The sequence below is a fragment of the Lathyrus oleraceus genome, chromosome 1 (genome assembly GCF_024323335.1).
Source record: "Lathyrus oleraceus cultivar Zhongwan6 chromosome 1, CAAS_Psat_ZW6_1.0, whole genome shotgun sequence".
Classification (NCBI taxonomy): Eukaryota; Viridiplantae; Streptophyta; class Magnoliopsida; order Fabales; family Fabaceae; genus Lathyrus; species Lathyrus oleraceus.
The window spans coordinates 377,982,178-378,054,266 of record NC_066579.1 but is presented as its reverse complement, the minus strand read 5'-3'; the positions used below and the strand labels follow the sequence as shown (position 1 = coordinate 378,054,266).

The following is a 72,089-nucleotide window of genomic DNA, read 5'->3' as shown; positions in this document are numbered from 1 at the left end:
TGAAGACCGGAATCCTCCAACTTCTCTATGCAACTCCATTCACCGGAATGGATCACGAAGATCCGTATACCCATCTCATCAAATTCTATGAGATTGCGGGTTCTACGGGAATAGACGAAGCGGGTGAAGAAACGTTATTCAAGAGGATGTTCCCACACTCCTTAGTGGGAAAGGCAAAAGAGTGGTACCTTGATCAAGAATCAAGAGTGATGACGGATTGGAATTTGTTAGAAGAAAAGTTCTTAGAAAGATACTTCCCTCAATCCCGATTCATGGAAGCCAAAACGGCTATAGCGGTATTCACTCAAGGAGGCAACGAATCTCTAAATGAAGCTTGGGAGAGATTCAAATCAATGTTGAGGAAGTGTAAGGGACATGGTTTTGATGAGCTTACTCAAATCCATATTTTTTTGAATGGTCTCCAATCAACTCATAAGACACTTCTGGACGCCACCGCGGGTGGATCGCTTATATCAAAAACTGCGGAAGAAGCTAAAGTCATTATTGAACGGATGGCCCGTAATGATCATCAAGGTCAACATGATCGTAGCCCTTCACAACGTAAGCCTGGAGTTCTAGAGTTGAATACAAATGATGCCATCCTTGCTCAAAACAAGCTACTCTCTCAACAAGTGGAGCTTCTTACTCAACAAATGGCCAAGCTTCCACAACAAATAAAAGAGATTCAAGGGTTTCAAGTTCAGCATCAAGTAGCATGTTGCGAGTTGTGTCAAGGGGATCATCCTACTGGTTTTTGTCCTCCACCCCAAGAAGAAGTGAGTTATGTGAACAACCAAAACCAGGGATATCAAAGACAACAGCCTAACAATCAAGGCTATCAACCAAGAAACAATCAAGGCTACCAACCGTCAAGGTTCAATAATCAGAATTATCAACAGCAAAGCCCTTACCAACAACCAAACTCTCAAGGTCAGCAGTCGCAAGGAGGAAATTCCAAGTTAGAAGACACTCTTCAACAATTCATGCAAGCTTCCATGGCAAATCAGAAGAGTAATGAAGCAGCAATCAAGAATTTGGAAAATCAAATAGGTCAACTTGCGAAACAGCTGTCGGAACAAACTGCAGGATCTTCTTTCTCCGCTAATACTCAAACTAACCCAAAGGAGCATTGTAAAGCAATTTTTACTAGAAGCGGTAGAGAGTTGACAAGTGAAAAAGGTGAGGAAATTACAGTTGAGAATGATATGGATGCTGTGATGGAAAATGAGTATGTGGCTTGTGGAAAGAAGAAAGTGGCAGAAACTGCTCAGTTCGCGCCGCGATCTCTCTTCGCGCCGCGAAAACAGCAGAACCAGCAATTGATGGAAGAGCAGCAGTGTGAAGCGGAAATGAAGAGAGAAATTGCACCAAGAAAAAAGAAAACAAGAGACAAAGGCGTGAATGTCATTCCAGTTCAACATCTACCCTATCCGCACGCACCATCAAAGAAGGATAATGCTAGACATTATGCACGGTTCATGGACATCTTCAAGCAACTCCAAATCAATATTCCATTTGCTGATGCATTAGAACAAATGCCACGGTATGCAAAGTTCATGAAGGACATTCTTACAAAGAAAAGGAGACACGTGGAAGACGAAACCATATTGCTTGATGCACGGTGTAGTGCCATCATCCAAAAGACTCTCCCAAGGAAGGAGTCCGATCCGGGCCGAGTTGTTTTACCGGTGACCATTGGAAGCACATACATTGGAAATGGTTTAATTGACTTGGGCTCTAGTATAAATTTAATCCCCCTCTCCATTGTTAAAAGATTGGGAAATGTTGAGATCAAATCGACGAGAATGACTTTACAACTAGCCGACAAGTCTACCACTTTACCATACGGAATTGCTAAAGACATGTTAGTGAAGGTGGACAAATTCTTGTTTCCGGTAGATTTCGTAATAGTGGAGATGGATGAGGACCGTGATGTGCCCCTAATTCTTGGAAGACCTTTTATGAAAACAGCTCGGATGATGATTGACGTAGATGATGGACTAATGAAGGTGAGAGTGCAAGACGAAGAGGTGACCTTTAATCTTTTTAAAGCTATGAAGCATCCACATGACAAACATGATTCATTCCGAAATGATGCAATTGAAGAAAAATACCATGATGGAAAGGCCCGTCGCAAGGAGTTTCATGTCGGACAAATGGTACTGCTTTTCAAATCAAGGTTCAAGTTATTACCGGGTAAGCTGAAGCCAAAAGGGTCAGGACCGTTCGTTGTCAAGGAAGTACGGAATTATGGAGCCATTGTAATCGAGGATCCAAAGTCACACGAGAGTTGGACCGTAAATGGTCAAAGACTCAAAGTTTACCATGGTGGCGACATAAATCGTGATGTGGATGTCGTGTCTCTATTTAAACCGGGCTAATCAGTGGACCGTCAAGCTCAAACGACGTTAAACAAAGCGCTTGTTGGGAGGCAACCCAACGTTGTAAGTCTGTATTTTAATTTTTTTTCTGCTGTGTGAGTTTTTGCTGTGTTAAATTTTGAAAAAAATTGGGTTCTGGTTTTTACAGTTCGCCCCGCGAACAAAGTTCGCCCCGCGAACTGCATGACAGGACCAGTTCGCCCCGCGAACAAAGTTCGCCCCGCGAACAGTAAAAAACAGAACTAATTTTTTTTTGAAATTTCCTTCAGTTCGCCCCGCGAACAAAGTTCGCCCCGCGAACTGAAAAAAAAAAAAAAAAAAAAAAAAAAACTTTTGTTTTATGTCATTTTTGTTTCATTCCTATTTTCACGAACTTAGGAGATTCTTTCAACAACCTCGCTACTCCACATCCAAACCTCCAAATTTCAAAACTTCCCCTTTCCATTCCTTTCTTAAGAGGATTTTGTTGATTATGCTAAGTGGCCTGAGGGCAGGCCAAAATTTTGGGGGGTGCAGGAGGTGGTGTAAACCATGGCGATGAGTTGAAGGAAGATTGAGGAGTTTGTTGAATTTTAGAGTGTGTCTTGATAATTGCATGAATACTTTTTGAAATTTAAGTGTGTTTTAATCAAATATTGGTTTGCCAACATTTTTGTTTAATTGTTCTTACTCATAAGTCAAGCTTTAAGCAACCGAGAAATGATCGCAAAGAAAGAAGCATAGGACACTTCGAGTGGTGATGATAAGAATTAGTGTCGGCATTTCAAGGTACACTTTATCGCTTTCTAGACTTAACATGAGTAGTTTGATGGTGTGTGCAAATTCCATTTCACAAATTCATTGAAGTATATGTCGGTTTTGAATCAAATTAGAACTTAACCAATTGTGAGGAGACCTTCCATTGTACACTAAAAAGCGGGAAACCGAGCATTGTTTTAACTCATTCTTATCATGCTAAATCATGCATCAATCCATTTTTGTGTGAAATTTTTGAAAATGATAGAGGCATTGTTTGTGAGAAAAACCACTTGACCAAAAAGTTTGAATCAACTAACCTTGTGAGGAATAATCCTTAGTTAACCCCCTTTGAGCTTAATTTAGGATTCATTTTATTGATCATTGAAAAATCAATTGAAAATTGTGGAATAAATGAATCCTAATTTCTTTCGTGTCAATTGAAACCTTAAATCGAGTTGTTAAAAATTTTGCCTTTTGCTTATGTCTAAGTAGGGAGCATTATTGAATAAATTTGGTTTTGGAATCTAAAGTTGGGGAGAGTATAGTGAAAAGTTGATTAGAAACTTGGAAAAGTGAGTTTCTATGAAAGGGTAAAAATATAAAAAGAAACAAGAAAAAGAAATCACCCTTGAAACCATAGAGCAAAGAAAAAAAAATAGAAAAAGAAAAGCAAAGGAAATGCTCATGGTTGTGTGGATTTGAAAAGAAAAAGAAAAAGAAAAAGATAGGGATCAAAGAAAGGGAAATTGTGTAGAGTGAATCTTTGGGAATGCTCCCTTAGGATAGGCAACTTTGTAAATTCTCTTAATCATATCCTTTCTTGTAACCTAAGCCACATTACAACCTTTGAAAGACCTCTTGATTCTCATTTTTCACATGATTTGGTATTTGCTGTGATAACCGCATGATTTGAGTTGTTGTTGATTTAATTGCTTGGATGAGTGAAAGTAACCCTTCATGTTATTCATCATTATTATGATGTGTGTGTAAGTTTGATTCAATTTTGACATATATGGTTTTGAATTCCATGGGAATGATTTTTGCACTCAACCATTTTCCTTATTCATATTTTGTCTAGAATTGAGATAGGTGAATTGAGAAAATGCCAAACACTTTTGAACCATTTGAATGTTCTTGGTAAATCCTTGTTTCAATCTTTTGTGTCATTGTTTTGATTGTAAGGGTGGAAACTTTTGTTTAGGGACAAACAAAATGCTAAGTTGGGGAGAGTTGTTAGGGACCAATTAGTACTACTTTTTATACCATTTTATTGGTCCCTTTTACCAAGTTTTGATGTAATTACACACTTTTATTCTCTCTATTTTGTATAAATGCAATTAGGTTTAATTTATTTTGTTTTGAATAGTTATTTCACATATTTGTTAGTTTTGTAGAATTTTTGGATGAGAAAGCTTTGGATTGCAGCATCATAATATGGAAGATTTTGGATGAAGCTTGCAAAACAAGGAAACTGAGGCAGCTTCAGTTCGCCCCGCGAACAAAGTTCGCCCCGCGAACTGCATGACAAGACCAGTTCGCCCCGCGAACAAAGTTCGCCCCGCGAACCCTGCGAATCCAGCAAACTGATTTTTGGGTCAAAAGTGCTGTTTTGAAGGCCAGCTGTTTTTGCCATTTTGGGTCTGCCTTGGAATTGCTTTTCTACATTGGATTAGAATGACCCATTAGGGAAATGTCAACCCTTTTTGTAAAGAAAATACATTATTCTTAGGGGATTCATTATCATTTGACACATTGTTCTTGAGAGCTTTTGAAGAGAGAAAAACAGAGTTTTTCTTCTAAAACTTTCTGCTTTGTAACAATGGTGATGAGGAGCTAAACTCCTTTTGTCAAGATTGGAGGTAGTAGCTATTCTCATCTATCTATGTATTCACTTTGATTTATATATGAGATAAAGATTGTTGATGTATTGGAACTGTTTTTGCTTTACTTTGAAAACCAGATTTGAGTAGTTGTCGAGAGAGATTACTCGAGTTTAGACATAAAACAGATTTTCAAGTAATGAATAAGTTGTAGAGATAGATTTATTCATTACTATTCTTGGATATTGAACATTCAAGGTTACTATATTGATAGTTAGGTGGAGAGATCGTCTAAGGATCAATATAGTAACTATCACGATATCATTTAGACATAAATGACTTTGAGAGGATATTTGAACATCATCAATAATCTTGAATCTAATTATGTATCATAGGGAATCATAGATATTTGAAATAGTGAACTCCAATCTTGCCAAGCTTTTATATTTGTCTAAAACCACTTAAAAGTTTATGTTAAAATTGATTAACAAGATATTTTTCCAAACAAAACAAACCTGTTACTTTCTAAACTTAAAACATTTGAATTATCGAACGGCGGTAATATCACCTAATCTCTGTGGATACGATACAAAAATATTTGCCAAAGATATACTCTTTCAACAGTAGCCCCCAGACGTAGGTGTGTGTGACACCGAACTGGGTAAACAATTCCTTGTGTTATTTACTGCACTTACCTTTTAAGTTCTGCATAATTCTTGTCTGCGCAGAATTGGATGTCATAACATCCCGTGTGACATCGAAAGTCTGTTAACTAGAATTTCAATTGGCATCAGAGCAGGCACCCTGCCTGTTAATTTCTGGGTGAGATCTAGGGAAGTTACTTTCTAGTACCATGGACAAGGATGTAGGATACTCAAATAGACCACCCATGCTGGATGGTTCTAACTATGATGACTGGAAGCCTCGTATGATAACCTTCTTAAGGTCTCTAGATAGCAAAGTCTAGAGAGCTATCAACAAAGGATGGGAACATCCAACGAAGACAGGTAAAGATTGAGTCAGTGTGCAAATTCCTGAAGAAGAGTGGGACAAGGAGCAAGAGGCATTAGCCCTTGGAAATTCTAAGGCCTTGAATGCATTGTTCAATGGAATAAGTAAGAACATCTTTAGACTGGTGCACCACTGTGAGCTGGCTAAGGAAGTTTGGGATACCCTCAAGATAACTCATGAAGGTACCTCCAAGGTGAAGATGTCTAAACTTCAGATGCTGACCACCAAGTTTGAAAATCTGAGGATGAAAGAGGATGAGACTATTCATGACTTCCACATGAATATTCTTGAAATTTCCAACACCTCTGGTGGCTTAGGTGAGAAAATGGCTGAAGAGAAACTTGTAAGAAAGATTCTCAGGTCATTACCTAAGAGATTTGCCATGAAGGTCACTGCTATAGAAGAGGCTCAGGAGATCTGCAATATGAAGGTGGATGAGCTCATTGGTTCTCTCCAAACCTTTGAAATGGGCTTGTGTGAGAATGTTGAAAAGAAGAACAAAAGCGTAGCTTTTGTATCAAATTCTGAAGAGGATTCAGAAGCAGGAAGTACTGGAGGTGATGAAAGCATATCAGAAGCCATAGCCATGCTTGGGAGACAGTTCAACAAGTTCATAAAGAAGATTGATAAAAAAGGTAGACCTAATGTCAAGAACATCTCGTCTGACATCAGGAGAAGATCTACTTTTGAAGAAAAACTCAACCAAGGCAAGGGAATCCAGTGTCATGGATGTGAAGGTTTTGGACACGTTAGAGCTGAATGCCCTACTTACCTCAAGATGCAAAAGAAAGGGCTATCTGTCACATGGTCTGAAGGAGACTCTGAGAGTGAATCTGAAGGAGAATCTGCTAAACATGTTACTGCACTAACTAGTGTTTGTGCCACTGATGATGACTCAAGTGGAGATGAACTGACCTTTGATGAACTTGCTGCGTCATATAAAGAGCTATGTGTCAAAAGTGCAGAAGTACGTGTACAGGGAGAAAAGTAGAAGAAACTCACCAAGGAGCTGGAGGATGAGAAACAGAAGCATCTGACAGTCATAGATGGTCTAAATGGTGAGATTACCTTGCTGACCTCCAAGCTAGATCAAATGACGAAATCCATCAGAATGTTGAATAAAGGAACGAACACATTGGAAGAGATCCTAAAGGTGGGACAGAAGTCAGGAACCATGTCTGGGTTAGGCTTTGTGAAGAAATCCTCAGCTGAACTCAAACGCCCAAAGGCTAAAGTTCAAAAAGTCAAGCGGAGGTCACACCCAATGTCTCAACATCAGGGAACCAGGATGAGTAACCATCAAAAGAAGAAATTTCAGAGATGGAGGTGTCACTACTGTGGTAGGTTTGGTCATATAAAAGCCTTCTGCTACAGACTGCATGGTTATCCTAACCAAGCCCCTCATGTCAGACCTAAGCATAAGGCATATAAGCATAATGCCCCCACCAGGAAACGACAATGGTTTGCTAGGTTAGCTCACACAGCTCTAAGGGCATCTACCAGAGAAGATTGGTACTTTGATAGTGGTTGCTCAAGACATATGACTGGTATGGAGAATTTATTGGTGGATATACAACCTCACACTACCAGTTATGTGACCTTTGGTGATGGTGCTAAAGGAAAAATCAAAGGTGTGGGTAAGCTGGACAGCTCTGGAGTTCCGGAACTGAATAATGTGTTGTTAGTAAAAGGACTAACTGCTAATCTTATCAGCATAAGTCAGTTGTGTGATCAAGGGTTCTATGTTCAATTCACTAAGGAGCTATGTGTTGTGACGAATGAAGATAATCAGGAAGTTATGAGAGGATCCAGATCCAAAGATAACTGCTATCTGTGGGAACCTAAAGTCTCAAACTACTCCACAATTTGCTCCTCAGCCAAGGAAGAACAGAAGGTGAAGCTGTGGCATAGACGTCTTGGGCATCTCCACTTAAGGGGAATGAAAAAGATCATATCCAAGGAAGCAGTTAAAGGAATCCCAAAGTTGCTTATTGATGAAGGAAGAGTCTGTGGAGAATGCCAGGTTGGCAAGCAAACCAAGATGTCACATCCTAAGCTGGGACATCCTACAACATCCAAAACTCTGGAACTTTTGCACATGGACTTAATGGGACCTATGCAGGTTGAGAGTCTGTGTGGAAAGAGGTATGCCTATGTGGTTGTTGATGACCATTCCAGATACACTTGGATAAACTTCATCAGAGAAAAGTCAGATGCATTTGATGTCTTCAAAGAACTGTGCATCAGACTTCAAAGGGAAAAGGACAGTTGTGTTGTCCGAATTAGGAGTGATCATGAGACGGAGTTCAAGAATTCCAAGTTTGATGAGTTTTGCTCGTCTGAAGGAATAAGTCATGAGTTTTCCTCTCCTATAACTCCTCAGCAAAATGGGATAGTTGAAAGGAAAAACAGAACTATTCAAGAATCTGCCAGAGCTATGATTCATGCAAAGAAGATCCCTATGCACTTTTGGGCTGAAGCTATGAATACAGCTTGCTATGTTCACAATAGAGTTACCTTGAGAAAAGGAACCTCATCCACTCTGTATGAAATATGGAAAGGCAGAAAACCCACTGTGAAGTACTTTCATATCTTTGGAAGCAGATGTTACATTCTTGCAGATCGTGAACAAAGAAGGAAAATGGACCCCAAAAGTGATGAGGGTATATTCCTAGAATACTCAACTAACAGCACAGCCTACAGAGTATTCAACTCCAAGACCAATGTCCTGATGGAATCCATAAATGTTATTGTGGATGATAAAGAGGAAGGAGTCGATGTCGTAGAGGATGTTGGAACATTTCTTTATACTTCAACAGACATACCAGTCAAGTCTGAAGAAGTACAGGAGACTCCTCCTGAATGTGAGGTAGATGCATCCACCAAAGTGCCGTTTATCAGAATTCAGAAAGACCACCCTAAGGATCTTATCATAGGGGATCCCAATAGTGGTGTGACTACCAGATCAAGGGAAATTAGCTCAAATTCCTGTTTTGTATCCAAGGTTGAACCAAAAAATATGAAAGAAGCCCTGACTGATGAATATTGGATCAATGCCATGCAAGATGAACTGGAGCAGTTTAAAAGGAATGAAGTATGGGAGCTAGTTCCACGATCTGAAGGGACTAACATCATTGGTACCAAGTGGATTTACAAGAACAAATCTGATGAGAAGGGAGTAATCACTAGGAATAAAGCAAGACTAGTGGCTCAAGGATATACTCAAGTTGAAGGGGTTGATTTTGATGAGACGTTTGCACCTGTTGCTAGACTTGAGTCAATTAGATTACTGTTAGGTGTGGCCTGCATTCTGAAGTTCAAATTGTTCCAAATGGATGTGAAGAATGCCTTTTTAAATGGCTACTTGAATGAAGAGGTCTATGTGGAACAACCTAAAGGGTTTTGTGATCCTAACCAACCTAAACATGTGTACAAGTTGAGGAAAGCCTTGTATGGGTTGAAGCAAGCACCTAGAGCTTGGTATGAAAGGTTGACTGAATTTCTGACCTCTCATGGGTACAGAAAAGGTGGGATAGATAAGACCTTGTTTGTGAAGGATGAAGATGGCAAAATCATGATTGCCCAAATTTATGTGGATGATATTGTCTTTGGTGGAATGTCAGAGCAAATGGTGAAACATTTTGTTCACCAGATGCAATCTGAGTTTGAAATGAGTCTGGTTGGGGAATTGACTTATTTTCTTGGAATGCAAGTTAACCAAATGGAGGATTCTATGTTTCTCTCCCAAAGCAAATATGCCAAAAACATAGTTAAGAAGTTTGGTATGGATAATGCTAGACACAAGAGAACTCCTGCACCTACTCATTTAAAGTTAACCAAAGATGATGGAGGTCCCAGTGTTGATCAATGCTTGTATAGAAGCATGATAGGTAGTCTACTATATCTAACTGCAAGTAGACCTGATATTTCCTATGCAGTTGAAGTGTGTGCTAGATACCAAGCAGAACCCAAAGTGAGCCACTTAAATCAAGTCAAGAGAATTCTCAAGTATGTTAATGGGACTTGTGACTATGGTATGTTATACTCTCATGGCTTTGAGCCTGTCCTATCTGGGTATTGTGATGCTGATTGGGCTGGGAGTGCTGATGACAGAAAAAGCACCTCAGGAGGATGTTTCTTCTTGGGAAACAATCTCATATCATGGTTCAGCAAGAAACAGAACTGTGTAGCTCTGTCCACTGCAGAGGCTGAATACATAGCAGCTGGAAGCAGTTGTTCCCAACTAGTGTGGATGAAACAGATGCTTACTGAGTACAATGTCTCGCAAAATGTCATGACTTTGTACTGTGACAATCTCAGTGCCATCAATATTTCCAAGAATCCCATCCAACACAGCAGGACCAAACATATTGACATTAGACATCACTTCATCAGAGATCTGGTGAAAGACAAAGTGATTACCTTGGAACATGTAGCCACTGAACTACAACTCGCTGACATATTCACAAAGGCTCTGGATGCTACTCAGTTTGAAAATTTAAGGGGCAAATTGGGAATATGCTTGTCTGAGGATTTATAGCAACCAATGATGTTGGGATGTATTGTTTAATATCTCAACCTATTAAACAATTGAAAGTGTGCTATGACTGGACAACATATCACTGCTATGTTACTTGCTGCAAGTGTGGTAACAAGATGTTAAGGGGATATCCTAACATGAGACAGCCTATGTGCCTGCTGGACTTAAAGAAAGTGTTCATGCAGGAGTATGTCAAGATGTCAGACTCAAGGTCATGGCATCTGATATGGGTGTACCTGCTGTAAAGCAAGAGTGTGTGACTACTTGATCAAAGATGTGAAGCAAGATCAAGTGGGTGGTGTCTTGATCAAAGCTGTAAAGCAAGATCAAGAGGGGGTATTCTTGATTGAAACTATGAAGTAAAATCAAGATTGTGTTTTTGTCATGTGTGTAATTCTGTTTATGTTGGTCTGTAATTTAAAGTGTTGCTTTGGCAACATTTTTGCCAAAAAGGGGGAGTAACACCTGTGATGTGTAACACCTCAAAATTTGCCCTCCTCTCTTGGGACTAGCATTAACGTATTTGCATTTCATTTTAGGTCATTAGGCATTTCATATTGCATATCATGTGGTTACATTATGCAAGCTATCCTCCCAAGTCTTGAGCAGGAGATGAGGAAGTCAGAAAATGCAAGCCTAGGGTTTTATTGACTGATCATGGCCATCTGAGGATTGGGCTGTGAATTAGGGTTTCATGATTCCCAAGGATATTGGTCTTCATCTTGTTTGCAATGATACATCATCATCATCATGATTGGGTGTCATCAGAAGATTGAAGAAGATTCCTTGAGATTAGGGTTTTGACCACTGGTCAACCCTAATCAGTTGTATTGGGCCAATCAGGGCTGGATCAGGAGATGGGGTTTATGAAGGTTTTGAGGATCATTTTGTGATTATATGGTGATTATTGAGGCTAGGGTGTCACCCTTGAGCCATTTCAGTTGGAAATTGGGGTTTAAATTGATCTATGCATTGCCAGATTCATCTGTCAGATGAAAAGTCAACTGTGGTCAACTGTACATGATCTGATGGATTTGGAGGTGGAAATGAGTTGAAGACACTTCATTCATGTTGGAACAAGTGTTGAATGACATCTCAATGCTTAAAAATGAAGAAAATCAAGTCAGGACGAAAACTGCCAAAAATAGAAAGTGACTTGTAACTGAAGTTTCCAAAAATGGAAAGTTTTTGACCTCAAAAACAGATGTCCAAGGAAGCTTCAAATGAAAAATTGTTCAACATGACAGATGTAGATCTTGTTCTCACCTTTCCAAAAAGTCCAAGAACTTGAAAATCCAATGTGTGGTTTGCAAGATATGGCTCATTGAATTTCAGAAAAGACCCGTAATCAGGAGGCCATAACTTCCACATGGTTTGTCCAAATTGCAAGTTCTTTATATGCACAAACTCCATTTGACATGTACTTTGAGGGTGCATCATTGGATTTTCCCAAAAATGGCCAAGGCAAAAAGTCACTTTTCAACTGGACAGCTGAATTGGACCAGGGGCAAAATTGTCCAAATGTCAAAATAATTGGAATTTTTGAATGGGACTTTTTCCAACACCTCAGGAATGGCATTTAGAGTGTGTTTGAATATTCATTTCATGGCTAAGGCATGAGAATTGGATTTTGGCTTGAAAAATGAAATGCTAAAAATGGATCAATTACCACACACATGTGATTTTGAGAAATACTCAACCAATGGACATGAAACAAGTTTCTACAGTCCACATATGATATTTAGAAGGTGTATGTGCTGTCAACAGGTGTCAATGAGCTGTCTAAGTGAATTGACCATTTTGCCCTCACTTGTTAATAATCAATTTCACTTAACATGGCCAAAATGCTAATTAACATGATTAAGCTACAATTAAGCTACCATATATATTCATAATCACTCCATAATCATAACAGAAAATCATTCACCAAAAATTCAGATCAAAAACCTCTCACATTCTCTCAATTTTCCTCAAGAACACAAAAACCTTCATTTCCAAAATTCTCCATCAATTCTACACCAAATCTCGAAATTCTTTTTGGTTTGAACTCCTTGCATCATCCTCTAGAACTGTTTGTGGTATTTGGAGTGGAAAAGGCCTTGAATCACGACTGCACATACGAGTTCCATCAATGGCAAGTTGAGTTTTCGCGCGCTAGAGGTGGAATCAATTGAACCTGAACCTGGAATTCAACTCATTGAAGCTTGTTTCACATCTGTTTTGGACTTAAACGCGTGAAGAACACCGATTGCAGCGCTGCCATTGCCGGTATGTCGAAAATTCGAATCTCCTGTTTTGTTCGATTGATAGGTGCTTTGTGTAGTGCGTTTCATGTAGAATTCAGTGATGTGTTTAGTTTTGAGAATGATGAACCGTAGGCTGCGCAATCTTGATTTGAAAGTATGAACACAAACCCTAAGTGAGTCGATTCGAGAGATTTAGGAACTTTTAGGATGTAATAATGTGATATTCGTGTTCCTTGCATTGAGACGGTTAGAACGGTTATAAGCTTGCTAGTTATCGTTGAGTTTTAGTGTTCATCGAATTTTAGAAATTCTGGAAAATCGTTGGGAAGAAGACGATGGAGTTTGCGCAAAAGGCTGCTAGATCTTCATTTCCGTTCAAATTTTCAAAAATGCTGTTTCCCTCCCGCGCTCAAAATAATTACAGTATTGCCATTGTGATTTTTAGTTAATTTCATTAAATTATTAAAAATTCATATGATCATTAAAAAATTCATAAAAAATTGGAGGAAAATCCTAAAAATATGGAGATTTTTTCTATGACTTTGTTGACTTGTGTAGGATTTTTTTGACCTATTGGTCAAAGTTGTGCATGGCAAATATTTTATTTGACCTAGGGTTTTCTAATGTATGTCACATTTTGATGCATTTTGGCAATTTGGTCATGAAATACTCATATCATAAAATAAATGGCTGAAAATTTTTGTGGTGGTTCTTGACTCATTGAGGATTATTTATATGTAAATTTCATGAATTTTTGATACCTGGTTAGAGAGCAGCAAATTCTGGAACTTAGGTGTGACAATTTGTGTCACACCTCTTGATGTCAACTTGTTGAATTTAATTGGATGACCTATGCATGTTGGAATTGGCTGAAATTTTGCATGATGACTTGTTGACATGTTAGGATGCTTGATGAATTTTTGTAGGATTTTTCACTGTATTTTCAATTTAATCTTGATTTTTTATTTCTGGTGATTGAAATTGCAAGCTCATGTGACACATGTTGGTAGATTGATTGGGAAATCCTCATATTGTATTATATGGCCATGAAATTTGATATGCATGAACTAGACACATTGTGTGACCTCCCTGTTTTGGTCTCATCCATTTCTTTTTTGTTTTCAATGAGATATGAATTTTTGAATTGGATGTATGCACTGATGGTGTGAATTGAAGCATGAAATTGTGTCTGTTTTTGTTGATTTTCATTGACATGGTTCCATTTGCCTAATTGAGCTCAAATTTGACATGGTAGACCTTGATTGACCCCTGTTTAGGTGTATTTAATTTGAGAATTTTTGGATTTATTTTGATAGGGATTTGAATGCAATACTTCTGTTTGTATGCTTGGTGGTTCATTTGACCTCATATGGATTGTTTTGTGCATGAATTGAACATGATGGATGATATAAACATGAGACCAATGATGTTTGATCTTGTTTGATGTTAATTTGATGTTGGATGGTGGATACCTTGCTGTTTTAACCTTTTTCTTGCTTTTGGACCCTAGGCTTGGCCTAGTGGTCTAGTTGCTAATGTTTGCTTGGTTTTTCAGGATCAAAAGCATAATGTACATGGAGAATGATACAAGTTGATTTTAATTGATGTTGTGGATGTTTGTACACTAACATAACATTGTTTTGTAGGTGTTGGAGCTTGGGCTTAAGCCTTGAGCTTGCTTTGTGTTGTATTGTTTAAACTGTTTGATTGTTTGCTGTACAATTTGTCTGATTGAATACTGACTGAGTTTGATTGTTTCCAGGTACTTTAGTTGCTCAGTTCCTTGTGAACTATTGCTTTGCTTTGCTTAAGCAACTTGCAGTTGAGGTATAACTTTCTGAACTTTATGTAGTCTGGAGACCCGGCTGTTACCGGGCCGGGCAAATAAATGTCTGAAGTCCTCCTTAAGAGGCGATGATTGTGTTTGTTTATTTTTAAGCCCAAGCAGGAAAAGTCCTTCAAGTAAGGCAATTGGTGGAAGGTAGGGGTATGCAGTCTACCCCCCACTATTCAGTTGAGTCTTCTCCTTGCTCCCATTACATGGTTGTAGCATTGAGATCAAAAGCCCAAGATCTTGTGCAGTGCACATTGTGTCAGAGTCGAGTATAGAAGGGTTCCCCTATTCTGGACCCATGCTCATTTGTCAGCTCTCCCTGGTTAGGGATATGAGCTGTGAGGTCTGATCCTCACTTCACCTATCATCTGCTTCACCTTAGCCTCGTAATGGCAAGGTTAAGAGCAAACACAGCCTGTACAGACGATTGCTTAGGCAGTCAAACCTCATTGATTGAGCCTCTTGTTTGGCTATAGTGCGTGTTATGTGGATATCTGATTGACATGCTTGTTTGAGATACCTGTTCTCATTTGATGATATATGATTGTATGCTTGTGTGCTTTCTTCTTTCCTGGTTAGGATTAGATCGCACTGATGCAAGTGGGTAGAAACCTGAACTTAGGGTGACTTTGCATGACAACATTAGGCTCGAGTCTCAGCTCCCTAGTGTCGTGTTTCCCCCTCGGTTTCTGGTTAGCAATTTAGTCCCTTTCAGGGGAACTACATCGCCCTGATCCTTGTTCCAGACGAGGTATGTAGGCAGGTGGTCGTGCGAGACCACTCCGGGCAACCTTTTTCTTTTTGCGTGTGTTTGTTTGTTATCTGTTTATGTCTGTTGGGTTCGGATGCTGACGTAAGCCCAGTGATTGGCAGTCGGGCTCCACGTTTGCCCTTTTGAGTGTGTTTTGGTTCGGATGCCGACGTAATTCCATCCAGTGGTTATCGGGCTCCATGTTTGCCACTCTTGTTTGTTCGCGTGTTTTGTGTTGTTTGGCGTGCGTAAGCCGAACTACAGTGGCTCTGATTCTTGTTCCAGACAAGATATGTAGGCATAAGGTGCGATACCTTATCGAGCTCGTTCCTCTTAACCCCACCTGCGTTCCCCGCGTGTGTGTGTGATGTTTAGCAACCTTTTCTTTATTCTAGGACGTGGATCCCGTCGAGTACGACGGACGTGAGGGGTGCTAATACCTTCCCCTTGCGTAACCGACTCCCGAACCTTTTCTCTCTGGTCGCGAGACCATGTCTTTCCAGGTTTCTCTGAGCGTTTCCTTTCCCTGTCTTGGGATAAATAACACGCAGTGGCGGCTCTGTGTGTTTTTATTTTTAGTCTCGCCGGTTGATTTTTCGCAGGATGCGACAGCTGGCGACTCTGCTGGGGATTCTGCGATGTAGACCTATGCTGGTCCATCGTCCCTAAGCGAGTCCTTCCTAGCGTTCTAGGATTAGTTTAGGTTGCTTGTTTGTGTTGTTTATTGCATTTATTATTCTAACCTGTATATATGTGCATTAAATGTCCGCATGCATCATTACTGTCATGTTGCCATCTTCCTCTGCAGGTGGTTCCTCTGTTTGGGGTGGGTGTTCTGAGTGGGGCTAAAACCCAGGCCCGAGTGTACACCTAGGATTAGTGTGGTCTCATGTCGCTCATGTGTCGGTTGGGCATATTGTTGCGACGTGGCATACCACAAGTCGGACGAGGTTCATCTGAGAAGTGCTCCTCCAGTGGGGTTTTCCACTTTGGTTGGGTTATCTCTTTTGGGCTGTTGACTCTGATGACCGATCATTTCCCGGATCTTTGGTTTAGACGGTCTTAAGGGAGCTACAATGGCACACCCGAAAGGGCAAACCCATTGAGTATCTCCGTCCGATTGTCGAGACTATTATCCGCCTTAGGATGACCTGTTTAGAATTTACCTGTGAGGGGAGGGTTGATTATTTCAGATGCATAATCAGATGGTGACATTTTGATCTGTGGTTCAGAGACATCTTCATAAGTCGGATTTATGGCCGTTTATTGCCGTGACGCCGGAGTGCTGTCCGTGATTTATCAGTGGGGATCCGTTTATTTCAGGATTCCCCGGGCCGAGTTATTTATCAGTGGGGATCCGTTTATTTCGGATTCCCTGGGCCGTTTCAGATGATTGTGGTATCTGCTCAGAGTTGGTTCAATGATGATGATGATGTATCTGTCTTCCGTTTATTTCGGAACCAGTGGGTCAGAATTGTGATTGTTTATTCCTCAGATGGTTATGATCAGTTCAGAAACCCAGATTCAGCGCAGATGATCAGATGGCTGGGAGGATGGCAACGCATTGCACTCATACATCTGCATCATCACATCTTGCATTCATCTGCATCAAACCTGAGTCTAGCCATATGGGGAATATTATGGATTGAGAATCTGGTTGAGAGACATTCGGATGTCAGAATGTTATTGATGAAATATTATTTGTCTCGATGAAACCAAAATCAAGAGACAAAGTGTTCCTCATATGGATGGACGTTGCATTCATGCATATTAACCTGTTTGCTGTTTTGCAGGTGTCGGGTTCTAACGTGCTTGTCTGTTTCAGGAACCATTGCTCGTGCTCGTAGAACTGTACCCTTGCACTCAACTCGACCTCACAGATATTTCACCAGAAGAAATACACCCAGACTCATGGAACTCCCAAACGCTGACATCCTCGAGCTGAAAGACAAGATGAGTGAACTGATCAACATCATGCAAGGCTTTGCAATTGGTCAGAAGGCTCTGGCAGATAAGGTTGAAAAGCTCGAGCGGGCTTCAGCAGCAAACAGCGGTGTTAACCTGGATGGTGTCTCCAACCAGGGGCAGGGGTCTCGTGATGGTGGAAAAAGAGAAACTGTGGGTATGGTGAACAACCCTGCTGGAGGTTTTGGTGCTGGTGGTCAACCTGGGCCCGGTCAGGGGCAAAATCTGAAAGACGGCCTGTTATCTCCATTCTTCGGTTTTGATGAGGACCGAGAGGAAGACCGAGAAGCCGATCAATTCTCAATGCACAACGATCCATTTGGGCAGTACAATACCCAGCCACAAAGCAAAGAGATCCAGTTGCTGGCAGAGAAGGTAAAGGCTCTGGAAAGCCATGCTACTCCGGGATTTGTCAACATGTCCAACATGGGGCTAGTTGAGGGGATCGTGATCCCACAGAAGTTCAAGGCGCCCGCATTTGACAAGTACAATGGGAGTTCTTGCCCTGAGACTCACCTCCAAGCTTTCGTCCGCAAGATCTCTGCGTATACGACTGATCAAAAGCTCTGGATGTACTTCTTCCAAGACAGTCTGTCTGGAGGATCCTTGGAGTGGTACACCAAGTTGAAACCGGCTGACATCAAGAACTGGCAGGATCTGGGAGATGCATTCTTTAAACAGTATCAGTTCAATGCTGACATGGCTCCTAGTCGTACCCAGCTGCAGGGTATGTCTCAGAAGTCAACTGAGGGGTTTAAAGAATATGCTCAACGGTGGAGGGAGTTGGCTGCCAGAGTTCAACCGCCGTTAGTGGACAGAGAGATGTCTGATCTCTTCATGGGTACCCTGCAAGGGGTTTTTGCTGAAAGAATGGTGGGTTGTCCCGTCACCAACTTTGCAGACATTGTGGTGGCTGGGGAGAGAATTGAAAGTTGGCTGAAAATGGGGAAGATCCAGGGTGGTAATGCTTCGTCATCGGGATCAAAGAAACCATTCGGGAACGGTCAGCGCAAGAATGAGGGTGACTCGAGTGCTGTGTATGAGCAAAGAGGATATAGTGGGGGTCGTTATTATCAGCATGCTACTGCGGTAAACATCCCTGCTGGTAATCAGTCAGCCAGACAGCAACGTCAGCCACCGCAATCGAGAGCAGGGTACCAGGTGAAAGGGAAAGGAGTTGATCGTCACTTCGACAAGCCGCCCGTGTCATATGCCGTGCTGTTCAAAAAGTTGAGGGATTTGGGGTTGGTCCAGCCGAGGGCGATGGTTCCGATAAGAACAGATCAGTGGCCTCCTGATTACGATGAGAATGCCAAGTGTGAATTTCATTCTGGTACGCAGGGGCATAACATTGAGGGTTGTAGAGCATTCAAGAATGTCGTCCAGGACCTGGTAGACTCCAAAGCTATCAATTTTGCGCCATCACCGAATGTTAATGCTAATCCCATGCCGGTACATGGTCAAGCGACGGTGAGTGCAATTGCTGAAGATGCAGATTACACCTGTGCAGTGGGTGGAGAGACCAACAGTGACTGCAAGCTGGATGGTTGGGTAAAACCGTGTGCACCAGGGCAGCAAATCCTGAACTGGAGGGTTTGAAAGATCAACATTGTTACTCATCTGGAAGAGTATTATTTCTTGTTTTCAGTTTATATGCATGAAAGCCATACGTGTTGCCCGACACGTAATGGTTCATTGTAAGGGCCACCTCATGTTTAAATTTGCATTTCTGCATCATTAATAAATGGATGTTTTTCAGTCAAAAAACGGTGTTCCCTGTTTTTCAATTATTTTTACAGTTTAAAAACAAATAAAAATGGCAATGTTTGTTTTCATTTTCCTTTTTGATTTGTCTCGTCCCAAACTTCAAAAACAAGTTTCCGGATCTCGTTGATAACAATTTGGTTACCCCTCATATGACTTCGACAATCCGAGCAATCAGGCTGAAGAAGAAGGCGAAGAAGATTGTGATCTGCTGGGAGATTAGCCAGGTTGTTGAAACAAGAGGAGAAGGTGATTCAGCCGCATGAAGAGCGGATTGAGATTGTTATTCTAAGCACCGAGGTCAGAAAGGAAGTGAAAATGAGGCCGCTTCAGAGGCAAGTCGAGAGCAGAATGGTAGCCTTGTTGAAGGAGTATGTGGATACTTTCGCCTGGTCATGTCAGAATATGCCAGGGTTGAACACCGATGTCGTTGTACACAAGCTACCACGGAGAGAAGACTGTCCTCTTGAGAAGCAGGGCGCCGATGCCGCGTATCAGGGTGACTTTGTTTCATGATATGATTCATCATGGAATCAGATGCTATGACATGATAGCAAAGTCCCAAGCAGAAGAGGGGCATTTGGCGGACCAGGGTCAGTCGGTTGACCGGTTGAGATAATTCAAACTGAGGTTGAATTCAAATCAGGGCACTATCAGAGTGCGATCCCGTAAATCGGTGGGGTTCAATATAAGAGAGGAATCGAGGTTGATCCTGCTAAAAAAAAAAAAAAAAACAAGGAAAAACAACAATAAAGAGAAACGCCTGAACCGAGGAAAAACAGAAAAAGAGGTGCGTGGTTTCTTAGAAAGATTGAACTACTGTCATGGTTCACATCTCATCTAACAGCCATGTGGGAACCCATTCAAAAAAAAAAATCAAACGGTCAGGTGAAATAATGATTGCCCAGGGGCATGGAAAGAATAAAAGAAAAGTGGCAGGAACCTCTGATTCTGATACCTCATGTGGAAGGAGTAACTGTTAATCTGGTACTTGACAGCCTTCGAGGGGTCTACGAGGTGTATTGGGTCAGCATGACGCGTCTTGTCGAAAAGAGCATGCAATTTACCTTAGCAAAAAGTTTACCGACTGTGAAACAATACATTCACTGTTCGAGAAAACTTGATGTACTTTGGCATAGGCTGCTCGCCGACTGAGACAGTATATGCTGATTCATGCCACTTTGTGGATTTCCGAGATGGATCCGATCGAGTATGGGTTTGAGAAGCCAGCATCGACCGGACGGGTTGCGGGAGAGCAAAAGAATGTTGACTGATTTGTGATCCGCTCAGAAAGCAATCAAGGGGTGTATTGTCTAATTACATTGCTCCGCAACCCATTGAGGATTATCAACCGATGAGGTTTGAGTTCCCTGATGAGGACATCTCGAGGTGCTCTAATCGAAAGATTGAGAGTGACCGATCCCGGAGGAGGGGCCTGACCCCAAATCCGAACGGATTCTGATGTCTGATGGGGAGGTTAAGGTGAATAGGCTTTTGTTGCCAGGGTGACGATGGAATGCATCAACGATGGTGACCGAGGCCGAAGCTTGTATTCTGGGTACTGTACTTCGGTACGTACGTCTACTGGGGCAAACGCCTTTCTTACTCAGAGAGCCTGATTGGAGAAAAGAGGCTAGCAGCCATCTGTCATGGGCGGTATACCAGCAACGTATGAAGCGTGCTTTTGACAAGAAAGTGCGACCTCGGATGTATCACGTGGGTGATATGGTGCTGAAAAGGATCCTTCCTCCTCAAGACGATCGAAGGGGCAAACGGACACTCAGTCATGAATCCCCAGCATGGTCAAGAAGGTTTTCTCTGGCAGAGCCTTGTTGTTAACGACCATGGATGGCGAGGATTTTCCATCCCCTGTGAATGCGGACGCAGTGAAAAAATACTTCGTATAATTGACCCGCTGGACGAAAAGAATAAAATAGTCCAGGCAAAAATGGGCATCCCGGCGGACCAAAAACAGAAAGAAAGGTTCGGGCAAAAATTAGGGATATAAATGAGAAATGTACACCCGGCAAGTCGAAACCCCACAAGGGCGACTTGGGCAAAAAGGGGTATCCCGGTGGACTGAAAACCCGAAAGGGCGGTCCAGGCAAAAGAGGGATTGAAACGAACAACTGCGTCCAGCATGATCGTTTGCGCTTTGGTTAAAGCATCATGGATAATACCCGGTGGGGATCAATCAGAAACGTCTTGTTTAGAAGGCAGAAAGCATGGAGAGTCTGAGGACATATGGGGTGTAACCGAGTTGGAACTCGACGAGATCACGGGTTTCACACTGCCATTAGGATAGATTTTTCCTTTTGCGCAATTACCTCTTTTCAGGAATTGCTTCCTTTTGTATTACTCATTTGAGCCACACACTTTTCAAATCAATAGAATGCAAATTCAGTCAAATAATTTTGTTTTTGTTTTTCATAACCGCTTTGATTGCAAAAACATCCAGATATTTTTGATAAAGAATCTTGCATTTTAAGACATACAGGTTCCTTCCGATGCATGTTTATAAGATTGAGAGCTTGAAATCTTATTTGGAAGGTTGAGTGACCCAAGTGTGGAAATCTTGACACGCCTGGGGCACGGTTTTATCTGACGGTCTGTTTTGCAGGTACTGTTAGTTATTTTCACTCACTTGCAGGTGTTGATGTGGAAGCTTTGTAACAGATCCCCAGAGAGTTCGCTCAGGGACGAAGGAATGAAAGAATGATGAAGGCGTTGAGATGTACGACGGTCCTTGATGATAATCAAGAAGACTCTTCAAAGTCGGAAGATTGGAAAGTGCGTAATTCCCCGCAGAGTCCGCTCAGGGACGAGTGCATGAAGAAAGGACGGAGAGACGACGAGACGTCCGACGACCTTTGGAATTAACCAAGAAGACTCTTCAAAGTCGGAAAATTGAAATTTCTGTATAAATCTCAGGAGTACGCTCTCTCGTCGAGCGCGGAGCGATTTGGGAATACAAGATGATGGAGCAGAAAAGGTCCAGACGAATCTGGGAATTCTCAAAAGTGGAAAGCTGATATGAGATTGAGAGTTGGATACCGTGGTTCGACGAGTCGACGGGTGTTCTGTACCAACTTTTCTCATTTCCCAGCTAAGTCCCCGAGCAGGATCATAGGGCTAGCTCCCCAGCAGATTCCAGATCTGTGACTTCTCCAGCCGAGTCAGGATGGTTATTCCTGGCGGGTTTACGACGATGTTTCCTCAGCAGCCAGGCCAGAAGGTTGTTAGTCCCCGAGTGGAGCGGGTCTTTTTCAAAGAAATATATCTCCAGCAGTTCCCCGAGTGGAGCGGGTTTCAAAGAAATATATCTCCAGCAGCTCCCCGAGTGGAGCGGGTTTTTTCAATGACATATCTCTCCAACAGTGTTCATTCTACCAGTGGATTGAACGAGTTTCTGTAGCAGACGAATATCTGCATCCCCAGCCGAGGGTATCCTACATGTGGATTGATTGGGTCCTCCCCAGCGGAGTAGTTGTCGTTCCCCTAGCAGGGTCTGGATGGTATTCCCCCAGCAGGTTGAAGATTGCTCATTTCCCCAGCGGGAGTATCTGTGAGGGTTCCCAAAGCAGAGTTGGGATCTATATCCCCAGCAAGTCAAAGACTGTGGTATTCCCACAGAGTGCAGTGAAGGATCTGTATCCCCAGCATGTCCTCGAGAGGGTGGGGTGCAAAGGAGGTATTCCCCAGCATGTCCTCGAGAGGGTTGGGTGCAAAGGATCTGTATCCCTAGCAAGGGTTGTCTATTTCCTAGCAGCAGTGCTATCCCCGGCAGGGTGGAAATCGGAGCAGTGGCGAGTTCCTCAGCAGAGAGTCTCGTATTCCCCAGAAAATTCCCTTGAGGGGGATATTTTTATGCATTCATCATGTAGAATAAGCATTGCATATTGCATAGAAAAATAAATAATCGCGTAGCATTTCCATAATTATGGAGCATTACGCAGAAGAAATCAAGCATGCATCATTGCAAACGTCAGCTAGTCTCAAGCCGTGGTTACTGTTTGAGAGGTATTTTGCCAGAAAATGAAAGTGTTACTCCGAGTAGTATAGCCTCATGATTGGATCACAGGTATTGTCCCAGTGGTACGACACTGGAGAAGACTCCTTCCGTCGGACGGAGATGGAAAAAGGGATGTATTCAACGCAACCCAAATTGTGGTTACCGCTTGAAGATTTGGGGTTCACCAAAGGTGAAGATGTTACTCTGAGGAGATTAGCATCACAACGTCAGATCAGCAATGTTCCCCAGTAGTGCGATATTGGAGGAAATGTTCCCGTCGGACAGAGATGGGGATACAGTCAGAAGACGTTACGCGATCAGCGCGATTCAAGCCGTGATTACCGCTTGAGGTTTGGTTTTGTCTGACAGCGAAGACGATGCTCCGAGGAGTTCAGCATTGTGAGTTTGGAACCACCGTTTCTTCCCAGACATCAGTAAGTGTTTGGTCGATCATTGTTTGATGTCTGTCTGCATCATTGTTGGATGTCTGTCCGCATCATTGTTTGATGTCTGTCCGCATCATTGTTTGATGTCTGTCCGCATCATTGTTTGATGTCTGTCCGCATCATTGTTTGATGTCTGTCCGCATCATTGTTTGATGTCTGTCCGCATCATTGTTTGATGTCTGTCCGCATCATTGATTGATGTCTGTCCGCATCATTGTTTGATGTCTGTCTGCATCATTGTTTGATGTCTGTCCGCATCATTGTTTGATGTCTGTCTGCATCATTGTTTGATGTCTGTCCGCATCATTGTTTGATATCTGTCCGCATCATTGTTTGATGTCTGTCCGCATCATTGTTTGATGTCTGTCCGCATCATTGTTTGATGTCATGTCAACATCATTGTTCGGTGCCTGTAAACATCGAGTTTCCTCCCGGTCATTGGTTAATGTCTGGTCGAGCTTTTTTTGGTGTCAGTAAACATCATCGTCCGATGTTCAGTAAACGTCGAGTTTCTTCCCAGTCATCAGTCAGTGTCTGGTTGAAGGTGTACCCTCTGACGTGTTGCCCTTAGAGTGGTGATTAGTGAAGTTTCCGACTATCAGGTTGAAGCACTTATGGTATTCAGGCCAGTTTTTCGGAGTTCAGACCGAAGTGGTTTTCGGACCAGGTAGAAGAAGAGAAAATTTTCGGGGTTCAAGAAAAGCAAAAAAAGAATGAGAATCCCGAGTGGATGTGGTGTTCAGACCATGGTTATCCCTGTGTTACCATTTATTTTGGTATCCAGGTCGACAAGTTCAGAGTTTGTTTCTTCGCCGATGCTGACAGGCGTTGTTAATTATTATCCCATCAGAGTGCAAATTGTTCGTCTGTTCTTGGTATTCAATCACTCTTCATCCTGATCATCCGAAAGCCGAGGCTATTCGTATCGACAGGTTCACAGTGGATTGAATAGGGGCAGCTGTAACACCTCAAAATTTGCCCTCCTCTCTTGGGACTAGCATTAACGTATTTGCATTTCATTTTAGGTCATTAGGCATTTCATATTGCATATCATGTGGTTACATTATGCAAGCTATCCTCCCAAGTCTTGAGCAGGAGATGAGGAAGTCAGAAAATGCAAGCCTAGGGTTTTATTGACTGATCATGGCCATCTGAGGATTGGGCTGTGAATTAGGGTTTCATGATTCCCAAGGATATTGGTCTTCATCTTGTTTGCAATGATACATCATCATCATCATGATTGGGTGTCATCAGAAGATTGAAGAAGATTCCTTGAGATTAGGGTTTTGACCACTGGTCAACCCTAATCAGTTGTATTGGGCCAATCAGGGCTGGATCAGGAGATGGGGTTTATGAAGGTTTTGAGGATCATTTTGTGATTATATGGTGATTATTGAGGCTAGGGTGTCACCCTTGAGCCATTTCAGTTGGAAATTGGGGTTTAAATTGATCTATGCATTGCCAGATTCATCTGTCAGATGAAAAGTCAACTGTGGTCAACTGTACATGATCTGATGGATTTGGAGGTGGAAATGAGTTGAAGACACTTCATTCATGTTGGAACAAGTGTTGAATGACATCTCAATGCTTAAAAATGAAGAAAATCAAGTCAGGACGAAAACTGCCAAAAATAGAAAGTGACTTGTAACTGAAGTTTCCAAAAATGGAAAGTTTTTGACCTCAAAAACAGATGTCCAAGGAAGCTTCAAATGAAAAATTGTTCAACATGACAGATGTAGATCTTGTTCTCACCTTTCCAAAAAGTCCAAGAACTTGAAAATCCAATGTGTGGTTTGCAAGATATGGCTCATTGAATTTCAGAAAAGACCCGTAATCAGGAGGCCATAACTTCCACATGGTTTGTCCAAATTGCAAGTTCTTTATATGCACAAACTCCATTTGACATGTACTTTGAGGGTGCATCATTGGATTTTCCCAAAAATGGCCAAGGCAAAAAGTCACTTTTCAACTGGACAGCTGAATTGGACCAGGGGCAAAATTGTCCAAATGTCAAAATAATTGGAATTTTTGAATGGGACTTTTTCCAACACCTCAGGAATGGCATTTAGAGTGTGTTTGAATATTCATTTCATGGCTAAGGCATGAGAATTGGATTTTGGCTTGAAAAATGAAATGCTAAAAATGGATCAATTACCACACACATGTGATTTTGAGAAATACTCAACCAATGGACATGAAACAAGTTTCTACAGTCCACATATGATATTTAGAAGGTGTATGTGCTGTCAACAGGTGTCAATGAGCTGTCTAAGTGAATTGACCATTTTGCCCTCACTTGTTAATAATCAATTTCACTTAACATGGCCAAAATGCTAATTAACATGATTAAGCTACAATTAAGCTACCATATATATTCATAATCACTCCATAATCATAACAGAAAATCATTCACCAAAAATTCAGATCAAAAACCTCTCACATTCTCTCAATTTTCCTCAAGAACACAAAAACCTTCATTTCCAAAATTCTCCATCAATTCTACACCAAATCTCGAAATTCTTTTTGGTTTGAACTCCTTGCATCATCCTCTAGAACTGTTTGTGGTATTTGGAGTGGAAAAGGCCTTGAATCACGACTGCACATACGAGTTCCATCAATGGCAAGTTGAGTTTTCGCGCGCTAGAGGTGGAATCAATTGAACCTGAACCTGGAATTCAACTCATTGAAGCTTGTTTCACATCTGTTTTGGACTTAAACGCGTGAAGAACACCGATTGCAGCGCTGCCATTGCCGGTATGTCGAAAATTCGAATCTCCTGTTTTGTTCGATTGATAGGTGCTTTGTGTAGTGCGTTTCATGTAGAATTCAGTGATGTGTTTAGTTTTGAGAATGATGAACCGTAGGCTGCACAATCTTGATTTGAAAGTATGAACACAAACCCTAAGTGAGTCGATTCGAGAGATTTAGGAACTTTTAGGATGTAATAATGTGATATTCGTGTTCCTTGCATTGAGACGGTTAGAACGGTTATAAGCTTGCTAGTTATCGTTGAGTTTTAGTGTTCATCGAATTTTAGAAATTCTGGAAAATCGTTGGGAAGAAGACGATGGAGTTTGCGCAAAAGGCTGCTAGATCTTCATTTCCGTTCAAATTTTCAAAAATGCTGTTTCCCTCCCGCGCTCAAAATAATTACAGTATTGCCATTGTGATTTTTAGTTAATTTCATTAAATTATTAAAAATTCATATGATCATTAAAAAATTCATAAAAAATTGGAGGAAAATCCTAAAAATATGGAGATTTTTTCTATGACTTTGTTGACTTGTGTAGGATTTTTTTGACCTATTGGTCAAAGTTGTGCATGGCAAATATTTTATTTGACCTAGGGTTTTCTAATGTATGTCACATTTTGATGCATTTTGGCAATTTGGTCATGAAATACTCATATCATAAAATAAATGGCTGAAAATTTTTGTGGTGGTTCTTGACTCATTGAGGATTATTTATATGTAAATTTCATGAATTTTTGATACCTGGTTAGAGAGCAGCAAATTCTGGAACTTAGGTGTGACAATTTGTGTCACACCTCTTGATGTCAACTTGTTGAATTTAATTGGATGACCTATGCATGTTGGAATTGGCTGAAATTTTGCATGATGACTTGTTGACATGTTAGGATGCTTGATGAATTTTTGTAGGATTTTTCACTGTATTTTCAATTTAATCTTGATTTTTTATTTCTGGTGATTGAAATTGCAAGCTCATGTGACACATGTTGGTAGATTGATTGGGAAATCCTCATATTGTATTATATGGCCATGAAATTTGATATGCATGAACTAGACACATTGTGTGACCTCCCTGTTTTGGTCTCATCCATTTCTTTTTTGTTTTCAATGAGATATGAATTTTTGAATTGGATGTATGCATTGATGGTGTGAATTGAAGCATGAAATTGTGTCTGTTTTTGTTGATTTTCATTGACATGGTTCCATTTGCCCAATTGAGCTCAAATTTGACATGGTAGACCTTGATTGACCCCTGTTTAGGTGTATTTAATTTGAGAATTTTTGGATTTATTTTGATAGGGATTTGAATGCAATACTTCTGTTTGTATGCTTGGTGGTTCATTTGACCTCATATGGATTGTTTTGTGCATGAATTGAACATGATGGATGATATAAACATGAGACCAATGATGTTTGATCTTGTTTGATGTTAATTTGATGTTGGATGGTGGATACCTTGCTGTTTTAACCTTTTTCTTGCTTTTGGACCCTAGGCTTGGCCTAGTGGTCTAGTTGCTAATGTTTGCTTGGTTTTTCAGGATCAAAAGCATAATGTACATGGAGAATGATACAAGTTGATTTTAATTGATGTTGTGGATGTTTGTACACTAACATAACATTGTTTTGTAGGTGTTGGAGCTTGGGCTTAAGCCTTGAGCTTGCTTTGTGTTGTATTGTTTAAACTGTTTGATTGTTTGCTGTACAATTTGTCTGATTGAATACTGACTGAGTTTGATTGTTTCCAGGTACTTTAGTTGCTCAGTTCCTTGTGAACTATTGCTTTGCTTTGCTTAAGCAACTTGCAGTTGAGGTATAACTTTCTGAACTTCATGTAGTCTGGAGACCCGGCTGTTACCGGGCCGGGCAAATAAATGTCTGAAGTCCTCCTTAAGAGGCGATGATTGTGTTTGTTTATTTTTAAGCCCAAGCAGGAAAAGTCCTTCAAGTAAGGCAATTGGTGGAAGGTAGGGGTATGCAGTCTACCCCCCACTATTCAGTTGAGTCTTCTCCTTGCTCCCATTACATGGTTGTAGCATTGAGATCAAAAGCCCAAGATCCCGTGCAGTGCACATTGTGTCAGAGTCTCTGAGTATAGAAGGGTTCCCCTATTCTGGACCCATGCTCATTTGTCAGATGCTCTCCCTGGTTAGGGATATGAGCTGTGAGGTCTGATCCTCACTTCACCTTTTCATCTGCTTCACCTTAGCCTCGTAATGGCAAGGTTAAGAGCAAATCAAAACCATGTACAGACGACTCGCTTCGGCGGTCAAACCCATTGATTGAGCCTCTTGTTTGGTTATAACGTGTGCTCTGTGAATCTCTGATTGACATGCTTGTTTGAGATGCCTGTTCTCATTTGATATATGATGTATGCTTGTATGCTTTCTTCTTTCCTGGTTAGGATTAGATTGCACTGATGCAAGTAGGTAGAAACCTGAACTTAGGGTGACTTTGCATGACAACATTAGGCTCGAGTCTCAGCTCCCTAGTGTCGTGTTTTCCCCTCTGTGTCTGGTTAGGAGAGTTTCTCCCTTTTAGGGGAACTACATCGCCCTGATCCTCGTGCCAGACGAGGTATGTAGGCAGGTGGTCGTGCGAGACCACTCCGGGCAACCTTTTTTCTTTTTTGCGTGTGTTTGTTTGTTATCTGATTGTGTATGCTTGGGTTCGGATGCCGACGTAAGCCCAATGATTGGCTGTCGGGCTCCACGTTTGCCCTTTTGAGTGTGTTTTGGTTCGGATGCCGACGTAATTCCATCCAGTGGTTGTCGGGCTCCATGTTTGCCGCTCTTGCTTGTTTGTGTTGTTTTGTGTTGTTTGGCGTGCGTAAGCCGAACTACAGTGGCTCTGATTCTTGTTCCAGACAAGATATGTAGGCATAAGGTGCGATACCTTATCGAGCTCGTTCCTCCTAACCCCACCTGCGTTCCCCGTGTGTGTGTGATGTTTATCAACCTTTTCTTTATTCTAGGACGTGGATCCCGTCGAGTACGACGGACGTGAGGGGTGCTAATACCTTCCCCTTGCGTAACCGACTCCCTTACCCTTTCTCTCTGGTCGCGAGACCATGTCTTTCCAGGTTTCTCTGAGCGTTTCCTTTCCCTATCTTGGGATAAATACTCGGAGTAACACACAGAGCCGCCACTAAACGTTATTTATCCCAAGATAGGGAAAGGAAACGCTCAGAGAAACCTGGAAAGACATGGTCTCGCGACCAGAGAGAAAGGGTAAGGGAGTCGGTTACGCAAGGGGAAGGTATTAGCACCCCTCACGTCCGTCGTACTCGACGGGATCCACGTCCTAGAATAAAGAAAAGGTTGCTAAACATCACACACACACGGGGAACGCAGGTGGGGTTAGGAGGAACGAGCTCGATAAGGTATCACACCTTATGCCTACATATCTTGTCTGGAACAAGAATCAGAGCCACTGTAGTTCGGCTTACGCACGCCAAACAACACAAAACAACACAAACAAGCAAGAGCGGCAAACATGGAGCCCGACAACCACTGGATGGAATTACGTCGGCATCCGAACCAAAACACACTCAAAAGGGCAAACGTGGAGCCCGACAGCCAATCACTGGGCTTACGTCGGCATCCGAACCCAAGCATACACAATCAGATAACAAACAAACACACGCAAAAAAGAAAAAAGGTTGCCCGGAGTGGTCTCGCACGACCACCTGCCTACATACCTCGTCTGGCACGAGGATCAGGGCGATGTAGTTCCCCTAAAAGGGAGAAACTCTCCTAACCAGACACAGAGGGGAAAACACGACACTAGGGAGCTGAGACTCGAGCCTAATGTTGTCATGCAAAGTCACCCTAAGTTCAGGTTTCTACCTACTTGCATCAGTGCAATCTAATCCTAACCAGGAGAGAAGAAAGCATACAAGCATACATCATATATCAAATGAGAACAGGCATCTCAAACAAGCATGTCAATCAGAGATTCACAGAGCACACGTTATAACCAAACAAGAGGCTCAATCAATGGGTTTGACCGCCGAAGCGAGTCGTCTGTACATGGTTTTGATTTGCTCTTAACCTTGCCATTACGAGGCTAAGGTGAAGCAGATGAAAAGGTGAAGTGAGGATCAGACCTCACAGCTCATATCCCTAACCAGGGAGAGCATCTGACAAATGAGCATGGGTCCAGAATAGGGGAACCCTTCTATACTCAGAGACTCTGACTCAATGTGCACTGCACGGGATCTTGGGTTAGGATCTCAATGCTTCAACCATGTAATGGGAGCAAGGAGAAGACTCAACTGAAGAGTGGGGGGTAGACTGCATACCCCTACCTTCCACCAATTGCCTTACTTGAAGGACTTTTCCTGCTTGGGCTTAAAAATAAACAAACACAATCATCGCCTCTTAAGGAGGACTTCAGACATTTATTTGCCCGGCCCGGTAACAGCCGGGTCTCCAGACTACATGAAGTTCAGAAAGTTATACCTCAACTGCAAGTTGCTTAAGCAAAGCAAAGCAATAGTTCACAAGGAACTGAGCAACTAAAGTACCTGGAAACAATCAAACTCAGTCAGTATTCAATCAGACAAATTGTACAGCAAACAATCAAACAGTTTAAACAATACAACACAAAGCAAGCTCAAGGCTTAAGCCCAAGCTCCAACACCTACAAAACAATGTTATGTTAGTGTACAAACATCCACAACATCAATTAAAATCAACTTGTATCATTCTCCATGTACATTATGCTTTTGATCCTGAAAAACCAAGCAAACATTAGCAACTAGACCACTAGGCCAAGCCTAGGGTCCAAAAGCAAGAAAAAGGTTAAAACAGCAAGGTATCCACCATCCAACATCAAATTAACATCAAACAAGATCAAACATCATTGGTCTCATGTTTATATCATCCATCATGTTCAATTCATGCACAAAACAATCCATATGAGGTCAAATGAACCACCAAGCATACAAACAGAAGTATTGCATTCAAATCCCTATCAAAATAAATCCAAAAATTCTCAAATTAAATACACCTAAACAGGGGTCAATCAAGGTCTACCATGTCAAATTTGAGCTCAATTGGGCAAATGGAACCATGTCAATGAAAATCAACAAAAACAGACACAATTTCATGCTTCAATTCACACCATCAATGCATACATCCAATTCAAAAATTCATATCTCATTGAAAACAAAAAAGAAATGGATGAGACCAAAACAGGGAGGTCACACAATGTGTCTAGTTCATGCATATCAAATTTCATGGCCATATAATACAATATGAGGATTTCCCAATCAATCTACCAACATGTGTCACATGAGCTTGCAATTTCAATCACCAGAAATAAAAAATCAAGATTAAATTGAAAATACAGTGAAAAATCCTACAAAAATTCATCAAGCATCCTAACATGTCAACAAGTCATCATGCAAAATTTCAGCCAATTCCAACATGCATAGGTCATCCAATTAAATTCAACAAGTTGACATCAAGAGGTGTGACACAAATTGTCACACCTAAGTTCCAGAATTTGCTGCTCTCTAACCAGGTATCAAAAATTCATGAAATTTACATATAAATAATCCTCAATGAGTCAAGAACCACCACAAAAATTTTCAGCCATTTATTTTATGATATGAGTATTTCATGATCAAATTACAAACATGTATCAAAATGTGACATACATTAGAAAAGCCTATGCCAAATAAAATATTTGCCAAGCACAACTTTGACCAATAGGTCAAAAAAATCCTACACAAGTCAACAAAGTCAAGGAAAAAATCTCCATATTTTTAGGATTTTTTTGCTATTTTTTATGAATTTTTTAATGTCTTTATAATTTTCTAATAATTAAATGAAATTAACTAAAAATCATCAATGGCATTTTTGTAAATCTTTTGGCGCCGGCGGGAAACAGTTTTTTTGAATTTTCAAACTGAAATTTGGATCAAACAGCCTAATGCATCGTCTTCTTCCCAACTTTTTTCCAGAAAAATCGAAAATCATGAAGAACAACAAACATTCACAGAAACGGACATGGCCATATCCGTTGGAAAGGTCTTTCTACCTACAATCCAAATATCACATCCATTTATCCTAAAAGTTCTCACATCAACCGAATCGAAGCACTTAGGGTTTTGGATCAAATGTTCAATTCAAGATTTCTCACTACACAGGCAAGCATTCACAATTCTAATTACATCAACACGATCTACATAACATGTACATCCAAACGCCTACGATCTTGAAGCAAATCATGAAACTCGAAAATTGCTCAAACCTGTAATGGCAGTCGTTAGAGAGCTGTCCTCTGCGTGAATCGATCCAAAACAGATGCGCAAGGAGGATTAGGAAGGTGAACAGCAACCTTTGCCTGGCTCAACCTTGCTCCGATTACGAGGAATTCGCATTTGCCATGGATGATGAGTTTTTGCACAGCCACGATTTAGCACTTTATTCCTCTCAATTTTGCAAAACAGATGGTGAGGATGATGTTTGTGATCGAATGCAACAAAAACCACACGATTTGGTGAAGGAATGAAGGAGAATTTTGAGATTGAAGGTTTGTGTTCTTGGATGAAAATGGAGAGAATGTGATGATTCTAGATCCAACTTTGGAGAATGTGAGGTTCAGTTATGATTAGGAGATGATTTGGAATATATATGGGCCCTTAATCCATCACTAATCATGTTTAATTAACAATTTTGGAATGTTAGTGAAATGGCAATTTTATGAACAAGGGCAAAATTGTAAATACATCATGCCAGCTAGTACCAGCTGTTTTGACAGCTCAAGCACTCCCCAAATGCCATATGTAATGTGTAGAAACTATTCCCATTCCAATTGGTTGAGTATTTCTCAAAATCATATGTGTGTGGTAATTGATGCATTTTTGTCATTTCCATTTTTCAAGACAAAACTCAAACCATGTGCATTAACCATGAAGTGAATATTCAAACACACTTAAAATGCCATTCCTGAGGTGTTGGAAAAAGTCCCATTCAAAAATTCCAATTATTTTGACATTTGGACAATTTTGCCCCTGGTCCAATTCAGCTGTCCAGTTGAAAAGTGACTTTTTGCCTGGGCCATTTTTGAACAAATCCAATGATGCACCCTCAAAGTACATGTCAAATGGAGTTTGTGCATATAAAGAACTTGCAATTTGGACAAAGTATGTGGTAGTTATGGCCTCCTGATTACGGGTCTTTTCTGAAATTCACTGAGCCATATTTTGCAAACCGTACATTGGATTTTCAAGTTCTTGGACTTTTTGGAAAGGTGAGAACAAGATCTACATCTGTCATGTTGAACAATTTTTCATTTGAAGCTTCCTTGGACATCTGTTTTTGAGGTCAAAAACTTTCCATTTTTGGAAACTTCAGCTACAAGTCACTTTCTATTTTTGGCAGTTTTTTGTCCTGACTTGATTTTCTTCATTTTTAAGCTTTGAGATGTCATTCAACACTTGTTCCAACATGAATGAAGTGCCTTCAACTCATTTCCACCTCCAAATCCCTCAGATCATGCACAGTTGACCACAGTTGACTTTTCAACTGATAGATGAATCTGGCAATGCATAGATCAATTTGAACCCCGATCTTCAACTGAAATGGCTCAAGGGTGAAACCCTAGCCTCAATAAACACAATATAATCACATAATGAACCTCATCTCCATCACAAACCTCATCTCCTGATCCAGCTCTGATTGGCCCAATACAACTGATTAGGGTTGACCAGTGGTCAAAACCCTAATCTCAAGGAATCTTCTTCAACCACTTGGTGACATCCAAATGATGATAATGATGTATCATTGCAATCAATATGAAGACCAATATCCATTGAGAATCACAAAACCCTAATTCACAGTCCAATCCTCAGATGGCCCATGATCAGTCATTAAACCCTGGCTTGCACCTTCTGACTTCCTATCTCCTGATTAAGACTTGGGAAGATGGCTTGCACAATGTAACCACATGATATGCAATATGAAATGCCTAAAGTCCTAAGATGATATGCAAATATGTTAATGCTAGTCCCAAGAGAGGAGGGCAAATTTTGAGGTGTTACAGCGCCCCAGGACAACAGATTGTTTTGCTAAATAGATATTCAAGATCCTCTAATCCAGAGGTTGTGCTGCAGCTGATGTTCCACTTCTATGAGTGTGAGTGTGTTTATGTGTGCTGCTATTAGAAGTTTTTATTTAACTTCAATGTGTGTGATGCTGATATGTGAAGTTTTTATTTAACTTCTGTATGTGTGCTGATATGTGAAGTTTTTATTTAACTTCTATGTGTGTGAGTGTGCTGCTGCTCTGAGTGTATTAGCTAGTTTTTTTCCTGCTAGATGTGTGTTTTCCGTTGCTGTGTACTCTGTTGTGATGCCAAGTTGTTTTAGCCAAAAAATTGCCAAAGGGGGAGTTTGTAGATGTTTGATTGGCTACATTTTATGGTAAAACACTAGCTGGATTCTAATATCTTGACTGATGTCATGACATGCTATGGAGATGTTTGTTTGACTGCATTGTGTGTTAGAATATCTAGCTGTACTCTGATGTCTTGACTGATGTCATGACATACTTGAGTAGTATGCTGCAGGTTTAGCTAATACAGGACTTACTGAATGTCAAATTAGATGTTATGACATTCATCCCTGACAGCAGATACTGAGGAATAGAACAGTTGGTGTTCTGTTATAACTCAGTATTTATTTTCAGTCTGTTTATCAAGGAAATAATAGACCTGGCATAAGGCCTACTGTCTGAATGTCAAACTGGATGTTATGACATTCATCATTGACAGCATACACTGAACAATAGGCAGATTGGTTTTCTGCTACATTTCAGTATGTATCTCAGTCTGTTCTTCAGGAGAACAACAGACCATGGCATAAGGCTCTTTGTGTAAATGTCAAATTGGATATTGTGACATTTATTAATGTAAGCTGATACTGAAGTATGGACTGAGTGGTCCTGTACAGTACAACATTTTGTACAGTCTGTTTTCAGGAAAAACAGACTTAGCATATGGTATATGATGTAGACGTCAAACTGAATGTTGTGACATTCATTCCTGACAGCATATGCTAAATTGTAGGTTGGTTAGTTTTTCTGTTTCAGCAGTTTTCTCAGGCTATTCTTCAGGAAGTCAACAGCTGAGCTAAAATCCAGGAAACTAACAACTAAGCTACAATTAATGAACCTAACAAATAGCCTATTTGTTAGTACCCTAATATGTGGAAATTAGGTTAACTTGATTGACCTTAATTTCAGGAAATACAAGTACAAGGCCCAAGTGCTGCAATATAAAAGAATGGCTATCCTTCATTCAGAACTCGGGGATTTGAGGCGTGAAGATTTTATTTGTCCATCATACTTCACTGCTGTATTTTTGTGTGTGTCTTGTTTTAGGTGTATCTTGTGAGCCAAGCAATTATCACCTAGATGATTGCATTGGACTAGGGTGTTCATTGAGTTGTAAGTGTTGTGTCACTCTAAGCTTTTAAGCGTGAGTGCTGTGTATCTTGATTAAAGCTGTTAAGCACAATCAAGAGTTGTTTGAAGTGTGACTTCACTATAAACTTTAATATAATTAAAGGTTGTAATCATTGAGGTGGTTGAGGGGGAGTGAGTAGGAACTCTGATCTTCGAGTAAGATTGAAATTGCATTGGGTAGGTATTAAGTGATAGGGTTAAACAGTTGGTTTAAGGTCTGAATTAATACTACTAATAGTGGATTTCCTCCCTGGCTTGGTAGCCCCCAGACGTAGGTGTGTGTGACACCGAACTGGGTAAACAATTCCTTGTGTTATTTACTGCACTTACCTTTTAAGTTCTGCATAATTCTTGTCTGCGCAGAATTGGATGTCATAACATCCCGTGTGACATCGAAAGTCTGTTAACTAGAATTTCAAGTTGTCTTATAACAAGATTTACAAACAGGTCTACTCTAGGGGAGTCTTCATGCTAGCCACGCAAGGAGTGCCCCTTGGGGACTAACACTACACAACTTCCAATTCTAAGTTATGTGCTCTCTCTTCTTTTTCCAATGCTAGGGTGTAGAGCTTTATTCATGATACCAAAATCCCAAAGCCCACACATAGATATATATACAAATATAAAAATGCGATAAAGCAAGCATAAAGGAAACCATATACAAATAAAAGAAGAAACAAACAAAGCTAACACACATACGAAAACCCAAATAAACTAGGGTTGACTCGCTTAGGAGATGTTCCTTTCCCCAACAGAGTCACCATCTATCGCACCTCCAAAAATTAGAACATGATGCTCGCGAAGCGCAAGCTTATGCTCGCGGGACAGAGTCACCACCCAACTTTATTTATTCCCAGCGAGGGAAAGGGAAAATATCGATAAAACCTCTAAAAGAAAGGATAAGATATGGTTGCCGCAACCATTATCAAGGTTCAGGAGTCGGTTACTCAAGGGGAAGGTATTAGTATCCCACACGTCCATTGTACTCAACAAGAACCATTTAGTTCGTTTCAATTTGAGTGTTAGCTTATGTTAGTTTCTAATCTTCTACTTATTTCGGTTAGAAAAAAGAGAGAGAAGATAAATGTTTTTAAATTTCTATTAATGAGAAAGGACCTAAAGAGGTTTTTATTATTAGGGGGAAGAAGAAAGGAACTAAACCTAAATTTTTATTAATGGGCCTGACAAGATTTTGTATTCCTGCTTCTACGTATCTCTGTGTGTAATAGACAATTCAAGGCTTACGTAGTTCTGGGTAGAAACTGTTTGTTTGTTGGTCGAGTTTAGCGAAGTTATCTTGTATTAATCAACGAGAAACATTGTTTTACCCAAAACAGATGAGGAATAGACGTATACATCACATTGGATGGATTTACAAATCAACATTCGAAAAAACATCACTTATCTCAACTCAACAATTGGCTCAAAGGTAACTGGTATATCACATGGAGTGAATGGAGGTAGAATATGAATGCATCATGGAGATGAATGGAATGAAGGTAGAATATGAGTGCATCATGGAGATGAATGGGATAAAGTGACCAAAGTCACAGAATTGAATATTTGGAAACAAGTGACTAAAGAAGTATTGTTTGAAACCAAAAAGTGAAAGTGTATTGGAATCCATAAGAGAAATGTGATTTGTACCATAGAGGGAAATAACTTTAACCGATATGTGGACTAGAATGACTGCCACTATAGGGTGATTGGCCAAAAAGGAAGGAATTAAGTGTTTGAGGGTATGACCCAAACAACTCTAGGTAGAAGTGCGGACTTTACGTTAGGCGTCCTAAACGGGTGTGTATGGAATTCCAAAGAAAATGGTATTTCTGATCTCAAAGGAATAGTATGTCACTAGGTGAATGATTTATGATAAAAGGTAGATGATGGATTGTGAAATATATGAATGATGCCCTAAGGAGGAAGAAGAAATAATTAGAAGTATGCTCACCAAGGATTCGCATTCTCGTGCCTACGTATTCTCATCGTGTAATGAGAAAGTCAGAGCAATCGTAGTTCGTGGAACCATGAGAATAGAGAGAGAGATATACAGTGATGAAGAGTATAATTTGTACCAAAAGAATGGTATTAAAAGTTATTTGTCCAAGCAACGGGGACTCACAAGACAAACCCAATTTTAGCGATTAACTGCCACGAAAGAAAGAGAGAGATATTTGTCTAAGTAACGGGGACTCACAAGACAAACGCCACCTCAAGGGATGATTACAATACTGTATAGTACAAGGAATATTGTATCACTGGATGGGGAATAAACAGTTCAAGATCAAAGAAGGATCGGTATCTTGGATCCAAGAAGGAGATAGACTCTGAATCGAGGAGCAAGGTAGGCATTTACCAGTGCATGGGCTAGCAAGACCGCCACTATAGGGTAAAGCCAAAAAGAAAGACTGAATTAAGTGTTTGAGCATAGTCCCAAACAACTCTCGACTAATGAGGTGGACTGTCACTAGATCGTCCTAAAAGGATAGACAAGGAGTCCAAGGAAAAATATGATTGATATAAAAAAGATGGTATTGATAGAACGAATGAAGAATGATTGATTCATAAATAGGATAGCTCGCGAAGAAACTGAGTTCTCCTGCCTACGTATCCTTATAGTGCAATTAGGAAATCAAAGCTTTCGTAGTTCAGCCCACTAGGGTTGAAAACAAGATGATTGGAGGAAAAAGAATGACTGAATGATTGAATTGAAATGATTAGAATGAAGGATGGATTAATAAGAGACTTGACAGTCGATTGATAAGAATCACACTAAAGTCTATGAATAAGGGCGAACACATTGAATATTTGGGGCCTACGCCCCGTACGCAAAGTCGCTCTAGACAAGAATAGGAGAGACTCTGTCTCATCATTCCTTACTATTTAAGGCTCGTAGCGCATGATACTTCTCTTAACTGACAAGTTGTTGGTGAAGAATCTTCATGGTTGATCCTTGTATTGAAGTTGCCTTGTATGAAGAAGACTTGGTAGTTTAATTGATTCGTATTGTACTAAAGTTTATGAATAAGGGCGAATGCTTTGAATATTTAGGGCCTACGTCCCATACGCAAAGTCTCTCTAGACAAGGATAGGAGAAACTCCGTCTCATCATTCCCTATTACTTAAGGCTCGTTTCGTACAATTTGAATTGTATTTACCAAGTGTTGACCTTTGACTTATCTTGTATAATCTGCTGCTTGATGTGACTGAGGATGCCTTGATTGAGAATCTTGACTTGACGCTTCGAGCTCCACAGCTTAGAAAAAGAAGTCTTATTAAGTGACCGAGGGTCTTTTGGTCACTAGTTAGACTGTGAGATTATACAAGTTCAAAGGATTTAATTGATCAAAATTGCTTTTGATCAATTTAATCGGAGGGTTAAGGTTTGATTAGAAAACTAGGTTAGAACCTAATCCAATGGTTAGAGTTAATCAAACTATCCTAAGGGATCATATTAATGTTAAATCTTGATTAAAATTCTATGTTAAATTCTAATTCTAAAGGAGCATGTGATTATATGACTAAAACAACAAAGGAAACCCCTACGGGCAAAATGGTCACTTCACAAGCAATCGACTAAAATCTACCTAGATCCTAAAATTTGATTAAGTCCTAAAATTGATTTTAACCTAAGGTTTAGAACTTTACTAAATTCTAAAAATCAACTAAAATTCAACTAAACCTAATTAAATTCTAATTGCCTAATGGATTTTAACTATGCATTACTCAAGGGCAAAAAATTTAATTCCTAATTAACACCAACATGTTAACTCCTAATATTTCTCAAAACTAAGAACTAATCAAACATTCCATCAAGATTAACAAAACAGAATTAACATTAATCTAGAGTTAGAAATGATTTAATTAAATCTAAAAAAAAGATGTGGGCTTGATCATGAACACAGGCCAGTGTGTGTGAAATAATGAATGGAAGTGCTAATTAAGAAATCACTTGGGCCAAAGGCCCAAGTCTCCAAAACCAAGACCCGGTGCCAGGTATGTGACCCGTGAGCGTCCAAGATTCTAGGTTGACGATGCATCCATGAACTCCTCGGTTTGAAATCTTCACCAATCGTATTCGACCGTGCGAACATCAAGAATTCGCTTCCATGGTTCCATGGAAGAACCACGAACATCGATCAAACTCTGTCCAGCTCCTGCCATGAATCACGAATTTCGTACGCTTATTCCAATGCTTGCAACACGTAGGAGAACGGATAAATGGTCGCGTTTCAACTTGCGTTTCTTCGTCAATCTCGCTGTGTTCCACTTCGTGTTTCGTCAATTCAAAGTTTGACTTGGACAATTCCGACTCTAACCGATGTGAATTTAAAACGCAAGGAGGAGTGAGCACTCACCCTTTCGACGTGGCGGAGAAAAGGTACGAACTCATTCTTCTTCCCACGCTTAGATTTGCTTTCCTCTCTTCTTCTTCTTCTTCACTTCGCTTATTGTTGCATCTTTGTGACTGTGAGCGCCAAGTTGCTGCGTATTGTTGAGCGGTGCGAGGTGTGGATTGAGGCTGAGCTCAACTATTAGAGCTTCTAATGTTGAAGCTCTACAGTTATGGTGATGAGCTTGTGGTGAGGGTGAGAGGGGTTGATGCTCAGAGAGTGCGGCGAGAGAGATGAAACTGATTCAATGAGATTTCTTGCGAAAATGATTGCTTCCCCCAAATGAAGGTGAATCGATGTGATTTATAGAGGTTTGACACCGTAACTAACTCGGGTAGCAGTTAGGGTAGTTTGTTGGAGTTTGTTAGAAATGAGGACTAAATTTTGGGTTAATTTGAAATTGAATTTGAAGCTAATTTGCTTGAAGTCTGGGCCAACTTGAGATAGGCTAGTTTGTTAATTGTGTTGTGCTTCCCGTTAATCAACTAAATCCTATTAGTAAACCGTTAGTAAGCTAATGCGGGCCTAATTGTAATTAATTACCAGTATTGAAGCGGTTTGAATCATGTTATTGCCTTGCCGTGTTAATGTTTTACTGCTGACTGGATTAGTGCTATTTTATGACATTTGATTAATTCTTGGTGTTGTCTTGCCAATATGCTCGCCGCCTTTTCTCTCTTTTCCGCAATTTGTTTGACTAATGAAGATGGCCTTGAATTGATAATTGTTCCTTTTCTATCATGTTGAATTTGGACTGCAAGTAAATGACCTTGTGCATGATTACTTGTTCTAATATAAATGCCGAATTAATTGCTTTTTGGTGAATGAATGTTCTTTTGACTGCTACTTATGATGTGTACTATCGTTGCTGCAGATGGATCAAGCTTATGAAATTTCATGGCCATTGCAGGTTGCTTGTAAGATCATGCTTATGAAATTGCATTACCGTTGGATTTAGGCGAAGAAGCAGTGTTGGAATGCAGGTTGAGTTGGCGGTTTGGTTGCTCTGCAGAATTGGTTTTGTCGGTTTTGTTGTTAAAAAAATCCATTCTATTGGAGACTTTTCGAAGAATGTCATGAGAAGTTCTGTTATATACTGTTATGACAGTTAGTTTGTGAGCTGTTAGACTCGCCGCATTGCAGTATTCGTATATGCTAACCCTTTTTGGATTGTTGGGTTGTGACTTGCAGGATCATGACAGGTTGGAAGTTGTGTTGTTGTTTCTGTTCGCCATTGCGTGGTCACGACGAATTGTGCCGATGGTTTGTGGTTATTCCAGGCTCATTAGTTAGAAGGTGGTGAGGCGAACGGTTAATCAAGTAGTAATTGCATCAACATCTGAACTGACTGGTAGGTTAGGGACATGTTAATAACAGCAGCAGTTGTACTGCTCTTGTTAGCCTGAACTTGTTAATGGTGGCGGGAATCACAATTGTGTTAATTTGTTATAGACGGAGAAGTTTATTTTAGGAATGTGAAGTGTATTAGTTGTGATTGTAATCTGCAAACTGAATTTTACTTTGTCATGAGTTCTTGAACGGAACCGAGGTACATTCGTATGGCAGGTTGGATTTATTATTAAGAAACGTTATTTAACGTATGGCGTTGGATTAAATGTTAGTAAATTGGAACCGTGTGAGATTGTCAAGTTAGGCCATGGTGGAAAATGGAACTAGCTGCCTACTTATTATTCATGTAACACAATTTATATATGGAATAGGGATGTGATTGCAATTGAATTCATGTAGTACTATTTTGGTAAAACGCTTGTAATTTGAAAAATTGAAAAAAAAAATAGAATGAATGTGCTATGGAACTGTCATTAATGAGAATGGTTGTTTGAATTTGTTTGTAGAATTTTGATGGTGGTTTTGGAATATATGTAATATGGCAATGTGAGCTAAGTGGAATTTATAACATAACCTTAGAAATATAATGGATTTGAGATTGTAATTTTGAATGGTTTGGAATGCTTAAATTTTGGATTGAAAGCATTGGTTTATGATTGTAATGGGTGACTATTAGAACATTGAAAGTTGAATGTGTAAATTGAGTTGAACTTGCGAAATGCATGTGAACTAGTGAATGTGACTTGTCCATGGTTGAATCATGATTTGGCCTTAATAATTGTAATGGAAGGTTAGGTTTTGAAATAGATTAAAAATGGATTGAAATTGGTTTTCAAATTGGTTTTGTTTTTGTACATATTTGCTTGATTTTGAAATGAAATGAACATGACTTGACTTGTAAATGGAAAGAACACATTAACATGGTTTATGAACAAAGCCATGACTTGATGAAATAAGGCTAAAGCTTACATGAAACACCAACCATGAATCAACATGCATAACCTCCAACTAGATTGTAAAATAATAGGTTTTAGTTGTTTGGATAAACAAGACCATGAATGCACCAACAATCAATGGACAAAATAACAAGACATTGGGACTAAGATGGATTGAACTCAATATCAATGACTAAATGAAACCACACCAAGATTGGACCATGTACATTGATGATAATGGGTGAAGAGTGGATGAAATTAAGGTTTTGGATGTCACTAGATGGAAAGTCAAGCCACCAAGTCCCTCAGGTTCATTACCTCTTTGATTAGGGTTTTTCTGAGGCTTACTTCCCCAATCAATCCTCTTGAATCAAACCAAATGTTTCAACAACAAATTTCCCAATGTATGAGCCTTTACTAGGGTCTTGATGGCCAATGAAAAGCCTAGAGAAGCCCCAGAGGATCCCTCACCAAACCATCAGGAGTTAGGGTTTTGAAGAACCCTGAAGATTGCTTAGATAGCCTCTTTTTGAATCCACACTTACACTATCAAGTAATTAGGGTTTTAACTTCTTCTATGTTTTGATGGATAGTCAAACCATGCTTTTGAAGTTTGATTTATACCCAAACTCTAGCCTCACAAGCCAAGATTCTTGAGTCCATGGCGATCTACTAATGTATGAATGTTTTTAATGTATGCAACTGATCTCCAAGTCAAGTATTTGGATGAGAAGATAAAAAAGTGAAGGGAAAACTTTGGGGTACAACAGTTATATAAAGGGATTTTTGCTACTTTTTTTAGGGTTCCAAATTTGAGATAGAAAGTGACGACCATAAGCTTTAGAGCACGAATTTGAAAAGCATTGGAACTAAGTTATTTTAGATTAGGTCTTTTGAGATGAACCTGATTGTACTATGTTGTATCATATGAATGTTTGAGATTATTTAAAGGGTTTTATGTTATAATTATTATTTAATTACTCTTATGTTCATTGCTTTTTATGTGTTGACGAGCGCAACAGTTAATCAGAGATGAGTAGGTATTATTGATCGTAAGTCTATCCATTTAAACTAGGATAGTTATTCAACTTAGTAATTAACTAGGAATAAACAATTATAAGTTGTGGCTTTTGAATTAATGAACTTAGAAACACCTGATTTAACTCTGAACTGACCTAAGGAATTAGGGAATTATTGTGTAAATTAGTGAGTTGTACACCAAGTAATTGGATACAGTGGTCACATTAATTTGTCGTGATATTATAGCGTAATTGTTATTCATCTGATACACAGTCATCAACAGTTATAATTAGATGATTCGATATCTAATTGCTTTTGCTTATCGAATTATACTCTGACAATTTTCTTTTCTTGTTTTCGTACCAAATCACTATTGAAAACCCCCAATTGTTTATTTAAATTGCATTGTTATTAACTTGTTAAATATCCTTGTGGAGATGAATTATTTTATTACTTTGATGAGATTAGTACACTTGCTAGTTTAGTCATCAAGGCACGACCAAAGGTTTGCCTGAGGGCTTGATAGAAGTTCCGTCTAAGAGGTTCAATTCCTCACCTAAGGGACTTATGGAATCATCATCCGGTATACATACAACTTTTCCTAAGAGACTTAGATTCCCCAAGGTAATTAACACCTCGCCCGGGGAGCTTAGTATCTCATCGGGAAGGATCAGACAAAGAAATCGTTCCTAAGAGGCATGAACAAAGTCTTGCCCAAGAGACTTGATCACAAATTTTTCCCGAGGGCTTGATAGAAGTCTTGCTCAAGAGGTTCAATGCCTTGCCTGAGGGACTTAGTCTCATCATCCGAGCTATATATAACTTTGCATAAAGACTTAGATTCCTCAGGCTAACTAGCCTCTAGCTCGAGGGGCTTAGATCTCCCAAGATGATTGAAGTCTCTCCTAAGGAATGTATTCTTAAGAAATAAAGGTGCTTGGGATACTCCCTTGAGTATTGATCTAAAATAAATTTGTCCTATACCAAAAGGCCTCGTGCTTGAGGGACTATGCAATGTTATATTTGTAAAAGGACTCTCCTAGTGTGATGATTGTAGGGCGCTTCAAGAGAGGTGACTATAGGATGTCGCCTGATAGGAGGTATCTTCTCGCCCAAAGGTTTTCCCATCGCTCCATCATGGGAAACATGAGATAAGACCTTTCTTGGGAAGAGAGAAGTCATGGTCATTAACTGATCCATGCCCTAATTGGAAATAGGGTTTAAACGGTCCATCATTGACTGATTGGGCGGTGACCTGTCCCATGAGAATCCTAGGCCTAATAGGCCTCTATAAATACCTCTCCCGAAGGGGGAGAAAAGGGGATCTTAAGACATATTGATCACACCCCTTATATGCTTACACCTAGGCATACCACTTAATAATTGAACCTCCCGCCTCACATGAGCATGATCTCTAAACAATCATACAAGGTTTCTCGCTGTCGTGGGCAGTCCCTAACCACCATAAATCGTAATATACCTATTAAGGCATGTGTGTCCCCCTGCTATTGCAGGAGGAACACACATACCTATACTTTTTTTACCAGTACAATATGTATCACAACCATTATATATAGACATGATAACAAACCTTGTAATCATGGATACCCGCCCAAACTCTCTTTGAGTCTGTTTGGAAGAAGTTGGTTGGTTTGCAAAAGTGGTTCCTCTAGGGGGATCTAAAGGAGGTATTAAGGTTTCTTGCGTTAAGTGGGATAATTTGAGTAAAGCTAAAAGGGTAGGAGGTTTAAGGATCAAGGATCTTAGACTAGTTAATCTAGCGTTGTTTAGTAAGTGAAGGTGGAAGATTCTTTAGGATTCATCCTCACTTTTGGGAGATATTTTTAAGTTTATGTACAAGTCTCAAGGGGTTAGTTCTCCTTTGGGAGGCAGAGGATGGGGCCTTCATAAGGTGTCACATTGGTAGAGAGATGTTTCTTTTCTTGGGTCTCTATCAAATCAGGTGTCTGATTGGTTTTCCACCTCCCGTGTGAGGAAGGTTTGGGATGGTCTAAAGGCTAGGTTCTGACATGATGTTTGAGTTGATACTAGTCCTTTTTGTATTTCTTTTGAGATAATCTTCCTGATTTCAAAGCATAAGTCTCATATTGTAGATTCTTTGGGTGTTTGGGAAGGTGATGTTTAGGTTTGAAGATTCAGATGTAGAAAATCTTTGTGAGTTTGGGAGGATGAGGTTTTTCTTACTCTTATCACAAGTATAGTTAGACGTGATAGGGTGGATTTTTGGGTTTGGAATCCGGACCCGATTAAGGGTTTTCAATTGGTTCGACTTTTGGTAGCTTGATGGCTTTTGTAGGGGTCAGGGAAAATAGGTCTGGGAGGGTGGTGAATGGTTTATCTAGGGTTTAGAGGAGTTGGGTGCCATCTAAAGTTGTGGTGTTCTCTTGGAAGATGATTCAAAATGGATTGCCATCTAGGCAAAATCTTCTTAGGCGTCAAGTAATGTCAGGTCCTAGTCTAGAAGGGGCGTTGTGTGTATTGGGCATGTGGAGACCGAATATCATCTATTTGTTTTGTGTGAGGAAGCTTCTTCCATTTGGTATAAGGTTTTTCAATGGGTAAGGAGACCAATGGCTTTGCCTTGCTCAATCATAGCGATTTTTAAGTTGTTCCATGGTTTTTAGTATGAGAAAAAAGACATCATTAGGCTTAAATTCGATCTGGCATTTTGTGGTATGGATTATTTGAAATTTGCGGAACAAAGTTATTTTTACAGGGAAAGCTTGACGGTTAATCATTGGATGTCTACGATAATTAGCTTGGCTTGGAAGTGGATTCCTGCCAATGCTTCGGGTTTCTTTATTTCCCTAGTTGACTGGGAGCAAGACCCTTTCAAATGGCTAGACATTTAAGGGTGTGATGGGTGGTTAGTTGTCCTCCTTTTATTTTGTATAGGTGAAAATGTCTACATTCTTCCAGCTTGCTCTCTCTAGAGTCTGTGGGCCAAGAGATTCAGGATAGTTTTGGCATCGTTTTTGATTGATTTGTATTTTTCTTGTGAGATGGTTAGAGTGTTTTTTATTTATTTTCTATTCAGATTCCTCTCTGAATTTCCGTCAGGATTAGATTGTTGTTTATGAGTATTTCTGGTGCTCTCAGTTTTATTTGTATTCTCTTTAACTTTTTGTTTTTTTTAACATATGAATCCTATTTTACTATTAAAAAAAGTCTCCTTTAAACATCTTGTAATAATTTTAAAATAATTAATTTAAATTGATATAAATTTAAATAATTTTGATAAAAGTTATGTAATAGTATAATTAATTCACAACTGACCACAATCTATAATGTAACATTCACAACAGCCAAAATCGTAAAATATTTGACACGACCTCAATACAATTGTTATTATTTAAAAGAGGAAATTACATTCACCTATCTTAAATATAAATGATAATATTTATGGACTTTTTTGTCACTAAAAGTTTATTATTTTAAAACTATTAATTGTCTTTGTTTAAAACCTTCCATGTACGTCATACTTACATTAGATCCTGCCACATATATTTTTTTTAAACCTACCAATATTTACAAAATGTAAAACGTATTCTTAAAATATTAATTTTAATGTGTTCAAACTCAGGTCTACATCAGATTGAATTGAATTATTAATATCATAATAATCAAACCATTACCAATAATCCGCAGCGAATTCGAATTTGGTTGCGCGATCCCGTAAATAATAATATATAATATCAATGTAATAATTGATACGCGCATTAAAGTTTCCTCCACCTCATATGCACCTAAACGCAAAAACAAAACAAATCCAATTTTCCTGTCTACATATTTCAATTCTCCTTCATTCAAACACATATAAGCCTATAAACAATCCAAGAATCAAATTTATACACCTCCATGACAAGTCAATGCATGCATCCATCTGTTGAAAACAAAAAACATGACACATGATTTCAAGACAGTGGTTACCTATATATAACAAATGTTACAACAAAAATGTTCAAGAAATATCCAAAATAGTAAATGGAAGAGGCACATAAGGGAGGTGAAGAAGTAAAGTACAGGGGTGTGAGGAGAAGGCCATGGGGAAAATATGGAGCAGAGATTAGAGACCCTACAAAGCCAACTGGAAGACAATGGTTAGGAACATTTGACACAGCTGAGGAAGCTGCTAGAGCTTATGATTGTGCTGCCATTCGTTTGAGAGGTGCTCTTGCCATTCTTAATTTTCCTGATGAATACTATTTTCATCTTTCTTCTTTATCGCAGTCATCGTCGTCGTCATCGTCTGCAACTTGCTCTAGAGAGCAAAAGGAAGTAATTGAGTTTGAGTATTTGGATAACAAGGTTTTGGAAGATCTTCTTGGGTCATCTAATGAAGAGAATGATGATTAACATTGATCTATACTCTTTTTCGAGTGACATAATTTTACAAATAATGGTTAATTTATTAGAGAATGAGAGAATTTGTTAACAACAATGTCTGGACTTATAGGTAGACTACATTTTTTCGGAGGCAATATTCTATACTTTTTAAAATTGTTAACAAACTCTTCAAATATTTTAGTCTGAGTTTTTCTCCTTAATTCTTTAGGAGTATTTCAAATATTTCACTATTATTACCAATAATATGTTGAGGGATAAAGATAATGAGTATATAGGCATTAGTGCTATATTTCAAGACGGGTAAGATTTGGCACTACATCAAAAATTTGTCACGATTAAGTTAATAAAATAGAATTTTAAAAAGTATTTCTCATTATTAAATCGTAATTAAATAAGATTTTTATTTTTTAGTTTTCACCACCCGTAATCGTCTCATTAGACCTATTAATTTGGTTTGAGGATGAATTCGGACATCAAGTGGTTTCAACTTCCACTCAATCGCAGTTGTGGAGGATTGAACCGCAATCCTTCTTATCAAGTCCAGTGTTAACCACCTGATGACACTCTGTTATTGCATGTTTTATGTTGGTTGAATAGTGAGAAATTATCATAGTTACGTCGGTTGAATGAGAATAGGAGACCTGAAGTAGTGACTTTAGAGTTAATGTACTGTAGCATCGTATGATTTTATTTACGCCAATTGAATAGGGATATGAGACCTCTAATAGGAATCAGTGAACTATACACCAAGAGATTGAGTATAGTGGTCTTGTTAACTCGTCGTGGAAATATAATGATGCTTGATTTATATAATGCATTAAACATCAAATGGGGGAGAAATAGGGGATTATAGGAAAAACTTGACCATTTTCTCTAAATTATCATAACACTTTTTTTCATATACAAACTTGAAAACCCCCTCAATTGTTAATTTTTATACTTGCACAACTATTGCTTTGTTATATAGCAATCCATGTGGATTCGATACTCTTTTTATTACCGCGACACTATCGGTACACTTGCCGAGAAGTCATCAAGTTTTTAGTGTCGTTGATGAGGGCTATTGATAATTTTAACAAGGAAACACTTGTGCAACGTTTTTAGATTTGGTTTTTATTTTTGGTTTCTCATTATTGTTTAATTACAGTGCTACAGAGCTATTTCTTGTTTGTGTATGTGCAACTCAGGATCAGAAATAGACACCGCCTACTCTAGAAATTGAAAGGACTGCACGTGCCTTCAGGAGAACAGTTAGAGAGGCGAATCTAACTCAAAGAACGTTAGTAAAAGACAATTCACTGATTTATTCGAACTTCGAAGAGGAAATCATCATGGAAGACGTACCACCACCATCCACTATGAGGGACTACTGCAGGCATACCGATACAACACAGGTCTCTCTAGGTTTCATCCCAGCAAATCCAGTAAATTTTAACATCAAATACTTTGTGCTTTCAGATCTTAGAGAAAAGCAATTTGACGGGAACACAACATGTGACCTATGGGAACATCTAGCGTGGTTCTATGAGACATCATCGACGTGTCAACCAAAAGGTATTACAGAGGATCATGTCAAACTGAAATTATTTAGCTTCTCATTAGTGGGGAGGGCTAAGGATTGGCTATTGTGTCTTCCAAACGGAGTAATTGGAACTTGGAAAGAATTGGAAGACAAATTTCTAGAAAGATTCTTCACTACAACATAATTCACGTAGAGAAAGGCTAAAATTACACACTTCGAGCAGTAAGAAACGAAATCTATCTATGATTCTTGGGAGAGGTTTAAATTATTGTTACACATATGTCATAATCACAATATGAGCAGCATGGAACAAATGTAGAGTTTTGTCAAAGATTTACAAATTCAAGCATGAATGCTTTTAGATGCATCCTTCGAAGGTACAATCAAGACACTAACCGAACCACGGGTAAAAGAGATGATAGAGAAAATGAGCCTAAACGAATACAATTTTGGAAATAAAAAGAGACGTTGAAAATGTAGAAACAAAGAGAATATCTCATACATAGTTGACGTTAGAAGGTTACAAAGATATTCTTAAAAAGCTAGAATTGCTGAATCAAAAGTTGAATGTAATACATATAACTCAAGAATCTTCAAATGAGGTATCATTCTTATTTTGTGCTAATTGTGGTGAATAATATTTTGCAGATAATTGTGTTAGAGAACAACTTATAGGAGAAGTAAAAGTTATAACCATAAATCCCAATCAGGGATCACAACAAACGGAAGCGGAAATCAAAATCTCCTCGTTGGAAGATACACTAACTAAATTTATGCTAGTAACACAAAATGAATTCTTGCAGGTTAATAGATTACAAAACATGTTGAACAAAAAGCACGAGGAGTCAATGAAAAGACTGGAAGGGAAAATTTTGAGTCTATCTCAACAAATCACATCACTAGCAAAGGAAAGAGGAGTTTGTGATGCAATATAATTGAGAAATCACACAGTTCCCTTTGTTACAGGTGTGGACAAGCAGAAAACAATTATGGAAAAAAGCAATGAAAAGGATGAGGAAACAAAAACCAAACCTACAGAGGAAGAAGTTTCGAGCGAAACCATTGTAAGGGGAGAGGAACTAGACAAATTCATTGATAAAGACTCACCTTTTAGGAGAACCAAACAAAAAATCATCAATGAACCAACCCCCGACTTACCAGATTACATCAAACCATCTTACCCTTTCATTAAGAAGAAACCAAAGAGAGAAATGGACATGGGGCAGTTTAAAAAGTTCATGGAGATGCTCACAGCATTACAAGTGAATATTCTGTTTTTTGATGCTCTGGAACAAATGTCCGTGTATGCCAAATTCATGAAAGAACTTCTAAATGGTAAATGCAAATTTAAAGATGATGGAAATGTTTCTTCAGCTGAAGAATTTAGCGCAATCATTCAACGCAATCTGCCATCCAAACTAACAGATTCGATTAGATTTATTATTCCTTGCTCTATAGGTTTATTAAAAATTGGTCAGGCACTATGTGACTTAGGGGAGAGTGTCAACTTGATGTCATTGTGTATGATGAATAAATTAAATTGTGTAGAGCCGGAACCTACGAAAATGACTTTGACTCTGGACGACAGATCAATCACATACCCTTGTAGAGTACTAGAGGACGTGTTGGTAAGGGTTGATGATTTACTTTTTCCTGCTGATTTTGTCATATTGGATATGTCTGAAGATGCTGAAATATCATTATTGTTAGGTAGACCCTTCATTGCTAAGAGAAGAGCTTTGATTGGTGTAGAAATATGATAATTGATTCTCAGGTTTAATAAAGAGCATGTAGTATTTAATCTGTTCGAGGCCATGAAACACACTCATGAAGATTTAAAATTTTACCAAATTGATTTAATTGACGAATTGATAGATAATATCTTGAAAGGAAAAGTTCCTTCCTCTCCAATTGAGAAATTATTAGTACAATCTATTGAAAAAATAGGTGAAGACGAAGATAATGTCGAGGTAAATGAGTTGGTTCTACAATTGCAAGCAGCATAACTGGTGCGTGCTAATAAAATATTTGAAGAATTAGGAGGCAATAGTAAGGAGAAACCAACGAATCCTGAATTAAAAGAGCTTCTAAACATTTAAAATATGTCTTTTTTAGTCAGGTAAATATGCACCCAACAATAATCAATAACACATTATCAAATAACGAAGGAGAAAAGTTGTTAGGAGTGCTAAGAGAAATAAAATACGCATTGAGATGAAAGGTATCAGACCTGACAGGGGTTAATCTAGCATATTGCATGCATAAAATCAAGCTAAGGGAAGAATTCAAGTCGATCGTGCAACCTCAACGGTGATTAAATCCAACAATGAAAAAAGTGGTAAGAAAAGAAGTCCTTAAATTGCTTAAGGCATGTATGGTTTATCCTATTTCTGATAGTTCTTGGGTAAGCTCGATCCATGTTGTTCCAAAAAAAAGGAGGTACCACCGTTATACGTAATGAGAAAATGAACTAATCCCAACCCGTATTGTTACAGGATGGAGAACATGTATTGATTATCGCAGGTTAAACCTCACTGCAGGAAAGGACATCGCCACATGCACCCTGTTGTGGCAATCTGCCTCAAGACGCCTTGTCTCCCACAAATGTTCCCTTGTATCCAATTCCTTGCTTCCTAAGTATATGGAATGATATGAAGGAGCTGATTCAATTATTGGGCTTGATTTGATTTCCTTATTTTTGACCCATGATCCAAGACATCACAAGAAACTCTAGTGAAGGTTTATAAATAGACCCTACTGAAGATTGAGAAAGGAGTTAAAAATTATTTTAAAAACTCAAGATAGAGTATAATATTATGAGGTTGGTGGAGATAAAGGAGAGTTCTTCTTCTTACCATTTCCTGTACCAGCTGTTGAGCCCTGGCGCGACTGGAGTCATCTCTTGTTGATTATCCATCTCAATAAGTCTTCACGTTACTCTTAGGTTTACATTTCTTCTTCAATGTTTGTATAAGAATGTATCTTTTTATAACCATGTTTGTAGTTTGTACTCGACTCATCATGAGTTAAACCTTTTGTATGTTGAGCAATGGGAAGTTAATGTTATGATGTTTTTATTTTAAGTAATGTGTTTTTTAGTGCCTTATTTTATTATGTGCTAACTTGCTTACAAATATGATTCTTTGAATGATCAACTTAAAAAAAGACATTAGCTTGTTGTTGTGAGAGATCCAACAACAAGTGGAATCCATAATAAAAGTACTTGAAAAGAGTAAAATAGAGATACTCACTTGATTGGTTTACTTAGAGATAAGGAACTACAACTATAAGGGATTTCAGAATATAATAGATGTATTTTAGGGTTATAAGTGTGACTTAGAGATTTGTTCCCTTGCCCTAGTAGCGCATGCTTTGATGTTATAGAAATACACCTCTAGATCATTCTGGCCTTTCATGGTCGACACTACACATCATGAATACATAGTAACTTCAATAACATTAATGAACCTTGGCTCAACATGCACTCTCTGATATCATTTAACTTTCACTTTACATTAATTAGCTTTGCATAAAAGGAGAAAAGTGAACTTGTGACATTCATATATTATAGTTATATCTGCTTATGCTTAAGTTAAAAAGATGGTTTATTGTAAAATAAACCTAAGTAACATTCACTTCATGTCAGTACGATATCCTTACTTTTTATCACTTGCTACTTCTAAATATACATGTATGCTTGCACGTGACACATTTTCAAGCAACAATCACCGACTAAAATATGAAATAGAGCTTGTGACCTGCCAAAATCCACTAATTATTAAAAAGTTTGCACAATTTCAGGATACGGGGACAAACACAATTGAACAAAAAGATGTGTTTTTAGGACCTCCCTTATTAGAAGGATAACTTATTGTGAAATATTTTTGATGTTATGCATATTGAGAAGAATTTTTTTGATAATGTATTTAACATAATGATAATGATGGATGTACAAGGAAAATCAAAACATAATAAGGAGGCTAGAAAGGAATTAGAATAGTTGTGTGATAGAAAACACTTGGAGTTGAAGTCGCAACTAAATGGAAAATTGTTAAAACCCATGGATAATTACACTCTAACTCCCCCATGAAGCTAAATTAGATTTTCTATGGTAAAATGAGTTGAGAATACTTGATGATTATTCTTCTAACTTAGAAATGTGTGTTGATGCCAAAAAAATAGAAGTTGCTTGCAATGAAAAGTCGTGATTGTCACGTTTTCATTGAACGATTGCTTCCGATTGGACCTAAGACAATATCTGACGGTTATTATTATTTCATATCTCATATTGAATCTAAGACGACGTTTGATGGTTACTTTCTATGCAAGAAGAACTCATTTAATCTAAATGCACTGACATTTGAGGTCTTGTCCCACGTCCATCTGATATAACTGTCATTGGCACTAAATGGGTGTTTAGAACAAATTTGATAAAAATGAAATAATTACTAGAAATAAATCTAGCATAGTGGCAAAAGGGTATAGTTAAGCTAAAGGAATAGACTATGAGAAGACTTATGCTCCTATAGCTCGTCTCGAAGTTATTAGACTCCTTTTGGCATTCACCTGCTGCTTGAGTTTTAAATTGAATCAAATGGATGTTAAATATGTTTTTCTTAATGGCTATATAAACAAATAAGTGTATGTCTCTCAAACTCTTGGTTTTAAGGATCACGAGAATGCGGACTATGTTTTTAAACTAAAAAGAGCCCTATATGTTCTCAAACAAGCTTTAATCAAACAATGATTTAATCGTGATAAAGTGGACACAACTTTGTTTATTAGATGCAAAGATAAGCATATTCTTTTAATTCAAAATCACGTCGATGATATTATATTTGGGTATACTAATGAATCCCTTTGCAAGAAATTTTCTAGTTTTATGGAGGATGAATTTGAGATGTCTTTAATGGGAGAGCTTACCTATTTCCTTGGATTGCCAATCAAGAAACCAAAAGATGGAACTTTCATAAGCCAAAAAAGTACTGCATGGAGCTTCTTAAGAAGTTCAATATGAAAAATTCGAAAACCATCTTAACCCACATTGCATCAAATGTGTTGATAGACAAAGATGAGAGTAAAGTAGAGATCTACATTACCAAATATTAAGGTATAATAGGATCCTTACTATATTTATCTGCGAGCAAGCCAAATATTATGTTAGGTGTGTGTATGTGTGATAGATTTCAGGCGTTTCACAGGGAATCCCATTTTAAGATCGTAAAAAGAATTTTGAGGTATCTTAACGGAGCCTCGCATCACGATCTTTGGATTCCGAAAGAAAGCGAATGTATCTTTGTAGGTTTTTATGATTCTGATTTTGTCGGTTGCAAGACAGATAAGAAAAGTACTAGTGGGAATTGCCATATGGTTAGGAACCATTTAGTTTCTTGGCACAGTAAGAAGAAACATAGAGATACTCTTTCTACCACCGAGGTTGAATATGTATTCACTGGTAATTTTTATGCACAAGTTTTATGGCTAAAGCATCAATTATTGGATTATGATTTAAAAGTAGGTTGTGTTCTAATCAAATGCGACAACACTAGTGCAATAAGAGTAACTAAAAGTCTCGTACTTCATTCACATGCTAAACATATTAGGTCAAGAAATATTTCCTTAGGGGTCATGTTAAAAAATGGTATGTTATTTTTGGACATGTGGATACGAAAAATCAACTTGCTGATATCTTTACAAAATTGTTATCCTCCTATCCTTTTCACAAAATACGTAGGGAATTGAGAATCCTAAATTCATCGTGCTTTAAATAGGTATGGTTTCCTATTTTCATTTCATTTTCTATATGTTTATGTTGTATACTAACATTCTCTTGTTGCAACTTATTCTAACAAAAGTTATTGGTAAGCTTCTAGAACTCTATAATTCTCTTATATCATTGTTTGTATTTTGTTCTTATATGTTCATTCACTTACTTCTTACATTTCTTATCATTGTTTGTATTTTATTCTTGTATGTTGTTTTGATTGTTCATCAGTTAAAATTTAAAATCTTTTTAAATGTGCACTGATTAATTATGTGCATTTGATCATTATTATGTTGATTCGTGTATTATTTAAATCTGCCATTCATATCAATTTTGATCAGTTTTGTATTCGAACTTTGATGTTGCATATTCTTCTTAGATACTTCTAGCTCATGAGTTTCTCTGGAATATCATTTGTATTGCTGTTTTTTTTCCTTCCATTTTGGCTCATTCACATATATCTCCTTTTCATCTTATCAATGGGGGAGAAGTTGTAATGTGAGTCTAGATTTGTTTTATGTTTTATGTTGTTGTGTATCATGCAATGTTTCAGGGGGAGCACAAGAAATTGAAGGAAAACATTGATAATGTTTTTATTTTGCTTAAAGTCGATTAAATTCCAAGTGAAAGATTGGAAGCATAAAAAAAGGGGAGGCATTTATATGATTTTTTTCTTGTCCCATAAGATTTACTTTGAATTTAGTTTTATAATTAAGTCCCCTCTTTAATTGCTCGTCTTTAAAGATCGAGTTTTTTATCAGTGTTTTAGCATGCATAATTCAAATTATTCGTGTTTGAGGATGAACATTATGCTTTAAGTCAATTTGTCGAGTTTTTGGAACAAGAACCATAATTGAGATTGATCAAATTCATGCCACAGATAGAATTTTAAAACATCTTTGTAAACTTGAGTTTTTAATATTTTAGATGGAATCACACATTCCCCTTAGTCGAATCAAATAAGATAGAAAGTAATCAGGGCATTTGAAAGCTTGTGAGTTGAATCACAACTTGCTCCTGATTCAAATCATACACTCTGTAAGTCGAATCAAAATTTGTGCATGATTCGAATCACATAACCTTCTTCAGCCTCTTCCAAGTTTGAGTTGAATCACTGCCAAGCCATGACTCGAATCATAACCTGTGTGAGTCGAATCATGCTTTATTCTTAACTCGAATCATAGGAAAATAGGTATCTCTTTAAGTGTAGATCTTATTCCATATTACTTTTATAACTTAACTAAAATCACTAAGTGCTTTTGACTCAAACCAAACGTGATTTTTTCATTAATTTGTGTGTTTCATCTCCAGCACCTATAAATCATTCTCATCTCTCAAGCCTTTCATAATGTTAGGAAACACATTCCTTCATTGATGATTTAAAAACTCACAAACCACTTGTTCTTACATTTTCAAAAGAGTTTTGAATCTTTCTTGAACACTTGAAAACTATTTATTTAATCTTATATCACAATCTTTTTCCATTGTTGTATAGATTTGAATATCATATTTGAATATTTGTGATTGATTGAGGATATTAGATTTTTGATTTAACGTTTTCTATGAAGATTTGTTCATATTTCAGAGGCTTGCAAGAGTGTGCGATATTGTGACTGATTGTGATATTTCCAATGGAAAAGAAGAAGGTTCTACTCTCCAGATTGACCTTAGTAGTACTCTGTGAATGTATACAGATAGGTAGAAGTTATTGTTGATCTTCAGACAGACCAACGCTCAAGATACAGGAAAAAATATATGGAAGTTTATGTATACAAAGAATTAGGAACAGGTTGTTAGGGCTAGAAAATTCAAGAAATGATATCGAGTAAAGACTTCACATACAGTTCATGTCGTGGAGTTGTGTACAAGTCAAGATCCATAATAAAAGAAATTTTATTTTTAGCATTTATTTGAGGACTAGTGATTGTATGAGCTCTTGTAATATTGTTGCCAATCATAGTAAAAATCCTACAAATTTTCAATGGGCAATCATTGGATAGTGGATTAAGCACAAAGCTAGGAAAAACGTGCCAAACAACTATAAATCCTGGTGTAATCTCTTTTATATCTCACACATTAATTTAATTTTGTATTTGATCGCATGATTATGTTGCTTCTATTGCTTTCTGAAATTACATGTTGTTAGGTTTATCTGCTAATGGTGATTTGTTGCATTAGTTGTAGGTTTTGTTAGAATCGTTAGTTCGACCTTGTCTTAGTATGGATTAAGTCTGAAGACTGTGATATTATAATCTTGTTCGTGATTGAAAATCATTCAATAACACATCTAGTGGAATTTAACGATTTTATAATTCGACTAATTTGTACTTTGGTGTAATTCAGTACTTCAATTTGATATATCATAAACTCATTAAGTACATTTGTGAATCTCTTAATAGACTCATAATCTCTTTTACGCAAAATTTGCTTCTGCCATGCAAAATAAGCTTTGTTTTTTAAACCTTTTCAAACGAATTTTATAAGTTTGGGAGGTCTATTCACCTCCCTACTCTAGATCATTATTAGTCCATATTCTCATCCAATAATTGGCCTCAGAGATGGTCTTTTAATTAGGTCTAAGTGACTCAAAAGTTTTGAAATATGAGTGACGATGATCCTTTAGGAGCGTATAATAGAGAACCATTTTTTAAAGACGAAAACTATGCTTATTGGAAAATAACGTGTATGTTCACATATTGTCAATTGACAATATTCTATGGGTAGAAACCATCGACATACTTTTTAACCCTAAAAACAAAGTCGATGATTCTATTAAACTCCCAAAAGATTGGACTGACGATGAAAGCAAAAAGGCTTCATATGATTTGAAGGCGAGGAATATACTTATATATGCATAAAGCGCTAAAGTATATTACTCTATCTCACATCATAAGAGTGCAAAAACTATGTGGAACACCCTTCAAACCCTTTATGAAGGTACTGAAGACGTTAAAGATTCTAAAGTAAATATGTTGATAGAGTAGTATGAACTTTTTTGTATGGAACTCGAAGAATCAGTTGAATCCTTGCAAACTCTTTTTTTTTTTCATTTAATAAAAAAACTAGACAATTTGGGAAAGACCGTTTATAACAAAGACCGTGCTAACAAATTCTGAGACAATTTGGGAAAGATCATTTATAACCAAGTCTCAACAAACATCACAATAAAAAAGATAAAGAGTTTTACAAGATGAATGGAAAATATGCTAAAGGCAATAAAGCCTATATCTCTTGGGAAGAAGAATATGAGAGCTCTTCTTCATATTCTGGTTAAAGATCTGATGATGAATGTGATAACCTATGCTTAATGGTACACAAGAAAACTGAAGACTCCAAGATATATATACTTTTGATCCTGAAGTTAAACCATCTTCTAAGCAGTTTTCTAAAGATTTTAGTGAAATGCATGCAGATGCTCTAGATACTTTTGACAAAATTTCTCTCCAAAGAAAACTTATTCCAAAACTTGAAAAGGAGATTAATGATCTTAATAATGCTTTATATTCCTTAAAGGAAGAGCGTGCATCTCTCATATAAGACCGTTTTAGTACTTCTAATACTTTAGTTGAAAAGATAGTGAAGATATATTGCGTTAGTTGTCCAATTTTAAAACTTGAAAATGAAAAACTCAAAGGACAATTGGCACAAACTATTTCTCTATCTACTACTAGTTCCATGTCTTCAAGTGAAATAGAGATTGGTTTTGAGAAAAACTCTCGACTTTCTAGAAGAAATAGAAAGAATATTTCATCTAAGGTTATATGTCATTATTATGGTAATAAGGGTCACATTAGGCCTTTTTGCCATGTTAGGAATGTCAAAGTTCCTAATGGTACCATGGCTTGGATACCTAAGTGTTTCTTAGGTAACCCTCAAGGACCCATTAGTTGGGTACCTAAATGGCCTATTTGATTGTCTGTAGGAACGTCTTGCCCTTGCAAAAATGGTATGGTTCCTAGATAGTGGATGTTCAAGACACATGACGGGAGACGCTTCGATGTTCATCAAGTTCGGTCACAAATAAAGTAGTGATGTCACGTATGGGGACAACACACGAGGTAAAATTTTAGGAGAAGATATTGTGGGAAATCCCTCCATAATAATAATTGAAGGTGTTTTATTAGTTAAATAACTTAAACACAATTTACTTAGCATAAGTCAATTATGTGACAAGGGGCATTCTATTGTTTTCAATACCTTAATTTGATTGATTAAACATAAGGAAAGTAAACGTTTAGTGATTAAGGTTTATAGGGGTGATAAGATTTATTTTCTTGACTCAGATGATGTGTCATTGTATGGTACTAAATTTTTAGAGACAAAGAATGAAGATTCTTGGTTATGGCATAGACGTTTAGAATATATACAATTTAACTTGATGGATAAGATATCATCTAAGGATCTAGTAGTTGGTCTACCTAAAATAAAAATTTCAAAATATAAACTTTGTGATACTTTCCAAATGGGAAAGCAAACGAGAGTGTCTTTTAAATCTAAAAAATATTGTTTCAACTTCAAAATCTCTCGAGCTTCTCCACCTAGATTTATTTGGCCTTTATAGGACAAGAACTTTAGGAGGTAACTATTACTAATATGTAATAATGGACTAATTTTCTAGATTCACTAGGACGCTAATCTTAACCCATAAGGAAGAAACCTTTCAAGATTTTGTTATATTTGTTAAGAGTGTCCAAAATATTTTTAATTTGAAAATGACCACACTCTGTAATGATCATGGTGGTGAGTTTATAAACCATAAAGTTTAAAACTTTGGTAACAAAAGCGGAATTACTCATAACTTCTTATGTCTGAGAGCTCCACGACAAAATGGTGTTATTGAGCGTAAAAATTGTGTTTTAGAAGAATTGACTCGAACAATGACAAATGAAATGAGTTTTCCTAAGTACTTTTGAACATATGTGATTAATACCGCATGTCATGTCTTAAACAGGGTGGTCATTCAACCAATCCTCGAGAAGACACCCTATGAGTTACTAAATATCGAGGTATAATAGGATCTTACTCTAAGAGTGGAGTAGAGATAAGAGTAGAGATAAGAGTGGAGTAGAGATCGACATTACCAAATATTGAGGTATAATATGATCTTACTCTATTTAACCGCGAGAAGGCAACATATCATGCTTAATGTATGTATGTGTGCTAGATTACAGGCGTATCTTAGGGAATCCCACTTTAAGAATGTAAAAATAATTTTGAGATATCTTAATGGAACCTCACATCACAGTCTTTGGTTTCCCAAATCAAGTGAATATGTCTTAGTAGGTATTTTTGATTCTGATTTTACTGGTTGCAAGTCGAATAGGAAAAGTACCAGTGGGACTTGTCACATGTTTATGAACTATTTAATTTCTTGGCACACTGAGAAGAATCATAGCGTTGCTTTTCTACCGTTGAGGCTGAATATGTAGTCGTTGGTAATTTTTGTGCATAATTCTTATGGCCAAAGCAACAATTATTGAATCACTATTTAAAATCCGGTTGCGTTCCAATCAAATGTGACAACACTAGTGCAATAAGAATAATTAAAAATCCTGTACTTTGTTCACGTATTAAACATTAGAGATTAGACACCATTTCCTTAAGGATCATCTTGAAAAAAGGGATGTCATTTTTGAATATGTGCATACGAAAAATCAGTTTATGATATCTGTACATAATTGTTATCCTCCGAACCTTTTCACAAGATACGTAGGGAATTAGGAATCCTACATTCGTCGTGCTTTAAATATATTTGGTTTCCTATTTTCATTTCATTTGATATATGTTTATGTTATACACTTACATTCTCTTGTTGCAATTTATTTTCATTTCATTATGTGTATTTTGTTCTTATATGTTCTTTCACTTACTTCTTACATTTCTTATTTCGTTAATTCACTCATAAGTTCTTATTTTGATTCATCGATTGCATTTAAAATCTTTTTTAATGTGTGTTGATTAATTATGTGCATTTGACCAGTATTATGTTGATTCATGTATTACTTAAATCTTCCATTCATATAAGTTTTGATCATATTTTGTGTTTTGTTGTATAGTTGCATGTCTATTTGCTTATTTGTTGTAATTAGCATGTCTATCTTCGTATTCTGTATTTGACCTTTGATGTTGTATATTCTTATTAACTAGTTTTAGCTCATGAGTTTCTATGGAATATCATTTGTATTGCTGGTTTTGTTTGCATTTAGGCTCATCCACATCTATCTCTTTTTGATATTGTCAAAGAGGGAGAAGTTATAATTTGAGTCTAGATTTGTTTTATGCGTTTTATATTATTGTGTATTATGCAATGTTTCAAGGGGAGCACAAGAAATTGAAGGAAATCATTGATCACTTTTTTCTTTTGCTTGAAGTCGACTCAATTCCAAGTGAACGCTTGCAAAGCATAAAAAAAAAGTGTCTCTCTTTAAGTGTTGATCTTGTTCCATATTACTTTGCTAACTTGACTCAAATAACCAAATGCTCTTGACTCGAATCAAACATGATTTTTTTCTATAAATTTTATGCTTCATTTTCATCTCTCAAACCTTTCATAATGTTATGAAACACATTATTTCATCGATGACTTGAAAACTCAAAAACCATTTATTCTTACATTTTCAAAAAAATCTTTCTTGAACACTTGCAAACAATTTCTTTCATCTTCTATCTCATTCTTTTTACCTTGTTGCATTGATCTGAATCTCATCTTTGAAGATTCTTGATTGATTACGGAGATTCATTTTTTATTTAATGTTTTCTTTGAAGATTCTTGATTGATTACGGAGATTCATTTTTTATTTAATGTTTTCTTTTGAAGATTTGTTAAGATTTAAAAGGCTTGCAAGAGTGTGTGGTGTTGTGGCTGGTTCTGACAATTCCGTTGGAAAAGAAGAAGGTTATTATCTCCATGTTGACCTTAGTAGTACTCTATGGATGTTTATATATAGGGTAGGAGTTATTTTCGATCTTCGTACAGACCAACGCTCAAGATACCAACGAAATTGTGTGGAAATTGCCACAAACAAAAACTTATGAACAAGTTGTTGGGGCTGGAAGATTCAAGAAACAACCTCGAGTAAACATTTCGCATAAAGTTCAGTTCGTGGATGGAAATTATATTATTATATTTATGAATATCGCATGATCATTAAACATCATTGAATTGCATAAAAATACCATTAATTTCAATTTTAGAAAATCAAGGGTTTGAGTGTTTTTGAGCAATTCAAGAACACAAATCCAAAATGATCAAATCAACCTATTTCAAACAGAATAATATATTCAGTAGCTTCACAACATCACCCTGAACATGAATTTATAGTTTGTTTGGCATGAGAGTAGTTGAAATGGTCAAACCAAAGCCTTGTGCATCCCACTGTAAACGAGTAATTTTCAAAAATTGTAGTTGTTGTTTGTTGATTTTTGGGTATGTCATTGTATTCGTGAGATCGAGTAGATGAAATTTCATTATTCATTTATGTGATTTCATGAAAATTTGAGACAGTTACATGTTGATCAAAGTGGCTGGTAGTGTGTTTTTTTTTTCAAATTGATTTTCCAATACTACTACTTCTGTTACTTTCTTTTCTTTTTGTGGATAAGGCCTTAAGCCCATTTCACTCATTTCTTTTTATCACACCACCATATGCTCATTACACTCCTTTCCTATTTATTTATTTTTATTCTCTTGTTTATTAAAACATGAAAAATAATTTTGATAAATAAAAAAATAATAGTATTTTAAATTAAAAAAACTCTTGATTAATATCAAGATTTGCAAAATAAAATTTGAAAACCTTTCAAAAATCTTTTTCTCAAAATCAAACTATTTTTTTCAAAATAATGCAATTCTAAAATATTTGTTGTTCTAACATTCTTTTCCAAATTAATCACTTTAAAAACTCTTTTTTGCAATAAATAATCGGTTGAAAAAGGTTAGGTTGGACATACTTGTCCCTTCTAACCCCGAATATTTGAATGATGATCGTAATTAGCCTATTGTTCGAGTGTTCTTCATCCACTTCAAAACACATTAAATAACTGAATGAGTTTATTCTTTCGCAGGAGAAAAATGTTAGGTTGGACGTAATTGTCCCTTCTAATCTCGAGTATTTGTGTCATGTCCGTAATTAGCCTCCCACGCGAATACTCGTTATCCGTTGAAAAAATACGACTTGATTCGCCACACAAGTTTTATAAATAACTCGGACGAAAAAGGTTATGTTGAACGTATTGTGCCTTTTAATCCTGAGTATTTGGACAATGGTCGTAATTAGCCTACAGTTCGAGTACTCGTCATCCACACAAAACAATCGCAATCAATCAAACCCTTTTTCCACCTTAACGGGATGTCAAACCTTTTTCAAAATGAAAGATGCTTTGTCCACTCCGAGACGATACAAACAAAGCTTTGTTCCTATCATGTGCGAGAAGTAAGAACTTTTTCCGCTCGAATGCAATGAAAACATAACTCTGTGAGATTCCAAGTTATGTTGTCCATTCTGATGTAGCTCACAATATTCCTTACTTTCATGGTTGGGTAGCAAGCAATGTTTTCTGCTCGAATGTGAACTAAGCATCCTTCGCTAAAATCGACCAATTCACAAACATTTGCTACCCAGAACCACGTAGCTTTGAATTCCTCATCGCACCAGAGGATACGTAAGAGTGAGATTCAACGTCTCATCAAGCACTATAATTAAAAATCCAAAAATATATTTTTCTTGCCAAAAACTACGTAGCTTTGAATTTCATATTGCACTTGAGGATACGTAGGAGCAAGACTCGTAATCTTGTCAAGCACCCTAATAAAAATCTTTTTATGACCCTTTCTTTTCCTTTTCAACTTTTAATAGTTCGAAGAAAGCAAATAACGAAAGCTAACATTTCGTTTGCAAATCTAACTAAATGGTTTTCATTGAGTACAATGGATGTGAGGGGTGTTAATACATTTCCTTCGCATAATCGACTCTCAAATTCGAATTTGATTGCGACGACCATTTTCTTTTTCTTTTAAGGGTTTTATCGATTTTTTTTTTGAAATAAATAAATTTCAGTGACAAATCTGTTATCATCTTAAACGTGTGAATGCCCGTGATGACTTTTCGTGCCGCGACAGCAACATATTTGAAGAGTAATGGCAGATGGATCATTGTTTATGAGGAAGGTTTATAAATGTTTATATTTTAATATTTGATTTGTTGAAAATATTGTTCAGCATTTTACCGAGTAGGTCTGCTTTAGTAGGGATAAAGGAGGTAATTCAAAAAAATATTAAAAAATTGAAAGACATATAGACACTTATAGGTGAAGAAAGAGAATATTGATTTAAATATAATTAACTAATTCATTTAAGTAATTGTTATTTATTAAAATATTATCGATATAGTTTATTTAATATTTTTTCGGCTGATACAAGGAGAAATATATTTGGAACATAATATCACTACTTGATTAAATGTAATTTAAACTATAAAGTTCAATTAATTCATACTCTTAAAAAGAGTAATGTCTGTGTTGATAATCTAACAAAATATAATGTTAATAATCGCATATCGATTTTTGCAGAATCTCAAACTGAAATTCTAACTCTCCAACTCATTCATGTTAGTAAAACTTATTTTTAGTTTCCTTTATTTTTTTTTAAATATTTTTTCCCACTTGTAAAAAAGATACTTACATTAGATCCTGCGATATAATCATTTTAAAAACCTAACAATAGTAAAACTTACTCTTAAAATATCAAATAATGTGATCAAACTCTGGTCTACATCAGATTGATTTGAATTATTAATATCTTAATCAAATCATGCCAATAACCTACAGCGAATTCGAATTTGGTTGCGGGATCCCAAGCTTTAACAATAAAAAATAATATCACTATTACTAATAATTGATACACGGATTAAAGTTTCTTCCACCAGATATGCACCAAAGAAATCCAATTTTCCTGTCCACATATTTAAATTCTAGTTCATTCAAAAACATATAAGCCTATAAACAATCCAAGAATCAAATTTATACACCTCCATGAACAAGTCAATGCATGCATCCATCTGTTGAAAACAAAAAACATGACACATGATTTCAAGACAGTGGTTACCTATATATAACAAATGTTACAACAAAAATGTTCAAGAAATATCCAAAATAGTAAATGGAAGAGGCACATAAGGGAGGTGAAGAAGTAAAGTACAGGGGTGTAAGGAGAAGGCCATGGGGAAAATATGGAGCAGAGATTAGAGACCCTACAAAGCCAAGTGGAAGACAATGGTTAGGAACATTTGACACAGCTGAGGAAGCTGCTAGAGCTTATGATTGTGCTGCCATTCGTTTGAGGGGTGCTCTTGCCATTCTTAATTTTCCTGATGAATACTATTTTCATCTTTCTTCTTTATCGCAGTCATCGTCGTCGTCATCGTCTTTGTCGTCTAATGTTGCCTTTGGCAGCACTACTTCTAGACAGCAAAATGAAATTATTGAGTTTGAATATTTGGATAACAAGGTTTTGGAAGATCTTCTTGGATCATCGAAAGAAGAGAATGAAAGGAATGATGATTAACATTAATCTATAGAGTAGTCTTCTTCTCATAAAATGTTACATGACTTTCCACGTATATGTTTTCGACTATATTCTTGTTAACATTTGTGCAATCTTTGCACAAAAACTTGTTAACGGTTATTTTGTTAGAGACGATACTCTAAACTTGTATCTTTAAACTGTATCGTAATTATAAATCTATATGTTATTATTCACTGTTCTAATGGAAGATTCCCATAGCTAAAAAGAAAGACGTATGATTCTTTTCCATGTTCAAGAGATCTCTAAGAAAGGAAACTCTTCTAGAAAGGTCTAGAATCCTCTTAATATTCCTACATAGGTAATGAATGCCTTTATGGACTGAAAACAAATCTCATTATTATTAGACTTGAATTAAGATGGACCTCAAGGACTGTGTTTGGAAAAAAAATTGTAAGAAATATTTTTTTTACTCCTTAAATGCTTTGAAAAAATAATAATATTTGACATCACAAAGGATCGGTAGTGGCGAAGGCTTGGGTGTGGAGAATGTGTTCATTTGTACAAAATTAGGTCAAATTTATATAAAATTTTGGTATGGCTATAAACTGAACCTCCTAAGAGACAATGAGATTGTTCCCCTTGAATGAGTTGATTCCAAAATTTGATATCAAAATTTTAAATTAAATTAAATAAAATAATGACAATTAAGATAAATGATTTTAATTAAAATTAATCAATTTGCTTAACGAGCGTCTCATAAAAACATGACAATCATGAATTTTCATTCTATATGCAAATTTTTGGTGTTTGAATCGACAATACACTTTGATAAGTTAGAATAATAACCATCATGTATTCTAAATTCATTTAATCACATGCAAACCGCTATAACTTTCTCTGGAGAGTGAGACTTTTCAATTTCAAGTTATAAGTCCTTTTTAGTCTTCTCATTACCTTTTGTTTTTCCTTGGACATCTATCTTTATGTTAAATACATAACAAATAAAAAATCTTCCAATCCTTTTTTTAGTCCCAACTTTGACACCGTCATTTTCGCATAATAATAATTTATAGGCATGTTGTCTTTCACAAAAGTTACGTCAAACATCATTTTTGCAAAGAATTCAAAACACGTATATAGAACATTCAAATTTGACTTCGCAGCCAAGAGCCTCATACACATTGATAATCTAGAGTTAGAGGACCCCTCGAACAATTGTGTATTTCTTTCTTTCAAACAATTGATAAAATGTTTGTGCTTTCTCATTCAGAAGCTCTTCACGGTCAAAATCTTGAGGTTCATCAAAAAACACGTTAATCAAAAATGCATCACCAACCATATCAATTATTCGATTAAATTGTTCCTTGTATTTCATATACGATTGACTTTTTGAAACATATGTATTAATCTCTGGTCTAATATTCAACAATTGTTCTTCATTAGTTGTTCAAACCCAATAATTTTCTTTAAAACCTAATCTCTCCAAGTCTCTTTTCACTTATTCATGGCCACTTATTATACGTCTACGACCACAATTATAACATGCACATCGTATCCTCCCTCCATTCAACAACATTTTTGAACAAATGCAAATGCGGAAAACTCTTTAGCTTCTTCCTTATTATGTGATAAACTCAGGATGCTCTAAAATAAGAAATAACCTCCTAAAAGAAACATAGAAAAGGGGCAGAATCCTTCCACACATCCTACCAAAAACAATTTTTCACCATATCCCCAATAACCTTCCTATTTCCATTAGCAAATTGATCAGAATAATCCTCTACCTTAAACCCGAGCAGTGACACATCTTTCCACCACATAGACACACCCTTAAGACCTCCTACATAGCCGTCAAAAGAAGAGAAAAAAAACTAGGAAAGCTTACCTAGCTCTAAAAATATCTTTCCAAAGTGAAAAGGTAGCTTTAAGCACTTTCTGTTGGAAATAATTTTTTGTATTTAGGGAAATTGTGTGGGAATATTAGAGACTTAAATAAAAACTTGATAAGTAGAAGAATTATTTATGAAAGAGAGAACTTTGTATTTTTGTTTGATACAAAAGTGTAAGATTACATCTCTATTTATAGTACTCTAAGGAGAACTCTAGACACATTAATTCTAGAGAGTTCTCAACTCTAGACATTCAAAGAGTATTCTAGAAAATATTACAATCCTAAGAAATATCTAGACACTCCAAATACTACAAGATTTTTCTAGAGACATTATCCAAAATAAACTAAACCCAAAATAACAAAGCCCAAAAATAAAATAATAAGGTTAGGCCCAAATCAAGTTTAATATTTTAACACCCCCCCCCCCCCCCCCCCCTTAAACTTGATTTGTGACTCCAAGCATATTCCTTAGCTTCGCGAAAGTGTCCAACTTGAGGGACTTGGTGAAAATGTCAACGACTTGATCTCTAGACATCACATACTTCAACTTCACCTTCTTCTTCTCGATGCATTCTCTTATGAAGTGGTAACGAGTGTCGATGTGTGTACTTCTTTCATGAAATACAGAATTCCTTTCCAAAGCAAGTGTTGATTTATTATCGACACATATTTCTAGAGGATCTTCTTGTGGCATTTTTAACTCTTTCGACAAACCCCTTAGCCAAATTGCATGACGAACACATGATGTGGCGGCGACATACTCAGCTTCACAAGTTGACAGTGTGACGATACATTGCTTCTTTAACATCCAAGTGAAAGAAGTATCTCCCATAAAGAACACAAAACCAGTAGTGTTATTTCTATCATCCAAGTCTTCGCTCCAATCTCTTTCACTATAACCAATAATCTCATAATCATTAGAAGAGTAATAGTGCAAGCCAAATCTTATTGTACCTTTGATGTATCAAATAATTCTTTTTGCCGCCTTGAAGTGAGTTGTTGTTGGAGCTTCCATGTAGTGACTTACGACTCCTACAACATAGAGAATATCTGGCCTTGTACTTGTCAAGTAATGCAGACTTCCAACCAAACATTTGTAAAGAGTTGGATCCACAATCTCTCCATTTTCATGCTTACTCAACTTGCTTCCACATTCCATCGGGGTGTCACCTGGATTTGCATCATCCATCTTGAACTTCTTAAGGACTTCTTTGGCATAGCCTTCTTGGGTGATAAAAATTCCTTTGTCTTCTTGCTTTACTTCGATGTCGAGATACTATGTCATGATCACCATATCTTTCATCTCAAATTCATTTGACATGTCTTCTTGAACTCTTCGAACATGCTTAAATTGTTCCCTATGAAGATCAAGTCATCAACATATAAGCACACAATTAAAATATCTTCACTTTGTGCTTTAGTATAGAGTGCATGTTCATATGGACACTTGATGAAGTTCTTGTCTTGAAAGTACTTATCGATTCAAATATTCCAAGCTCTCGATGCTTGCTTGAGTCCGTACAATGTCTTCTTCAACTTCAATACTTTTTCTTCTTGCCTTTTTACTTCATATCCTTGTGGTTGCTCGATATAAACTTCTTCTTCGAGAAAACCATTCAAGAAGGCCGACTTCACATACATTTGATAAATCTTCCATTCCTTTTGGGCTACCAAAGAAATGATCAGTCTAATAGTTTCAAGACGAGCAATAGGGGCAAATACCTCGTCATAGTCAATTCCTTGTCTTTGATTATAGCCTTTCGCTACCAATCTTGCTCTGTATCTCTCCACGCCTCCTTTTGCATTCTTCTTTTCCTTGTACACCCATCTTACTCTGATTGCTTTGTGTCCTCGTGGAAGTGTAGTAAGTTCCCAAGTATCATTCTTTGTGATTGACTTGATTTCTTCTTCCATGGCGTCTCTCCACTTTATGTTTTCAACTGCTTCTTGATAGCTTAGAGGCTCACAATCATCCAAAAGACAGAAGAGGTTAATGTCATTTCTGTTTTTGGTTACCTCATAAAGCTCTTCAATACTCCTTAGTCATGGTGTCCTCTCACTTGGTCTTGTTTCATCCAACCTTGGTATCGGTGAGGCCGGTGGTGTAATATGTTCCTCTATCATTGGTTGTTCCATTTCATCTTCTTCTTCAAAGTAAGGAAGAAAATCGTACTTGTCTTCTTGAACACTCCAATCCCAACAATCTTCTTCTTCGAACTCCAGGTCACGGCTTATGACGATTTTTCCACTATTTGGATTATAGATCTTGTACCCTTTAAAGCTTGAGTCGTAACCCACAAATACATACTTCTAACTTTTATCATCGAGATTTGTTCTCCTTTCATCTGGAAAGTGAGTATAGGCGATGCTTCCAAATACTGAGGTGAGAGATCCCGGTCTTCCTTCCACTCCATGCTTCTTGTGGTGTCTTCTCATGCACGCTTCTTGTTGGGGAACGGTTTGTCAGGTAAACCGCACATGCGACTACTTCGGTCCAAAACTCTTTCGGCATCTTCTTGCTCTTAAACATGCTTTGCACCATGTTAAGTATGGTCGAGTTCTTTCTCTCTGCGACTCCATTTTGTTGAGGTGATCTTGGCACTGTTAGTGGACGGCGGATTCCATGATCTTCAAAATATTTGTGGAACTCATTTGAAATGAACTTTCCTCCTCGGTCAGATCTCATGGCCTTAATGGAAATACCACTTTATTTCTCCATAAGAGCTTTGAACTTCTTAAACTTTTCAAACACTTATGACTTCTCCTTCAAGAAATAAACCCATATTTTTATATAATAATCATCAATAAAGAGGAGAAATTATTTACTCTTACCAAAAGAGTTTGGATTGATTGGTCCACAGATATCGGTGTGTATGAGCTCTAGCGATTTTGTTGCTCTTGATGTTGATTCCTTTGGAAAGCTTTTTCGAAATTTCTTCCCAACTAGACATCCTTCACATAGTTGGTCTGGGTGGTTTATACTAGGCAAGCCTCTCCCCATCTCCTTCTTTGACTAACATTTTATACTGTCGAAGTTGAGATGTCCGAATCGTAGATGCCATAGCCATGAAGAGTCGGTATAGCAAGTCTTGAGACACTTTGCAACATCATTTTGAATGTTCAAGAGGAACATTCTATTATTTTACATAGGCACCTTATAAATCAAGTTATGTCTACAATATCTTAAGAAAAGACTATGTTCTTTCAAGTGGATGTTATAGCCTTTCTCTAATAATTGTCTCAAGCTCAAAATATTATTTTTCATGTTAGAAACATAATAGACATTGGATATGAATTGATGACTCCCATTCTTCAAGCGTATAAGAATTTTACTTTTACCTTTGACTTGTATCTTTGAGTCATCTCCAAATGAGACACTGCCAGTTGTCGCTTCATTAATCTCTATGAATACGCTTCGATCGCCGCAGATGTGATTGCTTGCACCGGTGTTGATGTACCATTTGTTTCTTTTCTCTTCAACTTGGTTTTGGCACGCGAGCAACAAAGTTTCTTCTTCTCCGCCTTTTTCTTATACAAAGTTAGCTTTCTCCACAACTTTCTTTGAGAATCTACACTCAGATGCATAGTGACCGATCTTGTTGCAGTTGAAGCACTTGATTTGTGATTTGTCACACCTCGACCATGAACTTCCTCTTTCACGACCTCTTGTTGCTTGTGGATTCCAACTTCTTTCTCCATTGTTAGAGTATTTGTGGTAACTACCTCTTCCTTATCCTCCATGTCCTCGTCCACGTCCACGATCTTGGTCACGACCTCGTCCTCTTTGGCTCTTGTAATTCGCATAATTTTCTTCCTTTATGTTGAGTTGTAGTAGTTGCTTTATAGCCTCATTTTGTTTAATTTTTCTCTTTTGTTTTTCTTCGTATGCTTGTAAGTAACCTACGAGTTGCTCAATAGTCATGGTCTTTAAATCTCTGTTTTCTTCAATGTTGGTAACAATAAAGTCAAAATTTGGATTTAAAGTGTGAAGTATTTTCTCCATGACTTTCACCTCATCAACATCTTTTCCATTTCTTTTAAGTTGGTTGACTACGACCAACACTCGAGAAAAATAATCAAAAATTGACTCGGACTCTTCCATAAATAAACATTCAAAATCACCTCTAAGAGTTTGAAGACGGATCTTTTTCACCTGTTCCACTCCTTTGTTGCAAGTTTGAAGTTTGTCCCATGCTTCTTTGGTCGTCGTTGCATTGGAGATCTTCTCAAATGTATCTTCATCCACCGATTGATAAATAAGGAAGAGAGTTTTCTTGTCTCTCTTTCTTGACTTCTTCAATGTCTCCTTTACACATTGACTTAGCGAGGCTTCATCTTGCTCCTTGAAGCCTTTGTCAATGATATCTCACATATCTTGAGCTCCTAGTAGCGTCTTCATCTTGATACTTCAATTGTCATAGTTGTTCTTTGTGAGCATCGACATTTGGAAAGGGAAACTTCCATTCGCCATTTTTTTAGGATCTTGAAGCTCTGATGCCACTTTGTTGGAAATAAACATTTTTTGTGTTTAGGGAAAGTGTGTGGGAATATTAGAGGTTTGAATAAAAACTTGATAAGTAGGAGAATTATTTA

General features: G+C 37.7%; 2 protein-coding genes and 1 long non-coding RNA gene across 3 annotated transcripts; all 3 read left to right on the top strand.

Moving 5' to 3' along the window:
• Window positions 1-39,618: 39,618 nt before the first annotated feature.
• LOC127137776 (uncharacterized) lies at window positions 39,619-41,725 on the top strand. Its single transcript, XR_007808719.1, has 2 exons — window positions 39,619-40,111; window positions 40,999-41,725. It is a non-coding gene; the product is annotated as an uncharacterized LOC127137776 (long non-coding RNA).
• Window positions 41,726-47,223: 5,498 nt separating this feature from the next.
• LOC127115783 (ethylene-responsive transcription factor ERF098-like) lies at window positions 47,224-47,923 on the top strand. Its single transcript, XM_051047238.1, has one exon. It carries the CDS (start codon window positions 47,435-47,437, stop codon window positions 47,804-47,806), a length of 372 nt encoding a protein of 123 aa, XP_050903195.1. The 5' UTR covers window positions 47,224-47,434; the 3' UTR covers window positions 47,807-47,923.
• A 17,163-nt stretch (window positions 47,924-65,086) lies between these two features.
• On the top strand, window positions 65,087-65,838 carry LOC127115782 (ethylene-responsive transcription factor ERF098-like). The gene has a single exon (XM_051047237.1). It carries the CDS (start codon window positions 65,240-65,242, stop codon window positions 65,642-65,644), a length of 405 nt encoding a protein of 134 aa, XP_050903194.1. The 5' UTR covers window positions 65,087-65,239; the 3' UTR covers window positions 65,645-65,838.
• The last annotated feature ends 6,251 nt before the right edge of the window (window positions 65,839-72,089 follow it).

Excerpts from the sequence above, each read along its gene's own strand:
- LOC127115783 (XM_051047238.1), top strand. The coding sequence starts at position 47,435 with ATGGAAGAGGCACATAAGGGAGGTGAAGAAGTAAAGTACAGGGGTGTG.
- LOC127115782 (XM_051047237.1), top strand. The coding sequence starts at position 65,240 with ATGGAAGAGGCACATAAGGGAGGTGAAGAAGTAAAGTACAGGGGTGTA.